We start from the raw sequence: 60,948 nt of genomic DNA, 5'->3' as shown, positions 1-60,948 counted from the left end.
ATTGTCCGAGGGAATAACTTTGTTTGAAAGTGGCGAACAACATTTTTTATTTGTTCAGGCTGACTTTAAGTACATTATGTGCAATACTGTCAAATATGAGATCTGTTGCACCACTGAGGACAGAATTTTCACAAGCACTCAAGGACACAGTCCTGGCTTTGAAAACATTTGTTCATAAACAGCTGCAGCTCAAGGTAGAACACATGATTTGTATGGAGAAAGTCCCATGGTCAATTGTTGGCATTGGGGTCGGCTCACCCATGAGGCAAGGTGAGGCTTCTGCCTCAGGTGGCAGGATCCACAGGGGCAGCAGATCCCAATGTAGATATTTATTTCCCCCTTTCTTGACGTAGAATAGATATTCAATCATCATCACTTCTTCCCAGCAGGGAGAAGGGAGGCCATTTTGCCTCAGGTGTCTTGGGCTGGCCTTGTCTGGCATCACCAGGTAGGGCTTTAAAAAGGTTGCACAAAGGCCCCTATCTGAAATCCTAATCTAGGGTAGACATTATTGAGTTAGATGGACCAATGGTCTGACTTGGTATAAGGTAGCTTCCTATATTCCTACAGCTGTAACATCCAAGTGGTGACCATTTTAGGTGTGCCCAATTGATCACCAACAAATGGATTCCTTTTGGACCCTGAAGAGGGCAGAACGGGGGCATAATGGGGCCAGGCTGGGCTCCCAGTACATTTCTGAGCACAATGCAAAGTGTTGGTGCTGACCTTTAAAGCCCTAAACGGCCTCGGTCCAGTATACAGTGGTGCCTCACAAGACGAAAATAATCCGTTCCGCGAGTCTCTTCGTCTAGCAGTTTTTTCGTCTTGCGAAGCATCCCTATTAGCGGCTTAGCGGATTAGTGCTATTAGCGGCTTAGCGGCTATTGGCGGCTTAGCGGCTTAGCGGCTTAGAAAAAGGGGGGGAAAGGGAAAAAACTCGCAAGACTTGCAAGACGTTTTCGTCTTGCGAAGCAAGCCCATAGGGAAATTCGTCTTGCGAAGTGCCTCGAAAAACGGAAAACCCTTTCGTCTAGCGGGTTTTTCGTCTTGCGAGGCATTCGTCTTGTGGGGCACCACTGTACCTGAAGGAGCATCTCCACCCCCATCATTCAGCCCGAACACCGAGGTCCAGCGCTGAGGGCCTTCTGGCAGTTCCCTCACTACGAGAAGCCAAGTTACAGGGAACCAGGCAGAGGGCCTTCTCAGTAGTGGCGTCCACCTTGTGGAATGCCCTCCCACCAGATGTCAAAGAGAATAACAACTACCAGACTTTTAGAAGACATTGGAAGGCAGCCCTGTTTAGGGAAGCTTTTAATGTTTGATGTATTACGGTATTTTAATATTTTTTTGGAAGCTGCCCAGAGTGGCTGGGGAAGCCCAGCCAGATGGGCAGGGTATTTTTATTATTATTATTATTATTATTATTATTATTATTATTATTATTAGGTGCACTTATGCCCGCTCCACCGATGCGTGCAGGGGCCAGGAACCTAACCACCACATGAAATGGTCATCACCTGATCTTTTTTTATTGTAACAATTACAGCACTAAATTGTATCAAGATTTTACTCCAAGTGATTTATAAAAATTTGAAGTTGGGGGAACCTTAGGAAATACAGAGTACTGGCTATGTTATGTGGCTTGAGGAGAAAGAGACAATCCCCGGAATAAAGATCAATTAGGAGGTAAAAGCTAACACTGGTTTTCAGTGCAGGTGGTGAGCAACACTATAAATATTTTACAATAACCTTATTGCAAGCATATCAGGTAACTACTGGAAAGGCATACTGTACTCCACATATGCAGTCTCCACAGCACAAACTGTATACACGTACAAATAACGGGGGGGGGGGGACTAACTGATGAGAGGCTCATTTTCAATTGGAAGAATTACTATTGATCTGAGATTGATCTCTGATTTGTAGGAGGGCATTATTCAAACAAAAGCTCCTCAAACATTCTAGGAGGCGTAATATGACCAACGTAGATTCAGTGAGCTTAGTTCTCTTCCCATTAAAAATTTCCAGTCAGCCAAGAATGCACAGTATAAAAACATCTATGAGGACTAGTGTGGATTTTTCACAGCATCTGCTTGGCCAATCTTCAATCATTTCTTACAGAAAGTCCTTTGCTGCCAGCTAGTAGAATGTACTACTAGCTGGCAGCAAGGTCGGCGGTTTGGCTCCCTGTGATGGGGTGAGCTCCCGTTGCTCGGTCCCTGCACCTGCCCACCTAGCAGTTAGAAGCACATCAAAATGCAAGTAGATAAATAGGTACCGCTCTGGTGGGAAGGTAAACGGCATTTCCGTGCGCTCCTCTGGTTCTCCAGAAGCAGCTTAGTCATTCTGGCCACATGACCCGGAAGCCGTACGCCAGCTCCCTCGGCCAATAAAGTGAGATGAGTGCCACAACCCCAGAGTCGGCCACGACTGGACCTAATGGTCAGGGCTCCCTTTACCTTTACCTTAGTAGAATGTAAGGAAAGTGCATATCTTAGTGCCTTTGGGAACTCATCATCCTGCTTATTTCAGTTTAATTTTACTTTGTTAAACATTTAATAGAGCAAAATTGCCCAAGAAAATACACAAAGTAGTATTAATTACAAACCTATTAAAATAAAACAATAACTTATATTTATGTCTAAATTTTTTAAGAAAGCAAAACAAGTTGACAAATCTCCAACAGGGCCCGTTTCTCTTCCTTGTTCTTATAGGAGCACTTAGCAATTTATTCATGTATTTGAAATACATTTGTCAACCAGGCATTCTAAATGGATGCGTATGGCTTCTGCACTCTGTAGTTTTATAAATATTTTTACTGCCATATGGTTTATATTTTTATTTTTTTAAATAAATGTTACTTAGGTTTTTTAAAAAATAATTAGTATTTGTCTCGAACATTTGGATAAGTGGCATAAAATTTTTCAAGCAAGTTATCACACAATAGTCATTGATCCTTATCGGTTTGATGTAAGGTTAGTTGAGCTACTCAAGAAGAATATTTCCTAATAGGAATGCTAACTAGGCTAAATTGGTATGGCATCTGAGTGCAATGTAAATTAAGCAGAGCTCAGCAAGCTGAAGATAGTCACATTTTTGAAAGTGTGAATTTGAATGCCCAAGGGGGATTTTGCTGAACTCTTAGATTTCAGAGGCAGTTTGAACTCTTAGATTTCAGTGTCAGCTGCATAATTGCTTCAATTACTTACTTAGTAGCTGGAGGAACAAGAATGCTGCTGTAACACTTTTAAAGAAAATCTAACGTTTGCATGGAAATGGGAGACTGAAAATACAACTCCATTTGCTGACATGATTATAATAGCACTGGTCTGTTTCTCTCATTATTGCTTATCAGTATAAGGGCCAAAATTTTGTCAGGCCTTCTGATACTGAACTTGCTGTGTGTGGAAGTCAAGGGAAAGGAGCGTTTTTAGTATCTTTCCTGTGACGCAATGGGTCAGTGTGTCTGGCTGTTAACCAAAGGTTGGTGGTTCGAGCCCACACAGAACTGCAGGGGGTTCAACTATATCACCCTCAGGGTTCCTTCCAACTCTAGTTCTATGACTGAAATGTCCAGCCATCTTTAACGTACCCTTTTCCACCCTGTATACTAAGAGAAATCTCACTGCTCCATGTGCCAGTCTTTAAATAGCCAAAATGGCAGCACCCAGACTGAACGTCAACATGCTTGTGTGAATGTACAGCCTGAGCATGTTCAGGAGACATGGAATACCGACTGTTGGAAGAAAAACAAAAAACTGGATGGGGAATCGAATGAAGTGCCTGTGTTCTGAGCCCCTGGCCTACCTGGTAGCAAGTCAGTATGTCAAGTCCACTGTCCAGGGGTCAAGCCACACAAGCAAAGTTCAGAGTCCAAGAAACGCAGTCCAGGGTCAATCCAATTAGCCAAGTCTGAAGTCTAGCGGTCAGAATACAGTCCAGAGTCAAACCTGAAGCACAGTCCCATAGAGGTCCAGGAGCATCCAAGCCAAGGCCCATCTGTTGTGGAGGATGGGGGCAATTTAAAAAAAAAATCAATCCTCTGGTCCAGTTGGAAATATCTCCTCATTCATGTAGTTTAGGATATTCCACCATTCTTCAGCAGAGTTTTCTTTTCTTTCAGCAAAGTAAGCGGCTCACGTATATGTCAAACAAAGCTTTAATAATAAAGAAGATCATAACACAATAACATACCGTCTGAGAAAAACTATAACAACTTTAGGCAAGAAAGAGGCAAAAAGCAAGAATGACAGTTGGTATCTAACTGAACTTAACTGAACACCCAAAAGAAGGGGCCGATTCTGGAGCACAACACAAAAGCTCCGCCCACCAGATGTCAGACATTCTACTATTAAAATTAGGCCCCAGTGTTTTCTTAACACCATCAACATGGGCAGTTGAGCAGACACAGCACCTCAGCTCTGCTTCCCTTTTGTACTTTGCATGTTGATGGCAACATCTGGGCTTGATGAGGCAGATGACCCTCACCTGTTCTAAGTCTACTGAGGAATCACACACCTCCTCCCAGAACTAGCAAGCCCCACCTGACCAGCTGGGCTGTGGGCCCTTGCCTGCCTCAGCCTCTTAAAGCACCCCTCCCACTGCCCCCTACAACTCAGAGCCTGCCATGTTTGTGGGGACAGGGCCCCCTCTAGCTTTGGTGATGGGTTCAGCTGCTCTGGGTCCCATGTATTGACCTCCATCTCCTCACCATCCTTCGCCACCCTGTGAGTACTTCCTTCACCATCCCCCGCATGCCCCAGTGTGTCCCAGCCCCAGCTACACCTCCCACTGGGATCCTCTTCCTTTTTCCTGTCCTGCCAGTTCATGACAGCCCTGATGCTGATGTTGTTTACTGTGCATTTAAAAATATGTAACTGATTTTTACTTTTAAGCTGCCTTGGTAGGATTTGTAACCTGAAATGTGGAATGTTAATAATTGTAGTAATTATTTGGAAAAAAACCCAAGGCTATTCGTTTGTTTCACATCAGCTACAGCATAGCCATTTCTGCTTTGAGTGTTAAAGAGATGAGCTGTGCAGTACATTTCCACATAAAAAGTAGCCAGAAGTTCTGCAGACATTCTGAGACATTCGGACAAGATCACAGTTCCTCCTTCCCTCCCCTCTCAATTTCTGCTGAGATGCTATGTTTCTCTGTTCCTTCCCGTTCCAAGAAAAAATTACCGGCTAAGCAGAGAGGGGCTGTAGGACAGAGAAAGGTGGCTAATGGCTCTTAGCTATTGTGTAATTGCCCACAGGATATCCCAGTCATCTCCAGGGGAAGTTTCCGCATTCTCAAGAGTGAGAGCTTGCTTACATGTGACTCCTTGTCAACTGGCAGATATAACATGTCACCAAGTGTTGAAGCCCCTATTGAACACTCAAATGTACATTCCAAAAGATGTTCTTTCCCCACATCACACTCCCAACATATGCGACTGCTCATTTATATCCAAGGCTGTGCCAAGGCAATCACAACACAAAGGGATAAAGGGGTGAATTTGCCCAAGGGAAGGATCAAAACTCTGTTTTGGCACTTTCTGAAGCCTGCAATCAGATCAGGCTCTCTCTGCATTGCTTGCTACAAAAAGAGTTTCCCTGAAGACATGAGCCATTCAAGGACACTGCTGGAGTCTGCAGCTCTTCACCCATCATTCAGAGAAATGGAAGTGACAGTTGTTGATGTTAATACCAGTTCCACTCCCTTGGCAAACAAGCACCTGCCATCCAGTTGTGCAACACGTTATCAGAGCCGACTTATAACACAAAACTGATTTAAAACTCGCTTCTCCTTTGACACATACATTTTCTTGCCTTAAAGATGGAAACTTGCCAGGTTCTGCCAAATACATGAAGGCAGAAACTGAAAGAAGGCATGCTCTTTAAGTGTTTATTATACATTTATATTTCCAAAGCAGCAATAGCATACCCAATCCATCTTGCAATAGCAATAACTTATTCCCAACCCATCTTGAAAATCTCTTCCAGAAGCTTCATTTGCTATGATCTCCATTTTGTAATATTACGCCTTTTTTGGAACTTGTGATGGATGGACCTTGGGTCAGCCTCCTGGGGATCCAGAAACCAATCAGGGCTAGGTAGAGTGTTATCCAACCAGGAGAGAGTGGATAGTTAGATTCTGACTTAAACTGTCAGTTAAATAGGCTTAGCTACAGCCTGGATAAGGCTTAACTGTCAGATAGGGCTCAGATTACAGCTGGGAAAGGTCTTGGTTAGTGGTTACCTAGGCAGGGAAACCCAGTTTCTCTCTCTGAGGGGAAGATCCTTGAAGAGGCTGGGAGTTTTACACAGTAAAGTGAGTGTTTTAAGTGTAGAAAGTTTTGACTGAAACAAAGTGTTGTGCCTCATCAGAGTAGCCATTAAGCCATAGCCCGCATTGTGTTTAAATACAATTCCAGTTTTGTTTACAAAGTGCCTCATCATTACTTTAATTTTCTGACTGAGGGGTAAGTGGTCACAGATTTTTGTTCATATTATTAGAAATCCTTGCTACTGGATATGAGGAAACATTACCACATACAGATAATATCAGACCTCTCAAGTGTTACTGATAGGGAGAACCGAAATTTTAAAGCACCCAAATCTGGTCATGTTACCTCACTCCCATCTTTATTGAGGGAGATTGCCAGAGAAACATTTTCCCAGGTGAGAATATCTGAATCTTTACAATGCTCCACTTTAGGCAGAAAAGGAAATCTTAAAGCAATTAAAATTTAAGCTTCCAGGCAACAAAAATTAGTAAAGTAATCCAATTACTCCAGGTAAGGAAATATTCAGCAAAGACTACTAATTCCAATTGTAATGAAGTGCTATCTTAGGAGCACCCTGGTCGCAAGGGAAACAGACCTGGTACATATGTGGGATGGGTCTTGGATGGGCAAGATGAGGAGCAAAATGCATGGGACTCACATCTTGCATGCATAAGATGCTTGGGAAGGTGGACATTCCAGAAAAAGGAGCCAGTCATTCTATGGGAAGGAGGATTGATGTGCATGATTTGCACTAGTACCAGATCATGTTCAAGATCTTGTCATAGTAATAATAATAATAATAATAATTTGTTATTTATACCCCACCCATCTGACTGGGTTTCCCCAGCCACTCTGGGCAGCTTCCAACAAAATATTAAAATACAATAGTCTATTAAACATTAAAAGCTTCCCTAAACAGGGCTGCCTTCAGATGTTTTCTAAAGTCTGGTAGTTGTTGTTCTCTTTGACATCTGGTGGGAGGGCGTTCCACAGGGCGGGTGCCACTACTGAGAAGGCCCTCTGCCTGGTTCCCTGTAACTTGGCTTCTCACAGCAGGAGAACTGCCAGAAGGCCCTCGGAGCTGGACCTCAGTGTCCGGGCAGAACGATGGGGGTGGAGACGCTCCTTCAGGTATATTGGACTGAGGCTTTAAAGGTCAGCACCAACACTTTGAATTGTGTTCAGAAACGTACTGGGAGCCAGTGTAGGTCTGTCAGTATATAGGTCTTTCAATATATAAAACCCTAAACAACTAGGATCCAGGTAACCTGAAAGACCCTCCTGCCCCTGTATTTACTTGTAAGACCAGTTGGATCATCTGGAGAAAATGTATTCATGGCACTGCACTCTACATATCATAGGGCGATGACCTATGCTCTTGCCTGTTTTCTGTGGAATGTCCTCCCCTCTGCCATTCAGGAAGCAGCAACCACCAGCTGCTTCAGATGTCTTGCAAAGACTTCCTTTTTGGTCAGGCTTTCCCTGACCCATATGACTGGACCCCAATTTATGTACATGAATCTCCTGAACTTGTTTCACTTGCTTTTATATTGTTTTAAGGTTGTATTTTTCTTTTAATGGATAGTGTGTTTACGTTGTACATAGTGGACACCATTTATGAGAATTTAAAAATATTAAATAGCTTAGAAATAGTTTTAAATAAATAAACCAATGATCTGTAGCAAGCGACGAAGCAATAAAACCATAGAAGAGAATGCAAGAGTCAACAGCACTGTTTGGAATATTTAGCATTTTGACTGCTGATGGGTTCTTTCTGTAGAGCCCAGTACACTCCGTATTTGGGAGATTTCTTGGATACAGTACTGTTTCAATTGCATGTGGCTTGCTAGATGACTTGACCCTTATTATCAACACAGCTTTAAAGACCTGAGTGTTCTTCTAAGTAAAACTGAAAGACAGCTGTGGTGAGAGGACAGGACTTGTTCCTTAACCAAAGAGCAACGCTGGAAGCTACTCTAATGATGCACTCCTAGCCAACTTCCAATGGTAGGGTCACTCCCAGGACCCTATGTCTAGCCTATCCTTCTCCAATTGTAACCAGGATGCTGCTGCTGTTCTCTTTCTTACTATGTACTCAAACATCTCTGCTCAAACAGTGATCTTCCAGGGTGGCAGCTGTTCCTCTGGTTTGACCACTGTGCCTTCAAAGTTACATCAGGTCACTGAATTAAGGAAAAATTTGAAATAGCCACTACAATGCGCCTTTCTGAAGAGTCAATACTGGCTCTTTTGAGCACCATGCTAGCTACCACCTGCCCTATTCCATACTTATAACCGGTCTTATTATACTTATAACCGGTCCAAAATGCAGTGACCAGGCTCCACTTAATGAATATAATCCTTGTTTTAAAATAGTTGCACTGGCTGTCAAGTTGTTTCCAAGCCCAATTCAAAGTGCTTACTTACACTGATGCATAGGGCTTTAAACAACTTAGGCCCCGTCTTCGTTCTTATACAGTGGTGCCTCGCAAGACCAAAAGAATCCGTTCTGCGAGTCTCTTCGTCTAGCGGTTTTTTCGTCTTGCGAAGCAAGCCCATTGACGGCTTAGCGGATTAGCGCTATTAGCGGTTTAGCGGCTTATCGGATAAGTGGCTTAGAAAAAGGGGGGGGGGGAGGAAAAAACCCCCGCAGGAACTCGCAAGACATTTTCGTCTTGCGAAGCAAGCCCATAGGAAATTCGTTTTGCGAAGCACCTCCAAAACGGAAAACTCTTTCGTCTAGCGAGTTTTTCGTCTTGCGAGGCATTTGTCTTGCAGGGCACCACTGTAGATCCTCTTGGGCATTATTTTAGTTCCATCACTAAGAACTGGGGGGGGGGGGAGGAAATGGCAGCCTGGGAAAGGGTTGTCTCCATGTCAGCCCAAAATTGTGGAATTCCCTCCCTACAGAGGTGCATCTAGTTCCATCGTTATTCAGCTTCTGACTTATACCAATGATGCATATATTTACCTGGACCTTTAACAGTTTAGGCATTTCCTGCCTTCCGACATTCCACCCACAGATCTGAGGCTGCAGCTGGTGGAGATGGGAGACCGGTGTGACTGGGGCTAGTAGTGTGTGATGTTCGCTCCTGTCTCAGCATGCTTTCAGGTGCACACTTGAATGTGGCTTGGCAGAACAAGATCCGATGCCCTGGTTGGTGTGTAGGCACCAGGAAAAGGGTGTTGTAGCTGCTTTGCTGGTGTGTTTGGCTTAGTGCATTGTCCAAACCCAGTCTTGTGGTTTCGCTTCTCCCTGACAAACCACAAGCCATAAAACAAACTAGTGGTTTGTCAGGAAAGAGATAAACCATGAGTGTGGATTTGGATGAGACAATTAACAAAACTATGACTTAGCTCACCACAGCACAGCAGAAAACCCTCCAGGGAAGAGGAGCAAAGCAGCTGTGGTATCTTCACAGGGAGCCTTCAAATTCAGGAATTTGTGAATGTAAACCGGGAGGATGCCACATGAGCTGTTCAGCAGCAATCAATATGTACTCGCAGTGTTTTGTCACTGGCTATCCAGACATGCTGATGGAAATTCTGATGGCAACAAAACTCACAGTATACTTGACAATATACATACACAGCAACATTTCAATCAGTCCAACTGTGTTTTAATAAGGGAATTTCTTGAATCATGGTAGAGATTGTCTACAAAGTAACAAGGATTATTTTGGTAGTTTACAAATTCTGTACCGAAGTGTAAAATCAAAATATACACCTAAGTGTTAAGAGAATATCTAAAAATAAAATAAAATATGGCATTACTATTTTACTTAAATGTTCAATTTCTCCTTAAACAATAATTTCATATTGTCTTTTTTGGAATGGACTAGATTCATCACTGTAAAGCTGGAAGGAATGGCAGATTGTATCACTGATTTTTGGCAAGTGGATTCCAATTAACACTCACAACATTTTCAAAGATACTAAAAAAATAATGTGGCCCCCTTTTTCAGTTTAAAAAGCTGCACAAACGTTATGGTAGCAATAACAAAAAAGTATTAATTTTATTTTTTTTGTTAACCATAGGAACTCGGGTGCTGAAGGACTTTCCAAAGTAAAAAGCAGTTCTCTTTGGGGATATTAGTCAATTAACTTAATAAAGTTCTGTTTTAAGAGGATTTTTCTTTCCTGCTGCGAGGCGAGTCTGCTCCATTTGAGGTCAATGTTCCATTTATTCCATTTTCTAAAAATAAGACAATATACACTGTTAAGCTCTTTTCTAGGTACCATATCTAGAAAGCATTAAAAAAGTGTATTATTCATTTAGTAGAAAGCCAAACTTAAAACAATAAAAGTCTAGCCCTGCTGAATCAGACCAAAAGTCGGTTTTGTTTAGCATCCCATATCCCACAGCAGCTTTAGAAGAAATGGTAAAATTGTGTCCAGACAACTTTATATTACAACCAGATTTTCAAAAATAACATTCACCATACAAGTTAGGTGTGGGGAACCTTTGACTCACCATATATTTTTGGACTACACATCCCATCATCCCTAGCCATTGGTATTGCTTGTTGGGGCTGATGGGACTTGACAGTCCAGCAACATCTGGTAGGCCAAAGTTTCCTCACACCCGATATAGATATATGTTAATAGTGCCCAGAGTGGCTTAGGACAAACAGCTACAATAGTATTCTATGCTTGGCAGAAAGGCCACACTATCTGAAAAACACCACTGAGGGCTGCCGCCAAGAATTAGAGAATTGGCCTAGAAGTGGGTAGACTTGGAGAAGTGTTTCCCAAACTTGAGTGTCCAGTTGTTTTTGGACTACAATTCCCACAACCCCTGACACTGGTCCTGCTAGCTAGGGATGATGGGAGTTGAAGTCCAAAAACAGCTGGAGACCCAAGTTTGGGGAGCAGTGACTTAGAGGCTCAAATCCTCAGTCAGTCATGAAGCTTGCTGGGTGATCTTGGGCCTGTCACCAACTCTCACCATATCCTACTTCACAATTGTGAAGAGGAAAGGAACTGGATCCTTGCACACTACCTTATATTTCCTTGTAGAAAAGGGGAAATAATAAAAAAATCTAGATTTCCAAATAGGTAAAGCCCTGTAATTTATGTCATTTACAGAAGATCCAGCAGGCAATGAATGCCTAGGGGGGCACTTGGTTACCCCTTTCCTGCCCTTCTTAACTTTTCATCCTAGGTCAGCTTACAATGCAACTAAAAACCCCAAACAGTAAAATGCACCAGTAACAAAAATATACATAATAAATTTCAAGAGTCAACGAGTGAAACTAGGTAATGACTCCGTATGTCTAATTTTCAGCACTTTCATGACTGCATGCAACCCAAGAATCTAAAAATAATAAAAAAATGAATTGGAGCTTGAGCAGTTGAGTGCTACTGAACGAGTGCCAACCATTCTGTGATCCACCCTGAGATCTTACGACGAAGGGCAGGAATCCAGTAAATAAATAGCTTAGCCAGAATTCTGACATTAGAAACTTCTTGCTTTATTTGCAGAGACCTCTCGTCCTTTATGCGCCACTAGAAGGTGCAGTAAATTAAGATCACCACTCAAGCCTGTGGATTGTCTACACTCTGCAGTTGTGATCACCAACCCAGGGCAAGAAGATAAATGAAAAGAGACAAGAGCTCCTTCCAGAGACAGAATACTATGAAAGATGCTATGTGTGACACACCCACACCATACATTTAAAGCATTATTTCACTGACTTTTCACAGTTATGGCTTCCCCCAAGGAACCATGGGAGCCACAGTGGGTGCTGAGAGTTGTTAGGAGAACATTAACAAATGAAAGTTCCCAGGATTCTTTGTGGGAAACCAATTTTATCTCCCAATGAATCTGTCTCGCCAATATTTGGTTATGTAAGAAATTAGTATCACCTGCCCTTGAATTCAGGGAACGTAGCATTGGCTTAAGCGTCACTGGTAACGAGGTTCCTCAATGTCTTGTGGAACTTGTTTCATTTCCCCCTCCACCAAAACTGTACAGAGTAAAGGACTGAAATACAAACCTCTTTCTTTTTTGGAAGGCTTGCTTTTAGTTGTTGCAAACTTCTTTTTCACTGGTTGGGGAGGTGAAGAATGCTCTCTCCACCTTCTCAGCTGGAAATTGATGAACTTCCACATCATAAAGGCCTGTGTGAAACAGATAGATGCCAGTACGCTGATTCTACAAAGAGAAGACAGATTACTGTACTAGGATTCCTGAAGATCCGGAAATGAGAAGAATCAGGAAAACTGTTCCCACTGGGCAGGATGTTTCTTGGCCATTTATCAAGCCTTTTATTTCCTTGTTATCTAGGAAAGTACATAAAAAGCTCAGAGAGATTAGGTTTAATGGAAGCATAGCAAAGCTTCAGGAATTTAACAAGGTAATAACACAATAGGAATGCATAGACTGAAAAGCATGTTCTGAAATTGGCAAATTCTCTCGTTCCCATGCAATAACTAAACTACACTTGGCTGTGGGTCCTGGAAGACCTGCTCCCTGCCTTGCAGGCCTTTTCCCACTTGACCTGGGAAGGCAAGGCCCTGACTGACTCCAGCTACAAAAGCTGAGGCTGCTGAACAGACTCTTGGTCTCGGGTTTTGTCTGTGGGGTTTAGTTGTGTGCTGCCCGGAGCATGGTTTGAACTGTGGAAAGGCAACATACAAATAAAATTTATGTATTATGACAAAGAAGATAACATCCAATTCTCTAACCAGGAGGGCGACACTTTTTGTACTTCATCTTCTAGATGAAGATATTTCACACTTCGTTATTAGTGACATACACTATGTGGCTAGATAAACAGCAGCCCATGATCTGCATCTCACTGAAACAACATCCTTCCAGGAACTATAAATATAGTCACGGTACTGTGTAACTAGAAGCTGAAATTCATACTGAAACTGAGCCAAAATTCTTTGTGGAATGGTTTCAACACTTTCTGGAGTCATCACAGATAGACCCTAAACATCTACCCTCAATGTGAAGGAGTTGCACCAACAACATCAGGTGGTCAACATGCTCAAGTGTTTAAATTTAAGGATTTATGCTTGAACTACAAAAAGAAACGTTTCCTGAAAAGACAGGCAGTGCACACCACACATTTTTAACAGCATGTTTTGCATCACATTTTATTCTGCAAAACATGTACACAAGGAAAGTTCTTATTTACTATTTTTATAGTTCTACATCTCAGCTAATTCACCCTTAACATACCCTAATCCTGCATAGAGAGAGGTAATTTTCATCTGTTTTACTATTTTAACTTTCGTATGTTTTAAAAGTATGGTTGTGATTTTTTCTTGATTTTAATGTTTTATCTTTTTTTGTAAAATACTTTGAGGGTGTTTTTTTATAATAAAGCTTAATTATAATAATTATACTATAAAGTTCATGAAATAAATTAAAAATAATTTTTTGACAGGAGCCAAATATGACCCTCCAGACCTCTGTACCCTGTCTTTGGGATACCCCTCCATCCCTCACCAACACTGCCCTGTGCTGCCTTCATTTTTGCCTGGCTGGCATGTGTCCCTTACCTACAAAAACAATTCTTGCTTGCCTTGACAGAGGGTGAGAGATGGGGCAGATGGGGTGTAGAACACACAAATTAAGAACCTCAGCCATGGCCCCACCCACTTGTGGCTCTAGTCCCACCCACTTTTTGCCTCTCGCCCTGCCCACCAATGGAATGCAGCTTCTGGAAGGCTTCCCATCCTGCCTTCCCCTGGTTTATGCAAATGCTGATTAACTGGGAATTGTACAAGTTCTAGGTAAAGCCAGTTCATACAAAAGCAGAATACTCAAACAAGTCTCATTCACATGAAGCTATGACTTTAAAGCACCACAGAAGAAAGAAGCCTGCCAGCTGTTCATCTCATGCAGCCTCTTCTTTCGAACAGAAGCCCACCAGATGCTTTTAGGAAAGTGGCCCCCAAACAACTCATGAAGTTTCACTGCCTCTAACTATGAAGCTGTGCCTGTCGTCTCATACCTGATGGGCAGCACATTAAAGTTTCCGGTACTAAAATCCAATGTTTGATCCTCTGCTCTAGCAAGGCCAAATCCAACAGTAAGGACGGAAAGAATTAGGGTCAGAAGTCTTCCCAAAACAAAAAGGACGGCCCAGATTGAAAACCTAGAGGGAAGAGACCAGGTATGAACATATTATTACTGCACCTCAGCAGAATTCCATCCATTCATTGTACTACTTACAGCAATTATTTCAGAGGCAGATACGATTAACATATGTATTGAATATTAAGGTGTCATGGGCCAAAGGTACTTGACTTCACACATACATTAGAACACCGTTAAGCCAGAACACTGTCCCTTCTCACACATCCAGGAAGGCATTCTAGAGGAATGGTGGGGCTCTTCTGTCATACTTCTTCCATCTCTGAGGGCTCAGAAAAATGTGTGAAGCCATCTAAGCTTCAAATAGCTTCTACATTAAGGAATTGTTCAATGTGGATATATATATCATCTTCTATAAACAGGCTGGTCAAATCCTTTCTTCAAAACTAATGAAGCTATTCCAGGTTGGGGGAGTTTTTGTATGTGCATCTGAATGCACACCAATCTCAAGAAGTAATTGGTAACTGTTTTGTGCATAGGAATTCTTTGGTTGTACTGAAGGTAATGAAGGCTTTGTAACTGAACAGCAAGTTGTCTTTATGCCAGAGGGGAAAGGAAGGAATATATCTGGCTAAGCTGCACTGATCTTTGAGGGCAGGAGGTGGCAAGATCAAGGGAGTGAGAAGTGCCTGGAACATGGTGTCAGAAGTGAAGAAAATGTAGGAGAAAGAGGAGGGGGTGCACCTGACCAAGAGATACACAGGTAAGCCAGGCCAAAGTCTGTGTACCTGAAGTAATCAGCCAGATATTTGCTTGCAGACTTCAATTTTTATCTTAAACAGAGAACAAAACTATCTCTATTATTATTAGATGTTCTTTTAATGTACAAAAGAACAGGGATCATTTGCTGAAGCAGCCCGATGTTAACTGTACACGTTCAAGCATTAATTAGAAGTTGCATTTCCAGACATATTTTTAAAGGTTGGAAGTTACCGTAAAGTACTTACCCTTTCTGATATTTTTCGTCACTGAAGTAAAACAGTCTGGAGATGTGGAACAGAAACTCCACAAAGTAATGTAGCACAAGAAGAACAAGGCCAAGGTGGGTCAAACTGTAAGAACAAAAATGAAAGGAAAGAAGTTTCGAGTTGGTAGAGGGACACAAGGTCTTTGATTAAACCCACTCATTTGGCCTTGCATTAATTAAATTTGGCACAGGAATTCAGGGCTCAGTGACAGTTTCCTATGTCCGCTTTCAAAGAGGCCCAGGAATATACACACATGTTCTGCAGCAGTATAGATCCCTCAGTGATGCAGATCATCAGAATGAAAATCTGATGCATGCCTTTTGGTACCCTAGCCATCCAAGGCACAGTTCATAGGTGTGAAGGATAGGTTCGCTCAGTTGTGGTGCCAGTTACAGAACACCTTCCTGATGGAAGCCCATCCGGCTCTGCCTTTATCACCCTTCTGCCAAACAACGAGAACATAACTCTGTCCTAGAACAGTTTAGGGCACGTGTCCTTGATGGCAACTGTTATGAATTCTCCTGGTCTTTGCACTTTGACAGTTTTATTGATTTTAATGTTTTATTGGCGATTTTAAATTGATTATCCGCTGAAGCAACTCGGGATATAAATAAAAATACATGCATGCATACATACATACATATATATGCATACACCCCCCCCAAAAAAAAACAACAACTTGATGTTTCAAAATTTAAATACAAGCTTTTCTAGGGGACAAGAACATTTGTAAAAATACACTGCCATTAGACATTCAACTTGAAAACTGAGCATTCAAAGTGAACCATGGGCTTACTGCATCATTCCAGTGAATGTGAAGTTCAAGCAACTGCTTGACCCCCATGCTCAATTTCAAAGGCAGGGGAGAAATGCAATATATATATGAATATGTGTGTGTGTGTGTGTGTGTGTGTGTGTGTGTATAGTAATCTACTTTGGATATTGAAATAAAGTTGCTGTGTGCATTCAAGATAAATTCAACCGTTCAGGTATGATCTTGTCTCCTGCGGTCTGGTTAGGGAAAGATGGAATAAGATGGTTATTGCAGAAAAAAACTTTTCCCTTTGAGGGAAACACCTGATTGCTAAACACCTAGTGGACTTCTACAGTCATTTTACAGGGTACAATGTAAGGTATGTTGGATTGCCGTATCTGAACACTTGATACTGTGTTTCGCTATCAAAATAGTTATTTATTATTGAATTTAACCCCACCCCCATCTTCTCTAAGGGGCTCTGTATGGCAGCAAAACAAGTAAGTCACTTACTTTAACAGATAAGCTCCAGCGATATGGAAAAGATAGAGTCCAATGTAAACAAGCTGGCGAGGAATGTCTTCCTATGAAAAAGCCACAGCTTTATCAATTCTGCAGGGAGTTCTCATAACTTAAATACATTCACCAGTTTCTGGCCATTACCCAATCTGGACAACCATTTCTTGTCTTATACTATTCTGTTTCTAATAGCTGATCCTGGAGTTTGTTAGTACCCTGAAATCTTACTCAAATCTTTAAAATAAATGTTCTGCTTGATTTATTTCATGAATGCTTAAAAGACATACAAACGTGTTTCTATGTGTGCAAAAATAAGAATAAATGTAGAAGATTTGCATGGTAGTAAGATTTCTACAATATGCAACCCTCAGTTCCCCACATCTAGGTTTCAAATTGCAACAGGCCAGAAACTTTGCCACCTAAGAATAATAAATGTACTAGTGCTGCTCCAACTATTCACTGGATGTTGCAACACTACCCTTGGATAAATGGTAAAAACCACACACTGATATACTGTGGTCATACAAGACCTTATTCCTGTTTGCTAACCTGCCATCTTTCAGAACATAATGACCAAATTACTCTTATTATCATTCAAACCATGAACTGTTCAACCAAGCGGAAAATTAATTTTTGTTAGCAGGAAATGAGAAAGATCTCACTGTATTTGCCCTGGTAGCTGCTAATAAGGCTGATTACAATGCTGAAAGTTGTAAACGTTTATACCATGCAGCTGTTCTGCATCGAGATCATCATAAACCAGAGCTGACAGCCACTGCAATATGCAAAGAGGGGGAAATGACTGCGGTTACTTTAAAAAAGGAAATGAAAGCTTCATGACTATGCTGGAGGATGGGCGTGTGCTGCTGCTGCTGCTGCTGCTGCTGCCCGTACAGGCTAAACCTTGGTTCTGTGCTGGGTCTCACCCTCACCATTTTGGAGCTTAGCAAGTCAGTGACACAGCCTTCAGAGGTTTGCAGTTCAGCAACTAACTGTATTTTTCCGTGTATAAGATGCACCCATGTATAAGACACCCCCTACTTTTGCGGACCCCAAATTTAGAAAATGGGCATATGCAGTATCTGTGTATAAGACGCTCCCAGATTTTTAACCTTATTTTAAAGTAAAAAAAACCTAGTCTTATACATGGAAAAATATGGTAGGTTTCCCAGGTGCAGTTTAGTGTTCCTAACTAACAAAAGACTCCTAGGCATGTCTATTCACTTGTCCCACTAAGTTCACTGTAATAATTGATAATAATTAATAATAATAATAATAATAATAATAATAACAACTTATTTATATCCCGCCCTCCCCGCTGAAGCCGGGCTCAGAGCGGCTAACAACAGTAAAATGATACAACATTCTAAAATCATTTCATTATAAAATCAGTTCAAATCAGATTAATGGCAACCATTGGGCTAGGGTTCTGTGAGGATTGCCAAAGGAGGGGGTCAGGCTGTGCCCTGGCCAAAGGCCTGGTGGAACAGCTCTGTCTTGCAGGCCCTGGGGAAAGATGTCACTTAATCCTACATAAATGTGTATGGCAATAAGGAAATTTTGGCTCTCTAGATGCTGCTGAACTCCCATTAGCCCTAGCAAACATGGCCAAAGGTTTTCAACACCTGCCGTATAGGGTTCCAGCCTAATCATTAGAAATACAGGGCGATTCATAATGAAGTATGCAGTTTCCATTTGCTATAAATGGAAACTGTATACAGTACTTCACTATGAATCACCCTGTATATCCAGGTAAAAGCAAAGTCCCTTGGAAAAGTAACTCACAGAAATCTTCCCTACCTCTCAGAAGACCCAAGTACAGTGGTGCCCCGCAAGACGAACGCCTCGCAAGACGGAAAACCCGCTAGACGAAAGGGTTTTCCGTTTTGGAGGCGCTTCGCAAAACGAATTTCCCTATGGGCTTGCTTCGCAAGACAAAATGTCTTGCGAGTTCCTACGGCTTTTTCCCCCTTTTTTCCCCCTTTTCCTAAGCCGCTAAACCGCTTATCAGCTGATCCGCTAAAAGCCGCTAAACCGCTAATAGCGCTAATCCGCTAAGCTGTCAATGGGCTTGCTTCGCAAGACGAAAAAACCGCTATACGAAGAGCCTCACGGAACGGATTAATTTCGTCCTGCGAGGCACCACTGTACAGTGTGGGAGAATGCTATAAACGTTGACAGTAAGATATACAGAACTAGGCAACAACCTTGCTTAAAGCATTGCCATGAGCAAACAATTTGCTAGAAGAATTTACTTTTCTTTCCTACCAGCTAATTAAGACTTTAAAATATATACATATATTTTTAGAGGCTTCTGAACATGAAACAAAAGGTGGACTTACTTTTTTTGTCTTCTGGAAATAGAGTTCTGGAAAAGCATGCAACCAGTATGCCAGTTGGGAGATGTAAAAAAATTTCATTTGGAACCTACAATACAGCATGGAAAAGGTCAAAGATATTGAAATAGCTCTCGAATAAGACCTTGTTTAAATTAGGTGTTACAATGGAGTCATATCTGAAATATTTTCTACAGAGATTAAGAACTAATGGTAGGATGGAAACTACCAGTCACACATTTATGAAAGAACAACATGCTTGGAATTGGCAACAGAAGACCAGGAGAGCAGGCTTTTGTTTGAAGAAAAGAACTTGAAATACCTGCAGGTAAGTTACTGGTTGATTTAACACCCTGGGACAAGTTAAAGAAACTATATGACACATGCCCCACCCTGCAGCTCTGATAAACTCACGCCAATGATGTATGTGGATAGTCCCGCCAGAGTGATGTTGGGTCAGCTACATAATTCTCCTGAAAATAAGAAACAAACACGTCAAATACCCTTTATGGTTAAGACTAAACTATCTACAGGTCTATGGAGAAGTTAGTCCCATTTGAGATCAATGGGACTCATTCCTACTAAGTGATACAGAATTGCAGCTCAAGTATGTACAAGTGAGATACTCACAGAGACAAGAATGCTTGTTCCCCAAACACAGGAGAAAAGGTAGAAAGCACTGAGTTGTCCAGATTCATTGAACTTGCTGTGCTTTGTTTTGGAAAAGTGCATCTTCCTGTTAATTTTCTAAAAGAAAAGGAATCCGTGTTAGTGATCTGCGTAACAGCTTTCATACGAAGTTATCTGTCATGCGAAGCCAAATCCAAGACTCACGTTGACAACACATCCATACACTCAATCAAATACCACTGTAGCAATACTCAATATTGTCCTGACAATACTTACATCTAACACATATTCTTGAATGATAGCATGTATGATTATTGCAACCAGCATGTAGAAGAAAACCGTAGCCAAATCTTTGATGCCGTAGTGATACAATGTGACTGTTTCTGTAGATTGTTTCTCTAAGAGAAGAAAAGACAGCAACATTAAATATACACTTATTTTACCAACCTGCTCCTAATCTGAAATTGGAACTGAAGAAATTAAAGAGTTATTTCAAGTTTAATGAAGACTACAAGGGCTAGTTTGTTATTTACTTCTCCACTAACACAGCATTAGTTAATGCAAGTAAAAGTCTAAATTAAAATATATGCAGTACGCTAATATGTTGGAACAAATCATGCCTTTATTATTTCAGTCACCAGATTCAAAATCTTATTTATCTTTAAGAGCAGCACAGCAAGGAAAACTTAGTTTCCACCCAGAGCTAAGCTCATATTGACAATAGGCAGGGTAAGACAATGCAAAAATGTGGTTTGGTGCTAGAGTAACAAGGGAAGCAGCACTGTTGCCTTTGTGTGCCCCTCTTCCTCCGGTATTCATGATTCCCTCCCTGGGTTTGTGGTTTCTGATCCATTGTTTCTGATCCTTGTTTTCAGGGAGTAAGTGTAAACCATGTTGCTGGAGGAAAGACAAACTATGATTTGCTGCAAATCAGGAAGGAAGGGATGAAATAACGATATGTGATGAGTGGGGAAGGGAGGGGAAATTCTACAGCCTTTCAAGACTCATACATGGTGCACCAAGCCAAGTCTATAGGTCACAAAGCAAACATCATTACTGGTGAACTGACACCGAAAAATTGTGCTGATGTTTCTCATTCTTCTGCTGTTTCACTAGAACAGTGTTTGCTAGTGTAGCAAGTTATAGGACTAGCTTATTAGATTATATGGCAATATATTAGCAGTGAATCAGTATTCCTTTTCTGTCTAGGACAAATGCCTAAATATTTTTTAGAGCTTTACCTGTGGCAGGAATGGTAACATTGTACTGAAGTGTAACAAAGACAACAGCTGCTTTTGCTGTAACCTGAAATGAAACAAAACCCAATTAAATAAAATTATTTCTACAAAGAACACACCAAGGATGAAATTCTAAACATACCAACAGCACAACCCTAACCATGCCTACTCAGAAGCAAGGAAAATAACATTATTATTACAATTATTATTTATTTGTGTAGCTGAAGCCATTACAAAAGAAACAACATCAAACTAGGACAATGGGTCACAGAAGACTGGTTATTTCCACAATTCTTTACTATTTCAACAAATATACCCAGTAACTCAAGATCACCTATAAAACCCACAGATATTTCAGTCCCCTACCCCAATCTTCTTGCCAATACATTCCTATTGTTGGCTGTTATCTATATGCAAGCCTATCCAGGCTTGCCCCAGTGGCCCAGATGAGTGGTTACTTATAAGCTTGTGTCTGTCCAAATAACGCAAGCAAATGCACTGTTGAGTACACATAACTGCTCATGCCACTTTTAAAACAGCTGTTCCCAACAAAAATTGCCTCAGGACATCACTTATGGGCAAGCTGGTATAGAAAGAACAGAAACTGCTGCAATCTTTAGCTTCAAGAAAGAAAAATGCTAGACACATTACTATTTACCAATGAACCAATGGCAACTATTTTAGAAAGGCATTTGCAGACATGCTGCTCAGATAAAGTCAAGCTCCTATGTGCAATTCTAATTCCGCTCCTTATAAAAGTGCATCTGCTCCTCAGGCTACTTTCCTCCAAAGTGTCATCAGAATTTGGGGCAGCAGCTACTGAAGCAGGTTTTCAACAGAGCCTTAAAGTTATATTGCTCAAGTAGTTTACAAAGAAGCACTACCATTTAAAACTGCTCTGGAGCAAGTCACTCCAGACTGCTTAAGTCTTCCATACCCTCATTAAGCTCTGGGGCTAATAAGTTCAGTTTCATGTTTTATTGCTTTCATGTTTTTTTAATATGATATAGCAGTATATAAATATTTTTATAAGTCAGTTTTTTAACTATTTCAAGGACATCTTCCCCTTCCCTGGTTCTAATCCAGAGCCATGGCATGCACACACCTTGACACGTGTCGCATCCCCTATCTGGAGGGGCGCCAGGCAACCCCATCGGGCTGCGACCAACGACTGCAAGCGACCGCCACGCTCGGAAGGCGGGCCGTGGGGCTCGCTCTATGTACACGTCACCGTCCAGCTCACCTTCCCTGGAGCCGAGAGGAGGGGAGGAGCTGCTTCCCGCAGCGCCTCATGGGGCTTGTAGTTCTGCCCGTTGCACACAAAGGACTGCGCGCCCTCTCCCCTCCCCTCAGCCCAGGCAACCGGAGCCAAATCTCTCTCTGCGCGCTCCCCGCTCCGAACACCCGGCCAGCACCTCCCGTCTCCAAAAACGTCGAGTCTCCCCGCCCTCCCCAGAGTGCTCCAGCTCCGAGTGCCACGTAACCTTGACGAGACCAGGAACTACTCAGCAGGCAGCCAGGCAAGCAAGCAAGCGCACAACCCGGTCAGAGAGGCGTGCACGGCGGAGGCTCTTTCGCCACACACTCCGAAAACCCCGTTGACACTGCGGCGGTGGCTCCGCTTCGGAAACCCGGGAGGCAGCAAAGGCGACGGGGGCTGTACCTACTTCCCCTCTCCGAGAGCGGGGTGCTATGTGCAGGCTTACTCAGGAGTATGCCCCACTACTGTGCTCCGTGTGGCTTACTCCCGGGTTAGGATGCTCAGCGCTGCAGGTCTGCATTTCGGAGCTCAAGTGGGTGTGGAGCACACCCGGCTCCCCCAAAGGAGAAACGAGTGTGTATACATGGGGGGGGGGGGAGCATGAGAGACAGATGTCAGGCCCAGCAGACTTTGACTGAGGACGGAGGCAGCCACATCTGCCGGGGAGGGGCGGCTGCTCCTGCTCGCAGGATGATGCACCGCTCGGGCTACCTACCAGCTGCTCCTCCGCGCAAACCCACAACAGCAACTGCTGACGCGGACACAACAAGGCGCATCCGCCTGCCCCCCCCCCCCGCCTTGACACAAGGACCTGCTGACTTCCCCCCACCCCCCACACTCCCTCTTGCCAAGGCGAAAGGCTCCAGGAAGGACCGCAAAGCCTGCCAGATGTTTCCCGGGGCGGGGTGGGGGGGGGTGGAGGAAGCCGCTGCCTTCATCACCCAACTCCGTGTCCTCTCCCCCTCCACCACCCACGCCACGCAGGATTCTTTCTAAGACCCACACAGGTTTGCGGCCAGGGAGGAACTCCAGCTCCCCACGACCATGTTGCTGGCAGCGATGACTGGGTTTGTGGATACACTTGGTATACACACAATCGCCACACCACTCCCCTCCTCTCTTTACACACACTAGAAGGGAAAGAGGAAGCGGCAGGGACTAGAAGCTTGTCCCCGTTGGAAACCAGTCTCTTCCCCACGCCACGCTTGCTGAGGCCGGGGAACAGCGGACCTCGCTCCCGAACGAGGCGCCAGCTCCCCTCCGCCTTCCCCCACCCCTCCTGGGCGCCCTGGTCCTCCTTCCTCACCTCGAACATGAGCCCCAGCAGGAAGACCATGGCCATGCAGGAGACAATGTCCGCGTGGTTCTGCACGACGAACTCGTGGCTGAGCACGGGCGGGTTCTTGCTGCTCTTCTTGCGGATCGCCATGGCGGGCAGAGCGCAGCGCGGCCACCACCAGCCCTTCCTTCCTTCCTTCCTTCCTCGGCCCCTGCTCCAGCCGCCGCCGCCGCCGCCGCCGCTAGCCTATAGCCCAGCCCAGCCCCGCTCGCGCTCTCGGCAGCGGGGCCCCGAGGAAGGGGAGGACGCCCAGGCAGCCGCTCCGCCCAACTTCGCCTCCTCCTCCTTCTCCTCGCCTGCCTGCCCCTCCCCCCTTCCGAGTCTCCAGCAGCCCAGCATTCGAAACCGCGGCTCGTCGCTTCTTATCTCTCCGCCCGCAGAGAAGGCTCCATACTGAGAGGCGTTGGGAACCTCCGAGAGCGCCACCTTCCGCTCCGGAGGCCCCAGATCCGGAACTGGACGTGGATTGGGTTAACGAGAGGGCGAAGCGGGAGGTTGGGCCCCTCCCCGCCCCTTTTAGAAAGGGCGCCCGGCCAATCACAGAGGCCGGCTCAGAGTCCTAGAGGTACGAAGGGGGAAAGAGAGAGAAGAAAAGTCTATGGCGATAAAAATATGGGGTCGCATGTGAGCATGCGCTTAGGAGTTGCTTGGGTTACCTGTTCCTGAAAGAGCACAGGTTGTCTGCAGCGGCCCTCGAGAACTATATGTGTGTGTATGTGTGAGAGAGGACGGACTTTGTGCCCTTTTTAGATCTGTACGTTCTGCAGCTTAAGTACAAATGTCTGGGTTTCTGAATCCCAGATTTCTGTATCTCAACTGAATCGGGCAAGGCAGGGTCGTCACTCAGTAAGGGAACACCAGGTTTCGAATGCACAAGGTCCAAGTTCAGTCTCTGGGAAAGTCTCCCGTCTGAAACCCTGCAGAGCTTTCAAATAATCTGGATTTTGACTCTCTACATGTCTGTGTCCCATTTACTTTCCCTTAAGATTTTACACCTAAGAAACTTATGGCTTGCTTACCTCCAGTGGCATATCCAGAACAGACAAGCTGCTCAGTGCATCTGATTCCTCCTGTGTACAAAAGCAGGTGTTCCAACCCACCTGCACCCTCTCCATCACTTCACATGGCTGATATGAAGCTTGCACACCTGGACTAGTCCCCAGCAAGCTTTCCCCAAACCAACACGACATGTATTCAACCGAGCTTGAAATAATGCAGAACTATTACCACCATGTTAAAGGTAAAGGGACCCCTGACCATTAGGCCCAGTCGTGACCGACTCTGGGGTTGCGGCACTCATCTCGCTTTATTGGCCGAGGGAGCCGGCATACAGCTTCCAGGTCATGTGGCCAGCATGACTAAGCTGCTTCTGGCGAACCAGAGCAGCGCACGGAAATGCCGTTTACCTTCCTGCCAGAGCAGTACCTATTTATCTACTTGCACTTTGACGTGCTTTCAAACTGCTAGGTTGGCAGGAGCAGGGACCGAGCAACGGGAGCTCACCCCGTCGCAGGGATTCGAACTGCCAACCTTCTGATCAGCAAGTCCTAGGCTCTGTGCTTTAACCCACAGCGCCACCCGCGTCCCACCACCATGTTACCTGCTAGCTTTTATGCATCTTTGTACAAATCTAGTTGCCTCACCTGTGAGGCAAGGTGAGACAACCCTCTCAAGTAGCAGGATCCACAGAGCCAGCAGATCTGGCCTCCAAGGACTGCACTGTCCACTGCCGCTGCCACAGTAGTAGCAACAGCTGCAACATGCTTCTTAGAGGCCAGATTTGCCACCTCATTGGCAGCCCCCACAATGCTACCCTTCTTCCTGTTGCATATCTTCACATCCCACTTTGGCACCTACCTTGTGCTTCGTGTCAGGTGTCAAAATGTATTGGGCCAGCCCTGTCTAGTATGCAGTGTTTCCTTGTCCCCCCCCCCCCCATGCTTAACATTCTTTAAAAGTGGCATGCTTAAATATTTATTTAAATAATGTATTACCTCAATCAAAGAGATATACAACAATTTTTAAAAGAAAAAATCACCACAAATAAATATAATTTAAAATAGTTCTGCTATTTCACAAAATAAGACCGTAGACATGCCATTATTTAGACAGGAAGGCCTGTATAATTAAGAAATTCTAGTTACAGATAGGTAGCCGTGTTGGTCTGCCATAGTCAAAACAAAACAAATTCCTTCCAGTAGCACCTTAAAGACCAACTAAGTCAGTTCTTGGTATGAGCTTTCGTGTGCATGCACACTTCTTCAGATACATGTATCTGAAGAAGTGTGCATGCACACGAAAGCTCATACCAAGAACTGACTTAGTTGGTCTTTAAGGTGCTACTGGAAGGAATTTGTTTTGTTTTAAGAAATTCTAGTTAAGATAACACACAGTAATCTGTATGTGAATAATTGCACTTTATTCATTTTGCTGAAAAACAGAATTAAGTAACTTGGTCAAATTTTATGAATTTACTCTTGCTATGCTGAGGTACTCAAAATATCTTTTGCCAAAAATATTGTGTTAACAATTTGGTGCTTCTTTAGAGGGAGGGCACAAGAACCTCAGCCTCACACTTATTTTTATGTTTTATCTATAAACTGCTTTTCCATCTGAAGCTGGGAGAATTTTCATTTGCTGCAAAAGAAGAAGAAAATATTAAATAAACTGGTATCTGAAAACATTACCATTTAAAACAAAAGTTTTTTGACGCAAGACGTTAAGCAGAAAGTGATTTACAAGTACAACTTTAATCTCAAATGTTTTCTGTTAATATATAGCATCTTTCAAAGATTAGCAATTTGGGAATATGAACATTTTTTTAAAAACAGGAATCTGAATATTTTTTTAAAAGCCCATTAAAACTATTTGAATATCAGTGAGGCATTTAAGTATTTTGACAAGTTATCCTCTATTAAAGTTCCAAAATGCTGTTTTTCTAAATACCGTATTTTTTCGCCCTATAGGACGCACTTTTCCCCCTCCAAAAATGAAGGGGAAATCTGTGTGCGTCCTATGGGGCGAATACAGACTTTCGCTGAAGCTTGGAGAGCAGTCGGTGCGCACCGACCCCTCTCGCTCTCCAGGCTTCAGGAAGCTATCCGCAAGCCTGGGGAGCCCGCAGGGCTCCCTAGGCTGTGGATAGCAGCCTGCCGTCCAGCGCGTGGGGCGCCCTGAAGCAGAGCGCCCGCGCGCCGGGCAGACATCGGCCAGCCCCACAAGCTCGGGGGACAGCGGGAGGTGCAGCGCCGCCATCCCACTGTTCCTCGACCTGGTTTGGAGGCTGGCGCTGGGGAGAAGTGTGCTTCTCCCCAGAGACAGCCCCACAAACTCGGGGGACAGCGGGGAGGCGCAGCGCTGCCATCCTGCTGTTCCCCGACCTGGTTTGGAGGCTGGCGCTGAGTTGCCAATGAAGGCAGTGGAGATGAAAAAGTAAAGGCAGCATTTCCCCAATTCCATTGCTGGGGCGAGGATGCCTTTGTAAGCGCCCTTTCTTTACCTGGGAGAGGAAGAGTGCTGGGGTTTTTTTGTGCGCAAGCATATATATATATATATATATATATATATATATATATATATATGTTTAAGACTGCATATGTGTGTGTGTCTGTGTGTTTGAAACAGAGTGCTGTGTGCCAACATGTGTGGTGAGGATGCGTGTGAATGCTGGGGAGCAGGGAAGTGTGCTTGTGCCATCTGTATGGGTGGAGTGTGTATGTGTGCATGCGAGAAAGCACTGAGCACACCCACTACTGGCATATGACCCTCAGGAAGGTGACTGACAGTCAATGTAACCCTTGGGCTGGATACAGTTAGCCACCCCTGATTTAAATAAATAAAATATGTGTGCCCACAGTGCAGAACTATTAAAAAGGCTCTGTGCAGATCTGGGGCTCTGAATTCAAGCAAAAACCCCCAAAACATTTGGGAACAAAGAACTGTTGCATTAAAAACGCCTTATTGGCATATGCACAGCTATAGTATACAGTGGTACCTCTGGTTACGTACTTAATTCGTTCCAGAGGTCCGTTCTTAACCTGAAACTGTTCTTAACACGAAGCACCACTTTAGCTAATGGGGTCTCCCGCTGCTGCCGCACCGCCAGAGCACGATTTCTGTTCTCATCCTGAAGCAAAGTTCTTAACCTGAGGTATTATTTCTGGGTTAGTGGAGTCTGTAACCTGAAGCGTATGTAACCTGAAGCGTCTGTAACCCAAGGTACTACTGTACAAGCATCCAATAGTACATTCCAGATCTACCTTCTGCCCACCCCTGGCTTAGACACAGAAAAATTCTGGAAAACTGGATCATAAACATGCTGCTGGAATACAACAGATGCGTGTTAAAGACAAAGCCACTTACACACTTTTCCTTCTTTTTTTAGTTTCTTCAAGTGATGGCCGAGGTTAATCTCTGCAGCCCTATGCAAGTGTTCAGGTGTGTCCTAAAGAAAAATAATTAAAAACACATGAATCACACGTTTAGGAAGCAGTCTTATATACACTATCTGTAAGGAAGTTCAACTGGGATAAAAAAAAAGAAGAGTCATATTTCTGAGTTGAGATGTATAAGCTTGAACTGTTAAATGGCAACACTGTTAAAATGGCATCTTGGTAATTTCATTTCAGTCAGGATTTTTAAAAGTCACACAAGCACACTAATGCCAAGTTAAAGAACAGAACAGAGCCAAACATTGAACTAATTAAAGCACTCTTGACAAACAGAAAAAGGAAAAAAGTGGTATGATTGCAGTGGTATATTTATTGGCAGGGAAATAAAGAACTACTTAGGCTCATATAAGAAGCTTGTGTCAGCCCAATGTAATTTTTGACATTTATTATTATTATTATTATTATTATTATTATTATTATTATTATTTAATATATATTCATACTACGGCTTTTTCCTTGACAAGACTCAAGGCAGCTTACAGAAAAAAACCAGTAACTGCTAAAAAAACAGGAAAAATCCACAATTAACATTAAAATACAATAGAATTAAAACTATATACAAATATGTTTAAAACATACCAATAAATATAATAAAAACAGCACGACAACAGCCCTTTGATTAAAAGCAGTCAATTCCAAAGGCCTGTTGGAACAAGAAATACTTCACCTGCCAACAAGGACAGCAAGGAGGGAGCCAGTCTAGCTTCTTTAGGGAGGAAGCTCCAAAGTCTGGGAGCATCCGAGTAGGCCATTTCTTATATCCCTACCAAATGTGCTTGTGAGAGTGGTAAGACCAAGAGATGGGCCTCCCTGTAATGTTTCAAAACCTAGGCAGGTATGGATGAGAGAATACGGTCTTTCAGATAGCTTGGACCTAAGCCGTGTAGGGCTTTATAGGTCATTTCCAGTGTTTCGAATTGTGCTTGGAAACAGACCAGTAGCCAGTGAAGCTGTTGTAACAAGGGAGTCATATGCTGCCTATAACCAGCCCCAGTCAACAATCTGGCTGCAGCTCTTTGACTCCTTTGAAGTTCTGAGCACTTTTCAAAGCCAGCCCCACGAAGAGCACATTAACAGTAATCCAAACAGGATATAGCTAAGGCATGTATCACTCTGTGGGCAAATCAGACATCTTTTCTCCGAATAACTCCTCCCCACACCAGATCACAAACTGCTATTTCAATATTTCCCTCAGTTTCAGAAGCAGTAAGCAATCCAGCACTGGGGAGAGGGGCATCAAATGAACCAAACACAAACCTGAAGCCTCCTTGGACTCACAGAATAAATTACACCATTATTTGGATTTTGGCTATTGTCATTAAATTTATAGTCCAGCTTCCCCCACAATATCTGGTAATCACATGTATTATTATTATTTTATTTTACAGACTTGTGTGTGCTCATAGTATTAAGTACATTAGTGCCTTCATCATGTTAATGTTACTGTCCTCAAGCAGCCTGTGTGTGAGAGAAAGAGAAAGACAAAGACAAAGAGAGAGAGAACTGTGCAAATGTATTCTTCCCATAATTATAGTTATCATATAAAAAACACCACTGAGCTTCTGCTTTTCTTCCCTGGCCAACTGGTAGTGGACAACAGACTATGGATTGCTTGATATTGTGTTATTGGGTTGTTGTTTTTATTTTGAATATATATATATATATATATATATATATGCAGGTTTTGGTGTCCTCGGGTGTCTTCCCGTGTAAAAGTTGGGGTGTCTAGGCGACGTTTCGACGAGGTCTCACTCGTCATCTTCAGGCTGGTGCTTTCGGCTTCTTGTTACTGGAACAGAGCAGGATCTCAGTGTTTGAGTTCCTATAAATACTGTAGAGGGGGTGTGGTGTATAGCCTCCAATGTTCTGGGCAGAGAGGAAGTTCCCAGGCTAGTGTGCCTTTTCTTCTTTTGTTCCTTAATTACTTGAGAGATATCTTGAGTGATTTCTTGAGTGATATCCTGAGTACCACTTAGGTGGGTCATTAGGTGTGGATTAGTTGTTAAAGTCTTTGTGTCTTGACCTCTTGAACTTTGTGAAGAGTTTTCCTGAGAAGATGGCTGTACTGTACTTAGTTGTGCTCTGGCTTGGCTTCGTGTATAGGGGCGAGCTGTGGTTTTGTGGCTTGTGTCAGCCAGATCTGTGTAGGGACCTCCGGATGCTGCACCCCCCTGCAATCCCTACACAGATCTGGCTGACACAAGCCACAAAACCACAGCTCGCCCCTATACACGAAGCCAAGCCAGAGCACAACTAAGTACAGTACAGCCATCTTCTCAGGAAAACTCTTCACAAAGTTCAAGAGGTCAAGACACAAAGACTTTAACAACTAATCCACACCTAATGACCCACCTAAGTGGTACTCAGGATATCACTCAAGAAATCACTCAAGATATCTCTCAAGTAATTAAGGAACAAAAGAAGAAAAGGCACACTAGCCTGGGAACTTCCTCTCTGCCCAGAACATTGGAGGCTATACACCACACCCCCTCTACAGTATTTATAGGAACTCAAACACTGAGATCCTGCTCTGTTCCAGTAACAAGAAGCCGAAAGCACCAGCCTGAAGATGACGAGTGAGACCTCGTCGAAACGTCGCCTAGACACCCCAACTTTTACACGGGAAGACACCCGAGGACACCAAAACCTGCATTCCTGTACCCGTGAAAATCTACGAAAGCATATATATATATATATATATATATATATATATGGTGGTTTTATATTTTGATTTTGTTCTGTGATCTGCCCTGAGACCTCCAGGTACAGGGTGGTAAGTAAGTAAGTAAGTAAGTAAGTAAGTAAGTAAATAAATAAAGGGTCCTAGGCTGGGCTGCATGAATCCCAAGCCGGAATTAAGATTGCCGGAAGAAATATCAACAACCTCAGATATGCAGATGACACAACCTTGATGGCAGAAAGTGAGGAGGAGTTAAAGAACCTTTTAATGAGGGTGAAACAGGAGAGCACAAAATATGGTCTGAAGCTCAACATCAATAAAACCAAGATCATGGCTGCTGGGCCCATCACCTCCTGGCAAACAGAAGGGGAAGAAATGGAGGCAGTGAGAGATTTTACTTTCTTGGGCTCCATGATCACTGCAGATGGTGACAGCAGTCATGAAATTAAAAGACACCTGCTTCTTGGGAGAAAAGCAGTGACAAACCTAGACAGCATCCTAAAAAGCAGAGACATCACCTTGCCAACAAAGGTCCGTATAGTTAAAGCTATGGTTTTCCCAGTAGTGATGTATGGAAGTGAGAGCTGGACCATAAAGAAGGCTGATTGCCGAAGAATTGATGCTTTTGAATTATGGTGCTGGAGGAGACTCTTGAGAGTCCCATGGACTGCAAGAAGATTAAACCTATCCATTCTTAAGGAAATCAGCCCTGAGTGCTCACTGGAAAGACAGATCCTGAAGCTGAGGCTCCAATACTTTGGCCACCTCAAGAGAAGAGAAGACTCCCTGGAAAAGACCCTGATGTTGGGAAAGATGGAGGGCACAAGGAGAAGGGGGCAGCAGAGGACAAGATGGTTGGACAGTGTTCTCGAAGCTACAGACATGAGTCTGACCAAACTGCGGGAGGCAGTGGAAGACAGGAGTGCTTGGCGTGCTCTGGTCCATGGGGTCATGAAGAGTCGGACACGACTAAACAACTAAACAATAACAAGTTCATATGCTTTGTATGTGGAAAGTCCAGGTTCAACCTCTTGCATCTCCAGTTAGGATTGAGAAAAAACCCTGCCTGAAGGTCTGGAATACCACTGTTGCTCCGTGTAGACAACCCTGAGCTAGATGGACCAACAATCTGAACTAGAGATGAGGCAGCTTCTATGTCCCTAATATTTTTGCTGGTGTATCAGCTTAGGAAGCCTTGATCACATAACTGTAATACCAGCATATTGTACAAATTGCATTTCCATGCTGCATCTTATATGCTTTTGCATATGTGACATATAGTGGTGCCCCGCAAGACGAATGCCACGCAAGATGAAAAACCCGCTAGACGAAAGGGTTTTCTGTTTTTCGAGGTGCTTCGCAAGACGAATTTCCCTATGGGCTTGCTTCGCAAGACGAAAATGTCTTGCGAGTCTTGCAAGTTTTTTCGCTCCCCCCCCTTTTTCTAAGCCGCTAAGCCGCTAATAGCCGCTTAGCCGCTAATAGGGGTGCTTCGCAAGACGAAAAAACCGCTAGACAAAGAGACTCGCGGAACGGATTATTTTCGTCTTGCGAGGCACCACTGTATTCTTTACCGTTTAGCATTTTGTATGTTTAAAATGCAAGAGTTTGAAGAACTGCTTTTCCTGAAGAGCGTCTGCCAAAATAATTTTAGTTCTGGGGGGAAAAAGGAAATTACTGAAATTCTTAATGTCCCAACAAAAACAAGAAAGTTTAGATACAGGACAGCTTCCAATTTGCCTTGCTACAGTGAACACATACACACGTCACTTTTTCCTTGTCATAGAAACTACGATGTTTGTGAACCATTCATTTTATTGTGACTGCTTCTACTAGGGAAATTTAACATCTTATTCCTAATTCAAAAGTAAGAGTCAGTTAGACAGCTACCTTGTATACAATTTTCACAAGTTCCTTTGTTGTAAAAGATTTTTCAGCATTCTCTTTCAAGACATTGAGGATTTGCTGTTCCCGTGCATTTCGGTGAGAAATGTACTCTTGAATTTTAGCTCTTGCCCCTTTTACTACTGGGCCATGTCCTGTAAGGGGAAAAAAGTGGTTAATATAGAAAAACTACAACAACGATACACGTTTACAATCTCTACTTCTGCTGCAGTATTTGTTATCATGATGTTCAAAGCAAGTGGCATAGCTGTCACATATGGTTCCAGTATCTTCTGATTTTGCTGGTGTCTGCACCAGTAAGTTTAGAGGTATTATTACTTTCTTACCCTAGCAGTTGCATTAGATCACCACAACACTAAATATTTGAAACAAAAAAACAAACAAACAAAAACAAAACAGTTTAAGAGCAAAGCCTTTACGTTAATATTACTATGATTTCCAGTTTAGGGTGTCATCAGACAAACACATACTCAGAGGAGACTCATTGAAGCCATGTCTATTGATCTCAACAGGCCCGCTTCTGAGTTCATCAGATACCACCCCATATCTTTAACATCTCTTCTATAGTCACTTTTAAGCACTGAACTCTGAATTGTTAGGTCAAATGTGAAGAAAAATGTTGGCCCTCTAGTGGCCAAAGGACTTTTCACAACTCAGACCATTAGTACACACCTACCCTAGGAAATGGTCATGTGCTATCTATGTATGTGGCAATTTGCAAAGAACAGGTATAGTCAATTCCTTCCTCAATGGACTTATAAACTAAAATAGACACTGAGAGGCAACAGAAGAAGCGAGGGGGTAGCAGAGGTATCAGTAGGTTGAGGAATAGTATGTGATTACTTAAATTGCACATATTTTGGCTTAGTTACATAGTGTGAGGCTTCCTGCAACAGGTGAATCTCAAGGAGGGACTTAAGGGAAGGGACTGCACGAAGGCATCTTGGGAGGCAGTTCTAGTCATAAGGGGCATCAAAGGAAAAGGACAAAGTAGTTGCAGAGATCAGGAGCTCTCTAGACAGCTGAAGGTATCAAGCAGGATGCTTGGCCTGATCCAGCAGGCTCTTCTTTCATTCAGTATGACATTTTGTCATCAGTAGTTTGAGCACTGCAGAGATTCCAATGGTAGATGTTAGCCAACAAAAAAGTTATCAAAACACACTGAATCAGTCTGTGTCCATATGTTTCATTCAACAAGGATTCACAGATAGATGGCACCACAATGCATCTTCTTTATTTTGGCAGTTATATTTTATGTATCCTCTCGATAATTTTCAATAGATTCTAGGAAACTATGGGCGCTATCCAACAAAGTAGTTCTGATAGCACAAGGATTTCTATTTGCCAAGAGTGTTGGGGAGAAACCCAGAACAAATTTAGGGAATGAGAGGAGAGGGAATTCACAGCCAGAAGCCCTTGTGCTAATGGGACTATTTCACTGCATACTGCTCTAAATTATTTGCAATAAGGCCCATAAATCAAGGATGCACTCTGCAACATACAAGGCTTTTAAAAAAATCAAATGCAGTGCAAGTTCAGGCTGCAATTTCAGCTTATTATGAGTAGGAAAGCTAAAGCATCACAAAACACATTGTAAACAGGATTCAAGAGACACAGGAGACCTTCTCTATGCTTGCTGTAACCTGCCATGAAAGGACAACAATCAACAGAAGGATCAGAGGGCTCTGGTGATGAAGAGCAAGGCATTAGGGATTTTGAACAGCAGTTCTAGTCATAAGAACTGTACCAGAGGAGGTCAAGAAGTGATGTGTTATGAATTCAGGTCAAATGTGGAACTAACCAGGGTAAATTAAGTCAGCTTTCACTTCTAGTAGCTTTTCTAACGATTTCATGTAATCATAAAGGTCTTCAAACACTGCTGTTCCTTCTCCTAAAATGCAGTCACCAGAAAATATAGCATTTTCTTCTAGGAGATGTAAAGCCATGTGGTCATCTGTATGTCCAGGGGTATATAATACCCTGCAAATTGACAAAAAAAGATTATTAAACTCATACCTGACTTTTCCACAATAGAGCCCTCAAGGCATCTGACAACAAATACAAATACATATAAAAAGCATGAAACATGAAGCTTTAAGAATCTGTGGTAGAGCTAAAACCACTTGAATAAGGCAAAGGCCTATCTAAACATGAATTTTCATTTGTCTTTGGAAGTTAACAGAGACAGGCTTGTGTTCCTGCTAAAGGCACTTGTGATGTTTGTGGGACTTGGAAAAGCAGTCTTCCTGAAGAACCCAAGAACTCAGACAGGTTTGGGTCCAATCCAAACCCACAGATACACACAATTTTCCAAAATATATAGTAGATAATACCATGATAAAATACATAATTGCGCCAATATTAAAAATCTTGCACATGAAAGAGAAAATCTTCATACAGTGGTCAATTTGCAAAAGTTATCAGTTACCTCAGAGTAGCTCCCTCTGTCTTTAAAATATCTCCATCTCTAAGATATGTATACTTTTGCTTTCCTTCTCCTATTATTTCTTCAGAGTGTGGGTTACGTGGAAGTTTGCTTATGCAGTACTCAGAAGCTAGTTTTGAAAAGAAATATGGCATTAAATATGTTTTAGCAGCAGCTTAGTCACACATTATTAAAAATGTTCCCCACAGATGGCAATAATGCAGTAATGCTTGGGAACCATTGAAGAACTACTATTGATTTTGTGTGTGGACAGTCCAGTACAGATCTACTACTAATGCACTATGACTCTGTCAATGACATATTGCAAAAGGACACCTGCGAAAAACTCCACCAATCTGGAAGGGCCCTTGCCTTCCATGCACCCACACTGTCTCTTAGTTTTTCTTCTTCTTCTGCAGGTTAGGCGTAATGCTAAAACTCATGGCAACTTAGCGGCCATAACGACCAAGCAATGCCCTGCCAACAAGCTGCCCTATACACTTTACACTTGGGTTGAAAAGAATGGCATACATTTGGTAGTGATGGGTTGACAGATAAAGGATGCAGACGCACACACACTTAGTTGCCCAGGGCAAACGTCTATATCATTATGATGCTAACAAGAGAAACAGTTTTTATGAGTAAGTATGCAAAGAAATGGCTTTGCAAGAGGTCTGGCCAATTTAAAATGTGCAAGTTAAATTTCCTGACTTTATAAGCATAGCAAAGCAGTCTTGTTTTCACTTCATGAGCTGCTGCCCATGAAACGTACTGAAACAATTAACAATAAAACTTTAACAATAAACACATACAGTTAAACCTTGGAACTCAAATGACTCCATTGCCGAACGTTTCAGTTCCCGAATGCCAAAAACCCGGAATAAGTCTTCCGGTTTTCAAATGATCCTCAGAATTCGAATGTCCGATACGGCTTCCGTTTGAGTGCAAGAAGCTATTGGAACCAATCGCAAGCTGCACCTCAGAACTCAAACGTTTCAGAAGTCGAACGGTCTTCCGGAACAGATTACATTCGAGTTCCGAGGTCTGAGTGTATTAAAAAAAATTTACAAATAGCTACACAGACTAATGCACTTTATAATGCAAAAACAGTTACCTTGCTGGTTATACTTATAGTTAACTGGCCTCTGAAGTAAACAATAAGCTATGTAGAAGTTAGTTGCCAGCATTCAGTGTTTACCAGCAAGTATTTTATTAGACACTGGTATACAAGCCTTCAAATGTTCTTCCTACTTTATCTTTCTGCTATTTAACAGACTTCGCTGCATTGTCAGATTAAAGTACTGAAAAACAGCTTGGATACATTTTGTATAAAAAACAGAATACAGACATTTTAGACAACAACAGAAATAATGAAACTGCTTACTAGTGGGAAAGTTTTTACAAATATCAGATATGCCTCCTATGTGATCTTGGTGCCAGTGTGTTACTAAGATTTCCTGGATTGAGATGCTGAATTCGTTGAACACTTGTTTCAAACAGCCAATATATTCAGGGACAGCTGGTTCTCCTGTATCAATAAGGATCCTTCTGTATTAAAGACAGAATCGCACCCCCCAAAAAAAGACACCATAACTGGAAAAGTCAAAGCACAGTTAATAGAAAAGTAAGGTTGGATCCTAGTACAAAATGTCTGTGACATGGAAAGCAACATTTTCTTACTCCAGAACATCACTGCATCCTTACACAAGTGGGAATCCTGATGGATCATTTCTCAAAAATAAAGAAAGGTTCCCTCTTCTCACTTGGCAGGTCTTCTGCCTTTTTCACAACACCTGCAGCTGCTTTACATCTAATGACACCCTTTATCTCAGTCCTCAGCGCATCTTGGCTGCAAGTCCTGAAATACCTGCTCCTTGCCCTGTAGGCCTTACCTGGCCTGGGAAGGCAGGGCCTAGATTGACTCCAGCTACCAAAGATGAGGCTGCTGACCAGACTCTTGGGCTGTGATGTTGTTTGGGGTTTTTTGTTGCGGTGTGTGTGTGTGTGCGCACTGTTACTGGTTTTTTTTGGTACAGTATCTTTATTTTAGATCTTGTCCTGGTTTATGTGGAAACTCTTCAGTTTGGTGAAATATTTTTTAATGTTTTGTTTGTTTATGACCACTTTTGTTATGTTGCAGTTATGCATTCTTCTCATGTTGAAAGCCACCACCTTGATAATGGTTTGAACTGTGGAAAGGCAGCATACAAATAAAATGATGCCTGTCAGTATTCACTGACTGGCAGCAGCAGCAGAGATCTCATTGTGGATCTTTCCTAATCCTACCTGGAGATGCCTGAGGTTTGAACCTTGAACCTTCTGCAAGCAGTGCATGCGCCGTACCAACTGAACTCGTGTAACATGGGCTCACTACATAAATGTGTGTGTGTGTGTGTGTGTGTGTGTATATATGCACCCACAAAGGTATGTATGCGCGGGTGGCGCTGTGGTGTAAACCACTGAGCGTCTTGGGCTTGCTGATCAGAAGGTTGGCAGTTCGACTTCCCGCTCACCCCATTGCTCTGTCCCAGCTCCTGCCAACTTAGCAGTTCAAAAGCACGTCAGTGCAAGTAGATAAATAGGTACCGCTGCAGTGGGAAGGTAAACTGTGTTTCTGTGCGGTTTCCTTCATGGTATTCCGTTGCGCCAGAAGCAGTTTAGTCATGCTGGCCACACGACCCGGAAAGCTGTCTGTGGACAAACGCCGGCTCCCTCGGTCTGAAGCGAGATGAGCGCTGCACCCCATTTTTGCCTTTGAGTGGACTTAATCATCCAGGGGTCCTTTACCTTTACCTTTTTACCTTATGCACTCACACACACATGTATATGTATAGATACACACATGCCTACTCTGGTGAGGAAGAATCCCCACCTGTTGAATTTCTGCCTGCCTATGCAGCTATTACGGGCAAAGGAAGCCCTGCCCATGAAACAGTTATCCGAAGCCAGCTCCAAATCGCTACTTTAGCACCAGGGTAAAAGGGAACTATAAGCCACTCTCTTCCGCTGGTCCCTCCTGGGGAGGTCGGCGGGGGCTGCTACGTACCTGGGGCCGGTCCCTACCAGGTAGGTGTTGGTGCCCTGCAAGGTCATCGGTCCCGGGTTGCAGCCCAGCACGCGGATCACCCGCGACGACAGCTTCTCCACCCGCGGCAGCACAGACACCATCTTCGCGGCGGGGCTTCTTCCAGCGGCTGAGCGGCCGAAACGTAGAGATAGGAATTCTCAGAGGTGCTACCGCTAAAGAAACAGCTTCCTGGTTACCTCTGACACTCCTTCCCACCCGCCTCCCTGGGCAGGAGTGAGAGCTTATAAGAAACCCCTGGGTTTTAGGGTAGATGTGATAGGTGTGTGTGTCTAACGCCCAGAAAGAAAGAAAAAGCAGCTGCATGTTCACGCACTTTCAAAACGCAGGCTTTCTTACGAACCTTGTTTTCCTCCCAAAGCGTTTGAGCGTTTTAGAGATTGCAGCTAATATCGCCATATACTTGGAGAACGGGGAGATGTGGCGGAGATAAAGCGGCTTTTGACAGCCCCTGCAGTGTAGGGCAGCATATATTGTAGGTTAGAGGTGGGGCTGGTTTGGATTTCCCATCCAAAAGTCGCTGACACAAAACTCTTCTCAGAGCGCAGGAAAGATCAGGCGAGCAACGTCCCGCGCGGAATAAGAAGACCTAAGTTGGAGCACGAATCCTATCTTCTTTGTAGTTTTCATTCGTGAGGGGGAGGAGGGAAGGGAGATGATGACAGGTACCGCTAAAATCCTAATTTTTCTGTCACTTCAGCTCTGACGGTGAACAAAGATGGCGTCGAAAACTAACCCGGAAGCTGGCCACTCCGTGTGAGTCTACACTCGAGTCCCGGCACAAACCGCTTCTCCCAGCGGGGTTTGTTTACAGTCACACGCTTGACAGAACGGGGCGTTCTAAGTAACGCACTGGATTTAACTGCGTGCAGTTAGCGTGGGTATTTTTAAATTTATTTTTGCCCATTTCCTTAAATGTGCCTCTCTTCCTCCCCTCTCCGCTCCCAAGAGCAATACATAACGCTGCTCCACTGAACCGGGAAAGCAAGGAAAAATACGATTACGCTTAAATTACTCCAGAATTAATTTCTGGAGATTTAGCTGTAGCAAAACAGCAAGGAGTCTGGTGGCACCTCAAAGACTTAAGACTCGTTGTTTTTCCATTGTTGTAGATTGCAGGTTTTGCCCTGGGAATGTTTCTGAATCTAGGAACAAATTAACTTTTCCAGAGTGAACAACGGACTTTGCTAACAACGAATGCTTAGGAAAGGGTTGAAAGCTGCTTTATTATTAACAGAAATGTATTTCACTAATGAGACGCTGGAAAAGGCCACACATTTTGTTTTGTGAACCAAAGCTGCTCTTGATGACACAGACAAAATAAGACTAAACAAGTCCCAGCAGGGTCAGTCAGTGTCTGGATGGGTGAGCATCTGAAGCCACATTTATGCTGCCTTATCTTCCACTACGGAAGAAAGGCGGACTGTTAAGTTGTGGGTGAACATATCAGATGACACAGCAATTCTTCAAACAGCTCTTGTTTATTCACAGGCCAGAAAAGAACTGAACAGAAAGGTTCAGCCAGCCTGCTTATATAGAGCTCCACTACAACGCAACAGTAACCACTTTCTGTAACTATCCAATCACTGAATGTCACTTTCAATCCCTTATTTGCATATGTGGACCTGAGTAAAAACTACAGTATCCCCCTGCTGGCCCAGGGTGAGAACTTCAGTACATAACATGGACTATAAATGTAATAAACAAACCAACTAGCCAGCCAGCCAACAAACAGCCTCCTAGGGGCCCAAGTCAGATAGCAACAATGAAGAAAACCCATTTGGCTGTTATAAAGAAAGCAACACAAAGTGCATGTGGTGAGCTGCTTGCTGCCATTGACAAAAGTAATGAATAATGCTACCGGCCAACATCGAGAGTAGCCCCATTATCTTCACTAACAGGGAATGATGTATTCAGGCTGTCACCACTGACAAAGCCTTGTCTCTTGTGTAGATTTATCTGAGTGGGTGGAACAGAGAACAAACCGTCTGCTGCTGATCTTAAAGTCCAGGCAGGTTCATGAGCCGATACAAGATTAGATATGAGAAGGCAGGAAGATTCTGTCTCCTGAATAAGGGTTGCCTTCCTCCCATTACCCTCTCACTTTATGATTTTCAGGCAGCCTATGCTAACTTCTGCTTCGGCTGTGTGTACACTATACATTTAAAGCAAATGGCTTCCCCCGAAGAATCCTAGGAGCTGGAGCTTGCTGCTCTCACAGAGCTCCAGTTCCCAGCATCAGTAACAAATTACAGCTTCCAGGATTCTTTGAGTGGGGAGAGACATGTTCTCTGAATGTGCTCTGAATGGTGTATACACAGACATGGACTGAAGCACTTGTGTACATGCTGATGGCAGGTGTGAACTTAGCTTGAATCAGCTTTTGGAATGCCACTGCTGAGTTGTTGAGCATTGCTTTCCAAGGACTTGATGGAGGCATGCAATGATCTGGACCAGGTTGACGATTGTGCATGCCAGCAGCCTTCATATAACCCCCTTATTGTTCAATCACATGACTAGAAATTAGCACAGGCTAACTGGAAATCACAATTGTTCTCCGCCTTCCCCCACCACCAGCCCCACAAGCTCGGGGAGCAGCGGAAAGGCTGTGTGCAGCCTTTCTACTGCTCCACAACCTGCTCTTTGGGTCGAGCAGCTCTGGGGTAGCCCAGGAGGCCTCCGCAGGGCAGCAGGGAGCCTTCATCCCGCTGCCCTGGGGAGGCTTTGCGCGGCTATCCCTGGCTTTTGCAGGAGGTGGGGGAAGGGACAGAGCGAGGCTCTCTCACTTCCCCCACCTCCCACAAAAGCCCCCCAAAGCCGCGTTTTTTCTCTCTTTAATTTCCCCCCCCCCAAAAAAAGTAGGTGCGCCTTATGGTCAGGTGTGCCTTATGGCGCGAAAAATACGGTAAATAAATGTTCATAGATCTACAAGGCAAACACAAACATAAGTATATAAACCATGTATCTGAAATACAGGAGTACAGGAGAACAATCCTGAAGCCATTTTGACTCTCCCAAATGGACCTCAAATATTTCTCTGCAAGGAGGAAGGAAATGGGAATTGCTTTCCAATTGTCTTTGGACGGTAGAGGCTTACACCTCCCTGTAAATACAGTCTGGCAAGTATCTATTAAGCTGAGCACACTATTGATATGCACAACAGATTCAGGAACTAAGCATTTACCATCTCAAAGCAATGGCCAGGCTACCCAGAAAAGGCAATTAGATAAGGCATTATCAGGTATCCTGGCAGACAGGAGAGAAGCAACACACTCAAATTTCTGCTGGGGACCACCTCTTTCTGTGATGTATGCATGATGTTTTGGGGGGTGGTCTTGAGCTACAGGTGAGGCAATTTCAAAAGTCTATATAAGAGCTTGCACACCAATGTTCTGGCTTCCTCTCCTCCCTCCTTGTGTGTGGGGAGTGGGGGACCCTGTTGCAACAGTTTAATAAAGATCATGCTTACTAGCTGCTTTGTTTCTCAATATTCTCTGGCTGGCCTCTGTTATTTTCTCCTACCAATAGAGAACTTACATAAGGACTCTATACGGGCTCTTAGATACCCCATAAGGGAAAGGGAGCAGTTTTTTTCTTATAACACCAGGTAACTCCGAAAATTGTAGCTCTGGGAGTATTGGGGTATATTGATTCACAAAAGGGGCTTGTAATAGCTCAGTTGTATTTTTGGCACATCCACACACCATGTCTTAAACACAGAACATGGGGAATAAATTGTATTGTCCAGCGATTGTCAGTGCTGGACTGATTTTAGGCAATCCTCCCCCCAAAAAGCTCAACAACTCAGTCTTTTGGGAGTTGGATGTGTCTATTGTAGACTTTTTTTGAAAAGGCTGCTAAGTCATATTTGGTCTGTAGATGGCAGTACCAACACCATCTGAAGTAAATTACAAGTTCTGTCATAACAAAATTGGTGCAGAATGATGATGTAGCTAATATGGTGTGTTCTCAAAACAGGGTGCAGCCTTCAGAGCTTATTTACACATACAATTCTGAGCAAAGTTATGTTATTCAACTCCCATTGAGATTGAGAGGACTGAAGCATCCTTTTAACTATGCAGTAGATTGTAGTAATTTGTTTTAAGACACGTTGAACACTTCTCCCGCCTTTACATGCAAACAGTTGTCAGCTGAAACCCTGGAGATATTTCTGAAGTGTTAGAAATTTTGTCAGCTCAGCTAGAGTGGTTAAAGTCAAATTCCTTTCCCCCGATTTTTTCGCTTAAAGCACAGTTCTGTATTTTTATTCAAAACATACTGAAGATGGTTTACTTTTTTGGGGGGGGGGGATAAATTGACGTATGTGAGAAAAATGAACGAGAGACCCCCAAGAAGTAATATGTTAGCTTTTCTTAGACTGCACAGCAGCAGAGCTTTCTCCCACTACCACAGGGAAAAATCCAGTGTGGCTAGATTTCTTTTTGTGTGTTGATTTGCTTTGACTCCCAACACCCAGTGATGCTCAGACAGTAGTAACTGGGTAACTGGTGCCCCCAAATGCTTGTGCTGTGCAGAAGGCCTCCTAACCAATCTCTCCTCTAGGTCTGCCTAGTAGCAGCCTGCAGGACAGGGCAGGGCCAAGGTGGAGGAAAGTGAAGGTGGAGGGCAAAGGCTGGAGGGTGGCATTTGCTATACATATGTACACACTTGCGCAATAATGTTGCCTAAGGCTCCTGCTCAATATGTATAAGGCTCAATATATGTTCTATCTGCACATACAGGTGGGCATGTTTACGAAGCAGTGTGCATCAATGTTCTCAACTCCCCTCCCCTCAATCAGTCTATGCACTGGCAGAACTGATGTGAAATGTTCCCTTCTCCACTTACCGTATTTTTCGCTCTATAAGACGCACCAGACTATAAGACGCACCTAGTTTTTGGAGGAGGAAAGCAAGAAAAAAAATATTCTGAATCTCATAAGCCAGAACAATAAGAGAGATCGCTGCACATCGAAAACAGCGATCCCTCTTGCTGTTCTGGCTTCTGGGATAGATGTGCAGCCTGCATTCACTCCATAAGACGCACACACATTTCCCCTTACTTTTTAGAGGGAAAAAGTGAGTCTTATAGAGCAAAAAATACGGTAATTTTTTTCCTGTGTCTTTTTTGATATACCAGAAGTCTGATAGGAGAGGGCGAGTGGCACAGCCCTGCAACTTCACTAAGTCAATAGGAGGTGACCTAAGAAAACATTATCTATGTACACATGGCAACAGCAAACACCTGAGAAGTGTATTCTCAGCACAAAATAGATTAAAACTGTTCCTGCAGAATATGCTTTAGATTAACTAATAGTGTGGGACAGGGATAACATGGGGATGACACTGTGTGTACAGCACCTCCAAATGCTCCTGCATCTAGACCTGAACACACATTATCATTTAGTGCAGGCTTCCTCAAATTCTGCCCTCCAGATGTTTTTGGCTTATGACTCCCATGATCCCTAGCTAGCAGGACCAGTGGTCAGGGATGATGGGAATTGTCATCTCAAAACATCTGGAGGGCTGAGTTTGAGGAAGCCTGATTTAGTGTGGTTGGGAAAATGGGAAAGGAGCATTCCATATTGCAATATTTTGTTGCAGGACTCTTTTATTCCCTCTGTCTCTGATCTTCAGGTTATGAGCTCTGTTGATTATGTATGCAGACCACCAATGCACAAGTGGGAAGACTGAGCAGGAACCCCGAGGTTTGCAGAAGTGCAAAAGAAAAATTATAAATGAAAAACTCTTAAGCAGGAGTGGGCGGGGAACCCAAAACTGTCCAGTCAGGAGAATTAAGCATGCTCAGTAGTTATGGGATGCTTATCTACTCTTGGAGTGGGGGATATGGGGAAGGGAAATGGAATGGAGCGACCAGAATCCTGAAGAGAGAGGATTCCACATAGCAACACTTTGTTGCAGGCAGTGGCGTAGCATGGGTTGTCAGCACCCGGGGCAAGGCAAGTAATTTGCGCCCCCTAACCCGTGGATTTTAGCACTCGAGTGCGAGCGCCCCCCCCAGATGTTGCGCCCGGCCCCCCTGCACCCCCACGCTACTCCACTGCTTCAGGCCCCCCAATAAAACATTTGAGGGGGCCAGTCCCCCAGTTGATGGGCATTGCCAATGTGGTAAACTATGCAGGGCGGGGCTTACCTGCCTCCCCCCCCAATATCATACTGTATTCACGTTGGCACCCCTGATGAACTCAGCGGGGCTTACTTCTGCCCCACAAGCCTTTGCACCTCCGCGTCTCCTTTCCTCTCTATATGTAAGAGGGTGAAGGTCAGGCTGGCAGCGCGAATAAGGCCTCTCCCGCCACGACCTCCTGGTCCACAGGCAGGGCAAGAAAGTGCCTTTTCCTGGGGGGGGGGTGGAGTCTTAAATTTCAAACCATTATTATTATTATTATGAATATCAAATGTGCGTGGTTTCTCTACCTCCACCGACGACTCGCCACGTGCGAGGAGGAAGGCGGGCTCCCTTCACCTCCCCGTTCCCTCAAGGGAAAGGGAAAACGACGTGAGGAAAAGCAACGCGGGACAGCGAGCGAGGTTCTCCCCAGAGCCTTTTCCCGCCGCCCCCTCGCAAGACAGCCCTGAAGCCGAGCGTGGAGTGAGGGGCGGGGCCCGGCAGAGTCTCGCTGCCCCCCAACGCCTCTCGAGGGGGCATGAGGGGCACCGCGTCAAGGGCGCCCGTGGGCGCAGCGGCGGCTCCTGTCAGGGCACGAGGCGGGCGGGGGTCCCTCGCGCAGCTGCTGCCGCCGGCTGACCCCGCCTCACCCGGCGCCTCTCCCCCACCCCGTCCGCCCACCCATATCCCGCTCAGGAGGGACCGGTGGGCTGGCGAGCGCCTCACGGCACCAGCACCAGAGAGGGAGAGAAGTCCGCCTCCCGCCGCCGCCTTTTGTTAAACAGACATTTTAAATCGGTTTAAACTGCACACTAACCTAGCAGTAACACCTCCCCTCCCAAAACTGGGCTGGTCGGGTGTGGTTCTCTCCCGCGCTGAGCGCTGCGCTGGGCAGCCGCTGCATTGTCCCTCCCCCAGATAGTCCCTCCCTCGCTCTCTCTCCGCTCCCGCTCCGCACCGCAACGCGGGCAGCTCGGATTGGATTCGCACAGCCAACACTGTGAGAGAGAGTGAGTGAGCCAGGTAGGGGCAGAGAGCTGCGAGTGCGCCCCCCAAAATGTTGCGCCCGGTGCGGTTGGCACCCCCTGCACCCCCCACGCTATGCCACTGGTTGCAGGTACAACTTGTCATCACCATTAAATACACAGAGCTTGTTATTTAAGCATGTGGAACAAAGCAGCCAAACAAAGGATTCGTTTTTATATCTTGCAGGGATTTAGGAAAGTGGTCACAGATGATTTTTAATAAATGATTTATTTATTTTTTAAAAAGGTTGACTCAGTCAAAGCAATGACAGTCCACGTAGCTAGAGTATTATTAATCGAATCACATGGCCCGGAAGAGACGGGCGTTTCAGTTTTCATTTTATCCCACACCCTTTACCTTTTCCTGGTTGCAGATTGCAAAGTATCACAGTTCAACAGTGTAAACCATCCAGACTTTCAAGGCAACTCTCTGACTATGGATTTGCTACTGGGATGTTTATTTATCTGGAAAGTTTTAAGGTAAGTCTTCTTTATGAGAGGGGTGCTGCTTGTAGTTAAAAAATCTAGGTGATCATATTCTACATCATCTATATATAGTCTTAGAATGACAATCCGGAATCCAACCAAAGTAGATGTGTACTGTTTACTTCAGTGGTTATAAGGCAGGGAAACAAACAAGTATTACTGTGGGTTCCAGAGCTGTTCTGTTATGGTTAACTCATGCTGTCAAGAAGTCTATCAAAGGATGTATGTTTCCCTAGATCTTGGAAGAAAAATTAGAGGGATTTTTTTGGGTATGGAATAATAAGGGATATGTTTCTTCATGTTGATTCTCAGTAAATGCTCTCCATGTTATTGAAGATGTTATTGTAGGTGGGAGATGAAAAATTGACACTGAAGGCATTTTCAGTTTGTTTCATTCTCTGCATTTCTGTCATGCTTATGTCAAACTTACATTGGGTAGAAATAAAACACATTCAGTTTCGAAATTCCCAATTCCCACTTTCTGTTCCACATAACACACACACACACACACACACACACACACACACACACACACACACTTGTGGGTTGCTTTCAAAATGCCCTAGGGTCAAATTGCCCATCTGATAAGGTTGCAATCATAGCCCCACTTATCTGGGAGTAAGGCTCCTAGAATTATATTAGGCTTACTTCTGAGTAGAAAAGGTTAGCACTGCACAAGTGCCTGAAGGAACTAACTATGTCTCTTTGAAGAGATTAAACAACAATTGTTTGCCCCTGAACCACACAGACAGCAATTGTCTGCAGGGGGTGTGTGACTATTGTTTATCAGTATCCACAGCACTAATCTAAATTGCTGGGATACTGGGATTCTTGCCTAAGCACATACAATTAGCATTTAGCTGTGTGGATGGCAGTTGTACTAATGCCATAGGTGACTGTCAGACACCATGGACACTATGATGCAATTGCAAGCACCTTTAATCGTCTACCTGTGGCATTTTAAATGGCTTGTTAAATTGTTCTTCTTTTGGGACTTCCCCCTTCTTTTTTCCTCAGTGACCACGCTCTCTAGCCACAAACATCTTACCATCTCTTGTGCCTTCCCACAACGCCAGCCTTTCACCCTTTTAAAATGTAATGGGTATTGCTCCGTATGGCTGTCACTACCAATGAGCCATAAAAACGGCACATTGCTGCGCAGGAAAGGATTTCCCCCTGGAAAGGGTCTCAGAGTTAAATTAAGCGAAATGCTTCGGAAAAGAGTGGCCAATCGTTCTGACAAATGTGCCAAAGATCAAGTGCAAAGTACAAGGCAAACATGCCATGGAAGCATGAAGGGGGAGGAGAGGAAGTAGAAGTCCTGTTACACCAGCATAACTCTGCTGGCACAGCATTGGATATAATAGTTTGTTTTCAGATGTGTTTTCTTCAATTCCAATCCCCTGAGAGAGAAGAGGGAGTGTCTGTCCTGAAATGCTGCCTTTCATCTTTACTTTTTGACATACCTATATTAAAAACAAGCCACTTAAAAAACAACAAATGTGTTTCCTATTAATTTCTTTTGTAAAGGCTTTTATGGATTAATCTATCTGATTAGTAGTTTAGGGCTGCAATCCTATGCACAGTTATCTGGGAGTAAGCTCATTGAACACAGCAAAACATGCACAGGATTGCATTGCATTTGTTGCTGCTGTAATCATTATTTATGCTGCTGTTAAGAGGTTTTTACACGCTTCTGATCCAGCTAGTTACCTATCCATTTATTCTTTTCAGGACTTACCAGGAGGAATCAGCTTCACCAGTACCATTCAATGTGCATATGGATATGTACGCAAATGAATCTTTAGTACTGAAGCAGAGCTAATCTATCCGAGTATCTGTGGTTTTGATTCAATTTGCCACTTCAACAAATACATACCCCAATTTCCCCAAGGAGAAATACGCTCACATATTTTCTTAGTATGTGATGCACTGAGAAATGACATATTTTGCTTCTGACCTGAGATGAAATGATCCATCAAGACAATGAGATATACAAAGCAAGAGTTTGCTACGATGGTTCTTGGAATTGTGGTTTATCTCGCAGATATTGGAGCAGATCTCTGGGTAGCAAACAAATATTTTCATGAGGGACAGTATCTCTGGTGTGCCTTGACATTGGCCACAGGGCTTCTTTCATCACTAGTTGTCCAGTATTTCAGTTACACTTGGTTTAAAGATGATGGCACTCACAAGCTGAGTTGGATTTCTTCAGTACATCTCTTACAAGCTGGAATATTTACAAGGTAAATATAAAACATAGAACATACAACTAGCTATGCTTGTAATGTCCTAGATGACTTTTAATGGGGAAGAAGATGATGGTGACTGGTTAAACTTTCAAAATTTCAAATGTGTGCAGGGCTGTGAGGCATAGGAGCCAACTCCTAGGGGTCTTCACCCTCCCATTAAAATATTTGAGGGGGCCAGCCTTCCCCAAGTTGATGGTCACTGCCATTCAAATGGTGTGCATGCACTGCGTCATGTGATTATGCGGGGCAGGGCTTACCTGCCCTCCTCCATGTTTTATTCAAGTTGACACCCCTGGTGTAAGATAAGTAGAATGGGTTGCCTAGCTGCTGTTTTCTGACTTGCTTTATCCTAAAGAGTGACAGTTAGGAAGGAGAAGCAGGGATCTGGAGTGATGTACACATGAATTTGCTGGTACGTGATCAAACCCCACCCCAAAACAGCAACAGTTTGGAAACTACCAAAATTCCTGTTGTTCTTTTAATTTTGTTTAATATTCTTTCATCCCCCCCAATAACTAAGGATGTCAAACTCTGACAAAGGAGCATCTATGTACATTGCATCCAAGTGACTGTGTAGCAGTTGCTTTGCCAAGATTCCTTTAATCTTGTCATGAGAACTTGTGTGATTTAAAATGTTCTTAACTAATTACGTTTCTCACAGTCATTTTAGCCAAAGGAACTATTAGACAAATTAACTTTTCCTCTGTTCCAGGCTGTGGATGTTGGAAGTGCTAAGGATGCTTGCTTTCTGTACTTGCCACTAAAATGTTTTTTCGTCATCTTAAGAAGGCAACTAGAACAAAAGAACCATACATTTGCTATCTTTCCCACTATATGCTCCATCAAGATGAGCGCAGTTTGTACAAGTGGCAAGCAAGTGACCACTGTGGAAATGGAATGTGCAATATCAAACAACCTATTAATAGTAATAACAACAACTCAGTAGGGGATGATGTGGTGCCGCCACTCGCCTGACCTCTGGTTGGTTGCATTGCTGTTGCATACCAGGAGATAGATGGAGAAGGGCAAGGCAGTGGCAAGGGTGGTGCACTGCTAATGCACCAGCAGAGCCAATCTAACCCTCCTACTGGTGCATTTGCACCATGCCAACCTCCCTGCCCACTTTCTACCTTTCAGTAAGCAGGTCAGGGTGAGCAGTAGTACTGAGTAGACTTCAAATTCCTAACATGTTTGTTGGATGGTGGTGGCGGCAAAGGAGAGAATGATACTCTTTTATCATTTGCGATGTAAAAAGCATTGTGGAGCAAACGGTCTAACAGGCCAGGCATTTGTACAATACTTTTCCTTCCATAACATTGTGTCTTTCACATCTTCAAAATAATGTGCTATTTGTAGAATATGAAGCATTTTTTTTTAAATTGCTCTTTATTTCTATTTAATATTTTCCCCATCCAATCCAAACATATATTAGTAAAACTTTTTTTTAAAAAAAGCGGTTAATGTATTTAATTTGGCATTAATACAAGGCCCAAGAGCAGGTCATATGTCTGTCAAGAAGCAGAAGCTAAACATAACCCAACAATTTCTCCCTAGGTAAATGCCAAGTGATATTCAGTAAGCACTTTACTTTGTGAGAATCCTTGCCAGGCGTCCAAAGGTCACCTCACACCTTATCAAGCTTCTCAGTTGTGAACTGGGGAGGTTTCACATAAAGCTGCGAGCTTGCCCCAACACACCGCTTGGACAACCACAAGCTTAGGTGTATGAGTGTGTGTGTGAGGAACAGATTGATTTACTCAAGCAGGTTTTCTGGAAAATACTGGACTACACAGATGCCTCAGTCTAGGATACAAGAACCAGATGTTTGCGTTTCTGATTGTTTTATAAACTGAGAATACTGCAGGGCTTTTGTCATTCAGAAATATAAATGTGTGTCATCAGCACCACACAAGAAAGCAGCTCTGTATAGAAATTTTATTCCTTGTTTTTACATATTAAACTCAAAGCCATGAACGGGATCCCTACAGTTTCCCGAAGGAACAGGGGAGCAGGTCTTGAATTTTTAGTTTGTTATTCCACAACTGCTCATGTATCTTAAGGGCAGCAATGAACTTCCGTGAAAGGAATATGCACCCTTCTTTAGAGGGCAACATCCCTGAAAGGAATGCATATCCTCCTTTAGAGAAAAATGGCACCATCATCTGATGTGTTACAGGTAATCCAGCCATTTGCCCACCCAAAGTACTTTTGCTACCCAGTTCAAGAGTTGTTTGCAATGCATCAGAAAGAACAGGGAGGGAGTCCATGCCATATCCTTGCATCTGTGCATAGTTATTAAATCCTATGGTTCAACTCTCCAGATACAATTTAACTTCCATCTGCCTCAGCCAGCATGATTAATGATAGGGGAAAATGGGTGTTGTAGTCTATTAATTATTATTTATTAAAATTGTATTTTGCCCTCTTCCTGCAGGTCTCAGGGCAGTTCACAACATAAAGTCACAATATAAAAACACAAAATACATAATAAAAAAGAACAATCAAATAATCCCCCCTCCACACGTTGCTAGGTGTAGTCTAGGAACATTTGGAGGACCACAGGTTTTTTTTGGGGGGGGGGAATAGATATAGGTCACCCATTTGTGATAATTAATAAAAAACTGGCTGGATCCTAGATCCAAAGTGCAGAGTTAAACATATTATCCAGTAAGAAACAGCTCCCAGCAGAGTTTTCAAGTCACAAAAGAAAGCAGCAGAATAGCATGGGGATATAGGCAGTCAAACCTTTTAAATGTATCCTATCCTGAGTAAGTTTTAAAATGCTTTACAGTGGTACCTCAGGTTACAGACGCTTCAGGTTACAGACTCCGCTAACCCAGAAATAGTACCTCAGGTTAAGAACTTTGCTTCAGGATGAGAACAGAAATCGTGCTCTGGCGGCGCGGCGGCAGTGGGAGGCCCCATTAGCTAAAGTGGTACCTCAGGTCAAGAACAGTTTCAGGTTAAGAACGGACTTCCAGAACCAATTAAGTTCTTAATCCAAGGTACCACTGTACTTACAATGTTCAAAAGGTCAAGTTCATGCATTTATCCATCCAGTAGCAAGTAAATACAGGCAATAATCTTAGGATACAAAATATAACAAAATAGCTCATGGTCTGAGCTCCTAGTGAGCAAACTCAGGCACGTCCTATTTTGATGAGGTCACATGGTGATAGAGAAAAGAAAGAAACTAAAAAAGGAGGAAAAAAGAAAGAAACTAAAAAAGGAAGAAACTATACCTGCTGTCTTGCCCTTCACCTCTAAGCAACTGGCAGTGATGTGTGGCTTTGGGAAGTTAGGTCAGTAATGCAACTCTGCCCACGCCACCAGCTGCTACTGCTTCTAGGGGCTGGAAGGTGGGGCAAGGCAGTCATTGATGACATCCCCTGATCACAAACACAGGGTCTCTCTGCCCTGTGGACTACATAAGCATGCATACAGTAAGGCAGGGGTCGGCAAGGTTTACCTCGCCTGGACCGGTTCACTCCAGTGGAGATCCCTCTGCGCAGAAATGATTTCCAGTGTCTGCATCTGCACAGACATGATTTCAGGCAGCGCGGAAGCGAGTCCCTGTGCTGGTTTAGCGCAGCACGTGGGGCTGGCCGAACGGGTGGCTCAGTTCGTGGGTGGCTCATGGGCCGGTTAAACGATTCCCATGGGCCTTAGGTTGCCGACCCCTGCAGTAAGGTTTGATTAAACATCTCGTGCAATTGTCAAATATTTTAAGCCATTCAGGCACACTGTGCATGGAACTTCTACCCTTGGGTTAACCTTTGCTATAATTATCAGAATAATGAGGACATCCTGATACCCCAAAATCTATTTTAAGGGGTGAAAGTTGTTTTCAGTGTTCAGCTAAAGCATTGTGAGGTGAGCCACAGGTATGGAGGGCCACCATTGCTGTTCTGTAGGAAGATATTTATGTATAAATTTACCCAAGATTTCTGCAGGGTACATTGGACCAGCTTGCCACAAAACTGCCAGCATGTGAATTTCAAAACATTATTCAGAAGTTCCCACAGGGGCAATCGGTACTTCTTGGGATATGTTCCTGTAAGCAGAGCTTTTAAAAACAACAAACTGAAGAGGAGCGAGTAAGTGCCCTGTCATTTTGAGAAACAGCAGAAAATGAGGTCGGTTAAATACGTTTTAAGAGGAGCTTTCTATCTTCCTTTTATCTCTGCTTGCAGTTGCTTCTTTGTGAAACATTTGAGATGCAGTGAAAACACACCTTTGCATCTGCTCAAAAATGTGCCTTGTACTCAAATGAGAAGATACCTCTGTTTCGAAAACTAGCGTCCAAATCAGCAACTTGGGTATTGGGTTAACATAATTCTTGCGGAAACCAAGGACTCAGCTATACAGCTGCAAATAAAACGTTTGAAGTGCAATATACAATGTGACACTGGATGGTGATGGTGAGCCTTATGGAAAATTCAATTTATTTTAAAAAACACTTAAAAAAAAGCATTTTCATACCTTTTTAAAATACAGTGGTATCTTGGTTTACAGACGCTTCAGGTTACAGACTCCACTAACCCAGAAATAGTACCTCGGGTTAAGAACTTTGCTTCAGGATGAGAACAGAAATCTCGCGGTGGCGGTGTGGCGGTAGCGAGAGGCGCCATTAGCTAAAGTGGTACCTCAGGTTAAGAACAGTTTCAGGTTAAGAACGGACCTCCGGAACGAATTAAGTTCTTAACCTGAGATACCACTATATGTGTATAGATTCCACCCAAGAGTGTTTCTCTGAGTTTGGCAAATGCCGAACATCTTTTCTTCAGTGATGTACGTGTTCCTTGCCAGAGGATGTATGCTGTGATTTGATAGTGGGAATAAAAACTGCATCTCCCAAAAGAAAATAGAAATATTTTGAGAAGCGAACATTCTTCATGAGGCAATGAATTAACCCCCCCTGAAATGTTTAGTGTGTTTTCCATCTATGTTTTATTTTATAGGAAATTACTTCATAGCCTTAAGGACACATTATTCAGTGTATGGCTGTGGGAGTTGAGATATAATGCAGTAGTAAACATTAGCGTGCATTAGCCCCGCATTTCCCACTGTCTACCAATGAAATGCATGTCACCACAAGAAATTCATGTGCCCTAAGAATTACAATAGAATTTGCATGTCTATTTATACTGAGCAGCAGGTACCTTCTGTTACAACCTTCAAATGTCTACAGAAAACATTTCAGTTCCTCCAGGCTTATGCAAGCAGTTAAGAATACATCTTTCCATAATAGTTAGCTGATCTCTGATTGTAAATTTTTATGTGGATTTATGTATCACTGTTGTAAATAGCTCTGATATCCATTTTGTGAATTGTGGTATATAAATAGGGTTCTTAAAACCAACCAACCAACAAACATGCCTGCTCAAAAGTAGGTCCCGTTGAGTTCAATGGAGTTTACTCTCAGGTAAGCAAATTGAAAACTTAAGCCGCTTTTGGCATTCCTTGTAAGGATAGCACAGGAATTCAAGGCTTATTTTTGAAAGCAGACATGCATATCTGAAGATTGTGGTGGTATATGGGGTTTTGACCGCTGGCTGTAACAGATAAAGCTCTGCACATATATACATGTCATTTTGGTCTGCAACTGTCATCAGCTGGAGGGCGTCCCTCCTGCAGGAGTTATGTAACTGGATCGTGGCTATACCATATATATAAAAGAAAAGCACAGGTGGAATGTGCTGTTACCAATAGGATTGTAGAAGCAGGGACTGAATATAAAATTTTCTGATATAAGTTTTAAACCCCCAAATACTGTTACTTTAATATTATTGCAAGCTACTTTGGATTTTTTCTTTAAAATGGAAAGCAGGCAATAATTTTAAATAAACAGATAAGGGTTTGTTTCCACAGGGGACGGGGGGGGGGGGGGCGTACAGCTTTTTATAGAGCTCTGAAAAGTCCTCAGCAAGTCATTTATCCTATCCAGGGTGGCACTCTTGTTATAGGAAATAAAGTTGCCATTACCAGAGAAAAGCTTAGCATGTGCATCATGGGCCCTATATGCATTATATATTGAAAGCAGTATCATACCACTCTAAACAGTTAAGGCTTTCTCCAAGGAATCCTAGGAACTACTGTAGTTTGTTCAAGGTGCTGAGACTCCTGTTCTCCTCCCAGAGCTATAATTCCCAGAGTGGTTTTACAACCAATCCTTATTCCCCAGGAACTCTGGTAAAGCAGCCAGCCCATTTGCAAAAGCTAAGCAGGGTCCGGTGTGGTTTCACATTGCATTGGGTTACCTTGCATTTCCTGCACTGCAGGGGGTTGGATTACGAGACCCTCAGGGTCCCTTCCAGCTCTACACGTCTATGATTCTCAGCACCCTTAACAAACTGCAGTTCCCAGGATTCTTTGGGGCGAAGCCATGGCCATTTAAAGTGATATGATACTGCTTTAAATGTACAGTGCAGATGGGGCCATATCCTCCTATATTTTTGTATTAAGTTGGGGGGGGGGGGAGAGATTCTGAAAAAAGAGGGAAAATAAAATGGAAAGAGGGAAGTGGGAGCAATAGTTTCTATGGGATCTGTCACCATGCCAACATTTTCTTTCCTTTAAAATTTCAGAACTTCCCTGCTAATTTTGTGTTTCATTTACTGTATTTTTCACTCTATAAGACACACTTTTCTCCTTAAAAGTAAGGGGAAATGTGTGTGAGTCTTATGGAGCAAATGCAGGCTGCATGGCTATCCCAGAAGCCAGAACAGCGAGAGGGAGCAGTGCTCCCTCTCGCCAGTGGCATAGCGTGGGGGGTGCAGGGGGGGCTGGCCGCACCGGGCGCAACATCTGGGGGGGCGCGCTCCACAAGTTAGGGGGCGCAAAATCCACGGGTTAGGAGGCACAAATTACTTGCCTTGCCCCGGGTGCTGACAACCCACGCTACGCCACTGCCTCTCGCTGTTCTAGCTTCTGGCTTAGCCGCGCGAAGCGGCTTTTGTGGGAGGTGGGGGAAGGGACAGAGCGCACAGCTCTGTCCCTTCCCCCACCTCCCACAAAAGCCCCCAAGAGCCGCGCTCCCTTTAAAGAGTGCCCAGCTCTTGGCTGGCTTTTGCAGGAGGTGGGGGAAGGGACAGAGGGCAGCTTAGCTGCGCGCAGCCTCTTCTGGGCAGGGGGAGCCTTCATCCTGCTGCCCTGAAGAGGCTTCACATGGCTATCCCAGAAGACAGAACAGCAAGAGGCTATCCCAGAAGCCAGATCCCTCTTGCTGCTTTGGTTTCTGGGATTCATAATATTTTTTTTCTTGTTTTCCTCCTCCAAAAACTAGGTGCGTCTTATGGTCTGGTGCATCTTATAGAGCAAAAAATACGGTAGATGCTTCTTAGAGGTTGAGTTTCTCGCACTCCCTTTGTGTGAATGGGTCTCAGTGTGAAGGAAAGGGATGATAAACCAATTATGCACATGGCCCTAAATCTTACAAAATGCCCAACTGTGCCTTTCTCCATTGCAGGTACTGGGCTGCGCTGAAATGTGGCTACCAGGCAGCATTTAAAACAAACAACTTGGAAGATGGATTGATTGATGGTTGCACCAGCCCCATTCACAAGAGTGCCATTTGTGCAATGACTGATATAAGTATGCTCAGACTATTTAGGGCATTTCTGGAGAGCACGCCCCAGCTCATTCTTCAGATCTACATCCTGATGACATCTGACAGTTCTACCCCCAGTCAGTGTAAGTCTGCTTGTGGTGATGGAAGCCATCTCCTAACAGTGTGTGGAACATGTGATGGCACAGAATGTTCACAAACATTTAAACTGCTCAGAGAACTGCTTCAGTACATATGAAATGCACCTTCTGTGCCTTAAGACAGAGATCAGTCACCACCAGTTCATTCCTTGCTGTTGTTTATGTGGCATTTGATTATTGTTTTTCGTCTCAATGTGCATTACTTTAGACTCGCATTAAATAATGTTTGCCATGCTGTTGCCCATTCACCCAACTCCATGGTTGGAGTGTCTTTAAATCTATTTATGTCTCCATATTTCTTCCATTTCCCCTCTAGATCACTCATTGCTTCCTCTGTTTTCTGCTTTTTAGTCCACTGCTCCCGGCTCTACTTTCTTAAGCCACTTTGTTTCTTGTCTTCCCTTGTACCTCTCACTCTCTCTTTCCCTTCTTCCTCCACCCATTCATAGCACAAAATCTTTCACACCTCAGTACTCTCTTATTTACACCTTTTCCAGGCCATACCAATCACTGGCCTTCCCTCAAACCATCCTCCCATTCTTTATTTTTTATTTTTTGACTGTCTAGGATGTTTCTATAAAGGCTCCTGCTTGGATGCATAAATGATATGCATCCCTCTTGGCCCTTTGGTGGACGGACTTCTAACCTATTGCACAAAGTTAACAGTCACACCCATTGTGCCACCTAGTTTTGGCATGTGGCCCCTGGAAGATTGCCCACTAGGCAGGAATGCCATCAGGCTGAGAAAGGTTTTCCACTCCTGAGATAGGCCTTTGGTCTAATCCAGCAGTGCTCTTCTGATGCTCTCAAAGAAGGAGCTAAGGAAAATGGAGGACTTTGGTAAAACCCCATGAAGAGTCTGGAGGCCAAAGTGGCTGTGTGCATTCATTAGGGAGGGAATAATCAGGCAGAGTAGTTGGGACAGTGGGTAGAGAGCCAAGGGGCCATTTTGTCTACTGCTGAGAACCTGCCAGGTCAGCTGCACCTTCATGAACTACATAGAAGAGATATTCTCCCACTCAGTGCTATTTTTTCTAGAAAAGGAGGTTCCAGAACACTCCATGAACACCTCCCTTGTTCTCTTATAATGGCAAAGGTGCCCACCTGAGAGGTGCCGGAACTGAGTTCAGGTAAATTCTGGCTGAAAAAAAGCCCTGCATCCTACTTATGATTTCTGTTGATATCTTTCCTCTGGGATTTGGCAGCTTTCGTAGGGTAGTGAAGGAAAACAAGTTATGGGATGGGACAGGCTGAATTGATATGAATTCACCACCAGCCAGTTATTTGACCAAAAGATTCCCAGTAGTTAGTACAATCATACCTCGGGCTACAGATGCTTCAGGCTGCATTTTTTCGGGTTACGGACCGCCGAAACCTGGAAGTACTGGAACAGGTAACTTCTGGGTTTCAGCAGTCGCGCATGCACAGAAGTGCCAAATCGCAACTCGTGCATGCGCAGATGTGCAGCTGCAGGTTGCGAACGCTGCGGGTTGCGAACATGCATCCTGCATGGATCCCGTTCACAACCCGAGCGTCCACTGTATATCTAATTTCCATAGCTTCTAAGAGTATGTCTCTCTGTCTATCTAGTTCAGACTATTGTGCCATTTTTGTGTGAATATTATTTAATAGAAAACACTCTTCTTTTTCTAACAGGGCTAACAACTTTTATTTCCTTTTATTTAGATGTAACCATTGCAATGTCTTTCTGCGGCATCTCCTGTGCAACTGTGGATTATCAGATAGCTTTACGAAAATCCCTGCCTGAGAAAAAAAACTTTCCAGGGATATTTTCCAAATTAATATATCTTTTCTATAAACTGTTGACTTTGACTTCTTGGATACTCTGCATCACTCTGGTCACCATACTAAGTATAACATCTCTCGTTCTACTTGTGTTTCTTTGGCTTTTGAGTATATGTTGGGTCCTGAAGCAACACACAACATTTTGTACATCTAAAGGACCAGAAATTGTCTACAGGACTATTGTGGGAATCATTCTTATTTTTACCTTTTTTAATGTCAAGGGAGAAAAGACCAAAATACCTCTGATTGTTTATTATACTGCTCGGGGGTTTATAACTGCAACAATAGTGTATGTTTGCATGTCCTGCAAATCAGTGTTTAATGGGAAAATATATTTGTTATCTGTAATCATGGTGGTCATTATCACCCTAATATTGGGCATTATTTTTCTTATTTCGTATTATGCATATTTTCATCCTAGGAATTTTTACACACAAGATGTAGTTGATGGACCAGGAATTTATTACACACAAGATGTAGTTGATGGACCAGGAAGTGAAAGAACAGAAAACTGTAGAATGAGGGGATTCCTGATGCAATAAATCTCATGACAATTATCTGTCGCTGCTGCTATGCTTCTTTTTATTTAATAAGATATGATAGCCATCTTCAAATATCTAAAGGGCTGCCACACGGAGGATGGAGCAAGCTTGTTTTCTCCTGTTCCAGAGGCTAGAACCTGAACCAGTGGCTTCAAGTTACAAGAATGGAGATTCCGACTCAACATCAGGAATGATTTCCTGACAGTAAGAGCTGTTTGACAGTGGAACAGACTTGCACGAGAGGAGGTGGTCTCTCCTTCCTTGGTGGTTTTTAAATAGAGGTTGGATGGCCATTTCATATGTGTGATCTAGTTGAGATTCCTGAATTGCAAGGGGGTGAACTAGATTACCCTTGGGATATCTTCCAACTCTATGATTCTATGATTCCCTCAGTGCAAAAAGTCACTGATGCAGTAATAGTGCATTGGAGGTCAATTTATACTGGGCCATCCTGTTTTATTTTCCCAGTAGTGATGTATGGAAGTGAGAGCTGGACCATAAAGAAGGCTGATCGAAGAAGAATTGATACTTTTGAATTATGGTGCTGGAGGAGACTCTTGAGAGTCCCATGGACTGCAAGAAGATCAAACCTATCCATTATTAAGGAAATCAGCACTGAGTGCTCACTGGAAGGACAGATCCTGAAGCTGAGACTCCAATACTTTGGCCACCTCATGAGAAGAGAAGACTCCCTGGAAAAGGCCCTGATGTTGGGAAAGATGGAGGGCACAAGGAGAAGGGGGCAGCAGAGGACGAGATGGTTGGACAGTGTTCTCGAAGCTACCAGCATGAGTTTGAACAAGCTGCGGGAGGCAGTGGAAGACAGGAGTGCCTGGCGTGCTCTGGTCCATGGGGTCATGAAGAGTCGGACATGACTAAACGACTAAACAACAACAACAACATGATGCTTCCCCAATGTTTCCACATTATTTCTGTCTGGGTGAGTGCTCTTGCATATAATACAATATCAGTTGAAAGATAACCCAGAACAATTGTGGCATATGAAAAGTTAGAGGATTTCAGCAGGAAGCTGCAGGACATGCGCTTATTGGAAACAAAGGACCCTGAAACTTTGGCAGAATTGAAAGTGTGATCACATACAACTAGTACGCCAATATCATAATGAGCCCAAATCAAGAATGAACAATAAAATACATTTGGAAGGCTCCCGAGTTTATTAGACTTGCAGGCTTGCTTTGCTCCTTGTCATTCAGGTAGGAACTATAACTAAATCCTTTCAGTGACTTCATCTGGAGGGGAAAATGCAACCTTTCTTTCAGTTTGGTCTTGACAACTTCATTCATGCCTTTTAATGCCAAGACTTGATTGCAGGAATGTTTTCTACAGTGTGTTTCGCCTGAAGATTGCAGCTGATGCAGAATGATCTGCATTAGTAATCCAGGATGTTCAATGGTTTCTTATGCCCTTATAATAATACATCACAATTTGTGATGCTAGTTTTGATCTGTGAATATGTGAACGGCTTAAGCCTTACATCACTTTTCTGTGAAATGTCATGTTCATGGTAGGCTGGCATTTCCTGGCTGGAATTATTGTGCGTACAAAGCAATTTTCAGTTATGGTATAATGAGCCTTTGTATCTACAGTATATCATTTTATTTTATGTGTTGTATTTGGTTTGGCTTTCTATATACTCTTTATAGGGAAATGTCCCACTCAAGGTACATTTCTCTGCAATTCCTTTGCTATGCATCTTATAAGCATGTGAAACTGATGAAAGGCTAGGTTAGTTCAGCAAATGGAATTCACATGCTTACATGTCATGTTTGACTTTCACCCCACTGGAAAGGTGGTATGAACGGTATGTTGTACAAAAACAGAGGAATGCTTTATATAGCTTTATATAGCTTGACCAGGAAGCTCTTTGTGAGGGCAGAATCCAAAGGGCTGTTCCACTTATTGTTTTGATTCATGACAGAACCACAGAATTAGGAAGTATCTCTTAAGGAGGTACTTCTTGTTGGAAGGATTAAGAGCTACCATAACTGTTGTTATACAAGAGTAGCTCTGTCTCTATGCTCTTTCTGCTAGGCAGGGACTAAGTCTGCATACCTTAAAGTGTATAACTTCTCCAAATAATCCTGGGAACTGTAGTTTGTTAACGGTGCAGGGAATTGTAGCTCTGTGAGGGGTAAACTAGGATTCTTTGTGGTAAGTCGTGCTTTAAATGTTGGGTGCCTATGCAGCCAGGGACTGCTGCTGCCATGAGTTTGTGGTTTGTGATTAATTTTCTGCTTCAGGTGCCAATTGCCTGCAAAGTGCTTTGTGTGGAAATGCCCTCTAACAATAGCTGGTGGTAGGTTTTAGAGCAGGAGTAGCCCACTTTGTGTCCTCCAGATGTTGTACTGCACCTTCCAACAGTCCCAGCCAACCTGGCAAAGGTCAGGGTCCGACAACATATTTGCTGGCCTCATTTCAAAGAGAATGGAAGTTATGGAGTAAACAGGCCCCAGCATAACATTTATAAAGATATGCCTATCCTTTTTCGCACATGCTGCATTATACACCATTGAACCTCTCTTCTATTCTTGTGTTTATGTGAAAAATAGTAATGCAGCTCAAAATTTGTATCAGGCTTTTTAATCCATTAATAGTGGCATTGAAAGGTGGAGTTGCATCATAACCTTCTTGCACTTTCTGTTACCTGTGAACAGCTGTGGTCTGTCCGAAGCACATTTTTTATCTTCCACTCACCATTTTCCTGCAGCTTTTCCTATAACACCATCTCCCTGTTTGCAAGCGTTCTCATTGACTGGCATGCCAGTCAAATTATCAAATTCCTCTTCCTTTTCTACAAATCTGGCCTTCCACAGTAGGACCGTTCTCTTCACTCTTTGTTCTTCCATGAAGCTTACAAGGTAAGAGAAAGTCACTGCGGCAATTGTTTTCTTCTTTAACACGTCAGCAGCTCAGGTACAACCAGCAGCTGTGACAATGACAATCTTTTTACCTAATCAGTTTCATGGAGAATTGGGAAATAGTAGCAACATTCATTAACTGTT

The 60,948-nt window shown here is 43.5% G+C and overlaps 3 protein-coding genes and 1 long non-coding RNA gene across 9 annotated transcripts; 2 read left to right on the top strand and 2 right to left on the bottom strand.

Annotated features, from left to right (window-relative positions):
- Positions 1–9,872: 9,872 nt before the first annotated feature.
- Positions 9,873–23,701, bottom strand: TRAM1 (translocation associated membrane protein 1). 2 transcript variants are annotated; one of them, XM_081874560.1, is made up of 11 exons: positions 23,400–23,701; positions 20,836–20,899; positions 19,871–19,992; positions 19,595–19,711; positions 19,379–19,437; positions 18,971–19,055; positions 16,623–16,693; positions 15,335–15,439; positions 14,245–14,388; positions 12,274–12,431; positions 9,873–10,469 (listed from the first exon to the last, which is right to left on the bottom strand). In XM_081874560.1, the coding sequence occupies exons 1-11, from the start codon at positions 23,520–23,522 to the stop codon at positions 10,396–10,398; spliced, it is 1,122 nt and encodes a 373-aa protein (XP_081730686.1). In that variant the 5' UTR covers positions 23,523–23,701; the 3' UTR covers positions 9,873–10,395. The 2 variants fall into 2 exon arrangements, with proteins under 2 accessions (XP_081730686.1, XP_081730687.1); XM_081874561.1 differs by lacking the exon at positions 23,400–23,701 and adding an exon at positions 21,938–22,009.
- A 1,546-nt stretch (positions 23,702–25,247) lies between these two features.
- On the top strand, positions 25,248–25,948 carry LOC309349094. The gene is made up of 2 exons (XR_014159693.1): positions 25,248–25,588; positions 25,826–25,948. It is a non-coding gene; the product is annotated as an uncharacterized lncRNA (long non-coding RNA).
- On the bottom strand, positions 25,831–38,392 carry LACTB2 (lactamase beta 2). 3 transcript variants are annotated; one of them, XM_081874726.1, is made up of 7 exons: positions 38,322–38,392; positions 36,278–36,441; positions 34,897–35,023; positions 34,270–34,448; positions 32,454–32,602; positions 27,795–27,876; positions 25,831–26,069 (listed from the first exon to the last, which is right to left on the bottom strand). In XM_081874726.1, the coding sequence occupies exons 1-7, from the start codon at positions 38,375–38,377 to the stop codon at positions 26,026–26,028; spliced, it is 801 nt and encodes a 266-aa protein (XP_081730852.1). In that variant the 5' UTR covers positions 38,378–38,392; the 3' UTR covers positions 25,831–26,025. The 3 variants fall into 3 exon arrangements, with proteins under 3 accessions (XP_081730852.1, XP_081730851.1, XP_081730850.1); XM_081874725.1 differs by lacking the exon at positions 38,322–38,392 and adding an exon at positions 37,940–38,102 and having other exon boundaries at positions 36,278–36,438; XM_081874724.1 differs by lacking the exon at positions 38,322–38,392 and adding an exon at positions 37,940–38,101.
- A 515-nt stretch (positions 38,393–38,907) lies between these two features.
- XKR9 (XK related 9) lies at positions 38,908–57,940 on the top strand. Of its 3 annotated transcripts, none has more exons than XM_081874538.1 (5): positions 38,908–39,795; positions 45,507–45,612; positions 47,353–47,864; positions 55,339–55,562; positions 57,264–57,940. In XM_081874538.1, exons 3-5 carry the CDS (start codon positions 47,605–47,607, stop codon positions 57,923–57,925), a joined length of 1,146 nt encoding a protein of 381 aa, XP_081730664.1. In that variant the 5' UTR covers positions 38,908–39,795; positions 45,507–45,612; positions 47,353–47,604; the 3' UTR covers positions 57,926–57,940. The 3 variants fall into 3 exon arrangements, with proteins under 3 accessions (XP_081730664.1, XP_081730665.1, XP_081730663.1); XM_081874539.1 differs by lacking the exon at positions 38,908–39,795 and having other exon boundaries at positions 45,289–45,612; positions 57,264–57,449; positions 57,805–57,940; XM_081874537.1 differs by lacking the exon at positions 38,908–39,795 and having other exon boundaries at positions 45,291–45,612.
- The last annotated feature ends 3,008 nt before the right edge of the window (positions 57,941–60,948 follow it).

Source organism: Podarcis erhardii (assembly GCF_964252035.2).
Source record: "Podarcis erhardii genome assembly, chromosome: 8".
In the NCBI taxonomy this organism is placed as follows: domain Eukaryota; kingdom Metazoa; phylum Chordata; class Lepidosauria; order Squamata; family Lacertidae; genus Podarcis; species Podarcis erhardii.
Note: the sequence above shows the minus strand (reverse complement) of the source record. Positions and strands in the feature narration are given on the sequence as shown.

What these genes read in the sequence shown, in the direction of transcription:
- TRAM1 (XM_081874560.1), bottom strand. Translation starts at nt 23,522, where the DNA reads ATGGCGATCCGCAAGAAGAGCAGCAAGAACCCGCCCGTGCTCAGCCAC. An exon ending in GACGAAAAATATCAGAAAGG is followed by an intron (nt 14,389 to 15,334) that starts GTAAGTACTTTA and finishes TCTTCCCTCTAG; the next exon opens with GTTTTCAATCTGGGCCGTCC. An exon ending in GCCTTCCAAAAAAGAAAGAG is followed by an intron (nt 10,470 to 12,273) that starts GTTTGTATTTCA and finishes TCTTATTTTTAG; the next exon opens with AAAATGGAATAAATGGAACA.
- LACTB2 (XM_081874724.1), bottom strand. Translation starts at nt 38,061, where the DNA reads ATGGTGTCTGTGCTGCCGCGGGTGGAGAAGCTGTCGTCGCGGGTGATC. An exon ending in ACAGAGGGAGCTACTCTGAG is followed by an intron (nt 34,449 to 34,896) that starts GTAACTGATAAC and finishes GTCAATTTGCAG; the next exon opens with GGTATTATATACCCCTGGAC. An exon ending in AGCTGACTTAATTTACCCTG is followed by an intron (nt 32,603 to 34,269) that starts GTTAGTTCCACA and finishes TTCCCCTTACAG; the next exon opens with GACATGGCCCAGTAGTAAAA.
- XKR9 (XM_081874538.1), top strand. Translation starts at nt 47,605, where the DNA reads ATGAGATATACAAAGCAAGAGTTTGCTACGATGGTTCTTGGAATTGTG. An exon ending in CAAGCTGGAATATTTACAAG is followed by an intron (nt 47,865 to 55,338) that starts GTAAATATAAAA and finishes TCTCCATTGCAG; the next exon opens with GTACTGGGCTGCGCTGAAAT. An exon ending in CAGTTCTACCCCCAGTCAGT is followed by an intron (nt 55,563 to 57,263) that starts GTAAGTCTGCTT and finishes CCTTTTATTTAG; the next exon opens with ATGTAACCATTGCAATGTCT.